This window comes from Ornithorhynchus anatinus, chromosome 1, assembly GCF_004115215.2.
Source record: "Ornithorhynchus anatinus isolate Pmale09 chromosome 1, mOrnAna1.pri.v4, whole genome shotgun sequence".
Lineage (NCBI taxonomy): Eukaryota > Metazoa > Chordata > Mammalia > Monotremata > Ornithorhynchidae > Ornithorhynchus > Ornithorhynchus anatinus.
The window spans coordinates 10,393,593-10,465,277 of record NC_041728.1 but is presented as its reverse complement, the minus strand read 5'-3'; the positions used below and the strand labels follow the sequence as shown (position 1 = coordinate 10,465,277).

At 47.8% G+C, this 71,685-nt stretch overlaps 1 protein-coding gene across 2 annotated transcripts; it reads right to left on the bottom strand.

Moving 5' to 3' along the window:
• Positions 1 to 25,395: 25,395 nt before the first annotated feature.
• PCSK1 (proprotein convertase subtilisin/kexin type 1) lies at positions 25,396 to 66,214 on the bottom strand. 2 transcript variants are annotated; one of them, XM_029066969.2, is made up of 14 exons: positions 65,308 to 66,214; positions 60,803 to 60,907; positions 55,889 to 55,999; positions 54,727 to 54,873; positions 53,027 to 53,103; positions 49,884 to 49,972; positions 46,082 to 46,254; positions 42,447 to 42,659; positions 38,165 to 38,265; positions 34,127 to 34,360; positions 31,977 to 32,134; positions 31,351 to 31,484; positions 27,675 to 27,836; positions 25,396 to 26,396 (listed from the first exon to the last, which is right to left on the bottom strand). In XM_029066969.2, exons 1-14 carry the CDS (start codon positions 65,488 to 65,490, stop codon positions 26,022 to 26,024), a joined length of 2,262 nt encoding a protein of 753 aa, XP_028922802.1. In that variant the 5' UTR covers positions 65,491 to 66,214; the 3' UTR covers positions 25,396 to 26,021. The 2 variants fall into 2 exon arrangements, with proteins under 2 accessions (XP_028922802.1, XP_028922811.1); XM_029066978.2 differs by lacking the exon at positions 42,447 to 42,659.
• Between the last annotated feature and the right edge of the window lie 5,471 nt (positions 66,215 to 71,685).

Below are 71,685 nucleotides of genomic sequence, written 5' to 3'. Positions count from 1 at the left end.
CAAGGGGGTGTGTGGGGGAGATGGATATGCATTTGTTTCAACAGAGCTCGCAGCAGGTACACGACAGGGGCGCAAATTAACCCAAGGTGCGTCTGATTGGATTCCAAGACGCTTCTGTCACATGATCCTCCACCTAGTTAAAGGGGTGGTTGTATTAACTGCCAATGAATCAGAGAAGCAGCGTGGCCTAGTGGATAGAGCACATGCCTGGGAGTCAGAAGGGCCTGGATTCTAATCCCAGCTCCAGCACGTGTCTGCTGTGTGACCTTGGGCGATTCGCTTCACTTCTCTGTTCCTCAGTTACCTCATCTGTTAAATGAGGATTAACACTGTGAGATCTGTGTGGGACAGAGACTGTGTCCGACCTGATTAATCTGTACCTACCCCAGCACTAAGAACAGTGTTCGGTACGTAGTAAGCACTTAACAAGTACCATAATTATTATTATTATCGTTATGTTCCTCTGATTGGTATCTGCAGACGGGATCTGATTTGCTTGGAACAACTGCTTCTTGATGAAGATCCGGGCAATTTCCTCATGAGCCTCACAACCTTGTGTCCTGACTCACTGCGGGATTGTCGTGCCTGCCGCCATAACCCCCGACCCCCACTGCCCCCAACCCCTCTGAGGGACAGAGAGGAGGTGGGAGGGGGATATTAAGCTGGTGTGGAGGGTTAGGAGCGGGGATCATGGAATATTCCACCTTCCATCTTCTCCGGCTCTGTCCCCTTATCACTAGGCTAGCGATTACTTAGTGTAGACTACTTGTGAGAAACGGCATGACCTAGTGGAAAGAGCACGGGCCTGGGAGTCAGCAAGTCATGGGTTCTAATTCCTGCTTTGCCACTTCTCTGCTGTGTGACCTTGGACAAGTCCCTTTACTACTCTGTGGCTCAGTGACCTCATCTATAATATGGGGATTGAGAGTGTGAGCCCCACATGAGACAGGGATATATCCAACTAGGTATGCTTGTATCTACGCCAGCATTTAGTACAGTGTCTGGCACATAGTAGTGCTTAAAAAATACCATTATTACTATTACATAGACGGTGGAAGAGGTGGTGAGACTTATTATTCGGTTTTCTTGAAAGACTGACTTCCCATGATCAATGGATCATGGCTTGAAATGGCGTTTATCCTCTGTGGAACTTCCCACTCATTCATTCAATCATATTTATTGAGCGCTTACTGTGTGCAGAGCACTGTACTAAACACTTGGGAAAGTACAACACGTCAATAAACGGCAACCCTGAGTGTTTGCTTGTGGGCTAGGAAAAACCACAGCCACCAGCTTGTCAATCAATACATCAATGAATCATTTACTGAGTGCTTGCGGTGAGCAGAACACTGTACTAAGCATGTGGGAGAGTACAATATAACAGACTCGGAAGACGTGTTCTCTGCCCACAAGGAGCTCACCATCTAGCGGGGGAGACCTCTATTGTGGATGTGTACAGAAGTGCTATAGGGGTGAGGGTGGGATGAATAAAGGGTACAAATCCAAGTGAATCGTCGATGCGGAAGGGAGAGGGAGTAGGGGAAGTGAGGGCTTAGTGGGGAAAAACCACTGGAGACGTAATTTTAATAAGGCTTTGAAGGTAGGGAGAGTGATGGGCTGTTGGGTATGAAAGGGGAGAGAATTCCAGGCCAAAGGGAGGATGTGGGTGAGGGATTGGCGGCGAGATAGATGAGATCAAAGTACAGTGAGTAGGTGGGAGTAAGAGTCAAGTGAGCGTGCTAGGTTGGTTGTAGTAGGAGAACAGTGAGGTAAAGTAGGAGGGGGCGAGGTGATCGAGTGGTTTAAAGCCGATGGTAAGGAGTTTCTGTTTGATGCGGAGGTGGATGGGCAACCACCGGAGGTTCCCGAGGCGTGGGGAGAAGTGAACGCAACGTTTTTTGAGAAAAATGGTTCTGGTAGCAGAGTGAAATATGGGCTGAAATATGCCCCTCAGCAGCACAACTAAGGGTTCCAGCTCCCTCTGCCCCGGACGCCTGAACAAACAGATGGACTTTGCGCTCAAAGTCAACAAACAAGGGCCTGGCTGTGGCCAATGGGGGCAGAACATTTTAGCAGAGAGTGGTCCGCCCCCCTCGCCCGTGAGCGGAGACATTGTCAATCATGCCTGTGGCTGTTTAGTCTCCTAAGAAGCAGCATGGGTTGGTGGATAAAGCCCAGGCCTGGGAGTCAGAAGGACATGGGTTCTAATTCTGGCTCTGCCACTTGTCTACTGTGTGGCCTTGGGGTCAAGTCACTTCACTTCTCTGGGCCTCATTTTACACATCTGTAAAATAGGGACTAAGACTGTGAGCCCTGTGCAGGACAGGGACTGTGTCCAAGATGATTTGCTTAGTACAGTGTCTGGCACATAGTAAGCACTTAACAAATACCATTATTATTATGATATTGTTATCACTACTAAGCTCTTGGGGCAGTCCAGCAGAATGTTACTTTTATGTCAAGCAATCGGTCAGTCAGTAGGATTGGCTGGTGCCCTACTTGGTGCAGAATAGTAGAGGTAGGAGACCTAATCCCTGCTCTCAAGTAGTTTACAGTCTAATGAGGGACACAGACAATTATCGACAGGAGAAAAAGGAGAGCGGAAAGATGGGTAGGGGAATACGTAAGCGTTTAAATAGCAGAGTCCGTTAATTGATGGGTACAAAAGGGCAGTGGCAGACCCCCAACTTTACTCCAAATTCCCTGGGCCCAGGAGTTAGAAGATCTGAGTTCTAATCCTGACTCCTCCACCTGCCTGCTACTTGACTTTAGGCAAATCACTAACTACTCTGGCCTCAGTTTTCTCGTTTGTTAAATAGGGGTTAACTATCTGCTGTCGCTCCTAGCTAGACAGTGAACCCCATGTGGGACAGGGACTGTGTCTGGCCTGATTATCTTGTACCTATCCCAGCATGTAGTGAAGTGCTTAGTATATAGTAAGTGCTTAATTAATACCAAAATTATTATTACTGTTCTGGGCGGTGCCTCTTGGATGATCCTGGGAGATAGGAAGATCGAAAAGTAGTTTTAGTGGGAAGAGCACAGGCTTGGGAGTTAGAGGACATGAGGTCTAATCCCGGCTCCGCCATTAATCAGCTGTGTGAGTTTGGGCAAGTCACTTAGCTTCTCTGGGCCTCAGTTACCTCATCTGTAAAATGGGGATTAAGACTGTGAGCCCCACATGGGACAACCTGATTATCTTGTATCTACCCCAGAGTTTAGAACAGTGCTTGGCACATAGTAAGCGCTTAACAAATACCATTATTATTATTATTACTGGGACATCCAATTTAGGATTTTGCCCCGGGGCATATCCTTTATCATCACACCATTTCATCTTTCCTCTCTTCCCCATTTTTTTCCATTAGAAGAACTCCGAGGTTAAAATTTTCCATTCTAGCTTAGTTTCTCCTTCCAGAAAGCAAGTGCCATAGATGTGTTAAAAGGTACCATCCAAATCCAGTGATCAAAATTGGTAGAAAATGATATACCATCAATGGTATTTCTCGAGTGCTTACTATGTGCAGAACACCGTAAACCCAATAGCAGTATCCAGAAGTAGGCGGCAAACCAGAAGGGTGAGATGAACTTTTTTTTTTAAATGGTATTTAAGTGCTGACTATGTGCCTGGCACTATACTAACTGTTGGGGTAGATACAAGATAGATTGGACACAATCCCTGTTCCACACATGTCTCACAGTCTATGTTGGAGGGAGAACAGGAGAACTAAGACACAGAGAAGTGAAGAGACTTGACCAAGGTCACACAGTAGACATATTGCTTCTGTAGAATTTGCAAACCCCACAATTAAATGGGTAGTCTCTTCCTCCTCCTCATCGGCCTCATCTGTTCGTCTCCTCCTCTTCCTCCTCTTCCTCCTCCCCACCTCCTCCTCCTCTGCTTCCCCCTCCTTCTCATCCTCCTTTTTTCCATCCTCCTCCTCCCTCTTCTTTCCTCAGTTTTTTTCCACCTTCCTGTCTCCTTTGGTTTTAGGCTTCAGGCCCACAAAAATATCTTGGTCCCAGTTGGGTTATTCCCCATCCACTCTGTGACAGAACATTTTGATTCCTTCTGGGGTCTCGGGCTCTACCCTCTGAAAGCCTTCTGGTCCCAGGTGCCAGTTTTATAGGGGAAGCCCCGATCGTTCATGGCCTCTCACCCTGTTCTCCCACCCTTTCCTTAAGCTCCCATTCGATCAGAGGCAAATGGATTTTACCAAGCCGAAGATGGACACCCCAGATAGCCATGGGCAGAAGATGGCATTCCTCCTGTCCTCCTGCCAGCAGCACCATCTGGGCTTCCTGTCTGTGCCCCCGTCCTCTCCACGCACACCCCCCCATGGAGCCGGGGCCGGTTTCAGGGACCGAGGGTGAGAGCCGGGGTCCTCTGTCCACCCAGCTACAGATCACAGAGATGGAGGTGGGATGGAGGTGGGGTTGTCTGAAGCCACCATTCGAACCAGCAAGAGGAGCACTGTGGTCTAATAATAATAATAATGTTGGTATTTGTTAAGCGCTTACTATGTGCCGAGCACTGTTCTAAGCGCTGGGGTAGACATAGGGGAATCAGGTTGTCCCACGTGGGGCTCACAGTCTTAATCCCCATTTTACAGATGAGGGAACTGAGGCCCAGAGAAGTTAAGTGACTTGCCCACAGTCACACAGCCAACAAGTGGCAGAGCTGGGATTCGAACTCATGAGCCCTGACTCCAAAGCCCATGCTCTTTCCACTGAGCCACGCTGAGAGGCAGCATGGTCTAGTGGCTAGAGCACGGGCCTGGGAATCGGAAGGACCGGGGTTCTAATCCCGGCTCCTCCACTTATCTGCTCTGTGATCTTGGGCAATTCAATTCACTTTTCTGGGCTTCAATTACCTCATCTGTAAAATGGGGATTAAGACTGTGAGGCCCATGGGGGATATGGACTGTCTTCCACCAGATTAAGTTGTATCTATCCCAGCACTTAGTACGGTGCCTGGCACAAAGTAAGCACTTAACGTATATCATATTAAAAAGAAAAACAAAAAAATTCAAACAAACAGAAAACACCGCTATATGGTCTTGGTCATTGGGGTATCAATGGGGAATCCCAGTTAGCTTCGTTTTGACTCAGTGGTTGGGGGCCGGGGGGGGGGCAGCAGGAGGGGAGGTAGGCCGAGTTTGGCATCGTGGCCGGTTCACTTCCTCTTCTTGGTGGTTGTTCCGAGAAGGCTAAGCCAGCTGTTTTCTCTCACCCTTGAAGCCAAAATAAGGACAACTGTGGCATGAGTGACTTAGGTTTCCCTGACAGAGCATTCGCTGTTCAAACTGGCACCTCCCTCTCTGAAAGTCTTCCACTCCGGAAAACTCTCGCCTCCATCAAGGATGATCTAGGAACAGCTCTGTCTGAAGGCAGGGGGATGGACAAGATGACCTCCTGAGGTCCCGTCCAGCTCTGAGTTTCTCTAGAGGAACGATGGCTTGCCACGTCAATTTTTTAATAGATGATCCAGACATCCTTCTAGGCACACGGATCTCTGCCCACCCTGTGAAGGGAAATAACAGGATGCATTTGGGAGGAGGTTAGATTGTTAATTCGGGCTCTTCCAGGCTGTGCACTGAATCCCTGGGGTCCTATAGGGAAGTAAAAAGCTTTCACTCCATTTGGTGTTAGGGACCAAAATAGCCCCCGTGCCTGAAAAGATTTCCTAGAGAGACCTAATGCCTTATTCACCCCTGGGAGTGAAGCAGATATTGTAATAATAATAATACAACAATGATAATAAAATAATCACAAAATAACATACAATCATTATAATTTATAATATAACAAATACAATCAACAGATCATATTTAATTTTAATAATTTATCATCCAATCATTTAAATAAAAATTCTAAAATTAATAAAATAATAATAAAAATTGTGGTATTTGTTAAGTGCTTACTATGTGCCAAGCACGGTTCTAAGCGTGGGGATCGATACAAGGTAATCGGGTCCTAATCTGACCCTCACAGTCCTAATCCCCATTTTACAGATGAGGTAACTCAGGCACGGCGAAGTGAAGTGACATGCCGGGGGTCACACGGCAGACAAGTGGCAGAGCCAGGAGTAGGACTCGCATCCAGAGCATCCCAGCTCTGCCACTTGCCAGCTGTGTGACTGTGGGCAGGTCACTTAACTTCTCTGTGTCTCAGTTCCCTCATCTGTAAAATGGGGATTAAGACTGTGAGCCTCACGTGGGACGACCCGATTACCCTGTATCTACCCCAGCTCTTAGAACGGTGCTCTGCACGTAGTAAGCGCTTAACGAATACCAACATTATTATCCTCCGTCATCCCAAGCCAGAGCTCTTTCCACTAGATCGTGTTGCTTCCCTAGGACCGGCTGATTGCATCTTATAGTGAATCGTGGTCCTCTGAGGGGATTCCAGTCAGTCGATCGGGGCAGTGTATTTAGCACTTGTGAGAGTGCGGTGCAACAGAGTTGGTAGACATGTTTCCTGCCCACAGTGAACTTACAGTCCGGAGGGAGAGACAGACGAGACTAATAGTAAATAAATTACGGACAGGGACTTGAGTGCCGTGGGGCTGAGGGAGAGGATGAATCAAGAGGGCAAAACCGAGGGCGAGGGTGACACGGAGCCAAGTGGGAGGAGAAGAAACGAGAGGTTAGTCGGGGAAGGCCTCTTGGAGGAGATGTGCTTTTCATAAGGCTCTGAGGGTGGGGACGGTGACCGTCTGTTGGATATTAAGAGGGAGGGAATTCCAGGACAGAGGCAGAATGCGGGTGACAGGTCAGCGGGTGAAATAGATGAGATGGAGGTACGGTAAGTAGGTTGGCATTAGGGGAGCAGAGTGTACGGGCCGGGCTGTGGTAGGAAGGCAGCCAGGTAAGGTTGGAGGGGGCGAGGTGATTGAGTGGTTTAAACTAGTGGTTAGGACTTTCTGTTTAATGCGGAGGTGGATGGGCAACCACTCCGAGTTCCATCCCCAAGTGCTCTTTCACCCAGTCATAGAGAGAGAGAGAGAGAGAGAGAGAGAGAGAGAGAATGAGAGAGAGAGAGAGCATTTCCCCACACCATCCCGAAGAACTGCAAGTAGTATGCCATTTTGTCAGTCTGCTCCCCTCACCCTGATTAAAGAGCAAGCCGTGAGTGCTAAAGAAATCCAGTTGCAGGTGGTGCCAAGGTTTAAAAAGTTATTTTGCAAGGCCACAGTGCCCTCTGGTGTTGACTAAATTGATTAAATTTAGCTAGACCGGACACCTACCAGATCAGAACGATACGAATTTAATTATAAAAAGGTTGGTATTCGTTAAGCGCTCACTATGTGCAGAGCACTGTTCTAAGCGCTGGGTATACAAGGTAATCAGGTTGTCCCACATGAGGCCCAGAGAAGTGAAGTGACTTGCCCACAGCCACACAGCTGACAAGGGGCAGAGTGGGGATTCGAACCCATGACCTCTGACTCCCGAGCCCGGGCTCTTTCTCCACTCAGCCACGCTGCTTCTCAAATCGCGAGTATATTCCTACCTTTTTTTTTTCTTTTTTATGGTATTTGTTAAGCGCTTACTAAGTACCAGGCACTGTATGACTCCTCCACCTGTCTGCTATGTGACCATCTTGGGCAAGTCACTTCACTTTTCTGTGTCTCGGCGATCTCCCCTGTAAAATGGGGATTGAGACCCTGAGCCCCTCGTGGGACAGGGCCTGCGTCCAACCCCATTTGCTTGTATCCACCTCGGTGCTCAGTATAGTTCCTGGCAGGGAATGTACTCTCCAAAGAACTTAGTACAGTGCTCCGCACCCAGTAAGCGCTCAATAAATACAATTATTTATTGTATTTATTAGAGGAGCAGCGTGGCTCAGTGGAAAGAAAAAAATAAATAAATAAATGTTGGTATCTGTTAAGCGCTTACTAGGTGCAGAGCACTGTTCTAGGTGCTGGGGTAGGTACAGGGTCATCAGGTCGTCCCACGTGACTGTATAACAGATGAGGTAACTGAGGCACAGAGAAGTGAAGTGACTTGCCCACAGTCACACAGCTGACAAGTGGAAGAGCCGGGATTGGAACTCATGACCTCCGACTCCCAAGCCCGTGCTCTTTCCACCGAGCCACGCTGCTCCTCTAATAAATACAATAAATAATTGTATTTATTGGGCGCTTGCTGGGTGCAGAGCACTGTGCTGAGAAAGAGCACGGGATTGGGAGTCAGAGGTCATGGGTTTGAATCCCAGATCTGCCACTTGTCAGCTGTGTGACTGTGGGCAAGTCACTTCACTTCTCTGTGCCTCAGTTCCCTCACCTGTAAAATGGGGATGAAGACTGTGAGCCTCATGTGGGACAACCTAATTACCCTGTATACTCCAGCGCTTAGAACAGTGCTCTGCACATAGTAAGGGCTTAATAAATACCAACACTATCATTATTATTATTACAATTGGCTGACCGACTTGCTAATCAGGTTAGACAGCCCACGTGGGGCTGTCAATCTCCCTTTTACAGATGAGGTAACCGAGGCACAGAGAAGTTCAATGTCTTGCCCAAGGTCACACGGAAGACAAGTGGTGGATTCAGAATTAGAACCCAAGTCCTTCTGACTCCCAGGCCAGGGCTCTGCCCACTGGGACATGTTGCTTCCTAAACTGAGCCTTTTGCAGAAAAGGCACTCATCCTGCTTCCTCGGGAACTGTTCAGAATGGTGAATCATTTTCAGGTCTAACTCAGAGCAGAGTAACAGAGAGTCTGCAGGAATGCCGAGAAACTAGATTTGCTGGGAAGAGGGAAAGGGAGAAGTTGGGTTGCTTCCTGTAAGATATTTCTAGGGATTTCAGTGGCTTCTGAAGGATCTCGTGAGCCTGTCCTCTTGGGGAATGGGAAGGTGAAACCGATCAGGAAAAGCAAGTGAGAGAATTGATCTGCTTTAAAGAATCCGGAGGAATTTGTGAGAAGTAGAGAGGCTCAGTGGAGAAGAGGACCTGGGATCTAATCCCGGCTCTGCCTCTTGCCTGCTGTGGGATCTTGGGCGAGTCACTTAACTTCTCTGTGCTTGTCTAATGGGGATAAAATGCCAGTTCTTCCTAGACTTTGAGTCCCATGTGGGACAGGGATTGTATCCAACCTGATTGTCTTGTCTTTACCCCAGCTCTTAGTACAGTGCTTGGCACATAGCTCTTTCTGGGCAGAGAATATGTCTAGCAACACTCTGTTATTCAGTAAGTACTCAATAAATACCACTGATAGATGGTAAGTGTTTAACAGTGACTACAATTGTTATTATCATTATTTTATTAATATCATTATTTGAAAGAATAGCCTAAAATTACACTGAAATCGTCAGTGACCTCCCGCTTCGGTCAGAACTGGTCAGAACAAGACACGTGACCTCGGGCACTGGAGCACTTGAAACAGCCACGGTGACCCCTGGACAACACTTCTCGGTCCTCGTTCGTTGATTCAGTCGTATATATTGAGCACTTACTGTGTGCAGAGCACTGTACTGAGCGCTTGGAAAGTACAATACAGCAGTAAAGAGAGAGAATTCCTGCCGGATTTCCAGGTGTAACACGGGATACGGAAGTGACAGAAGTGACGCATCAGAGGAGCAGCCTCACATTTCCCGTAATCCCCTGGAAGGGAGGTCAGGCCCGGATGGGTCAGGATTCTCACCTTGGCTTGGCCCCGCCCGACCTCTGACTCAGGGTCTGGGTCACTTCATCATATTCACGGAGCGCAGCAAATGATCAGCTGACTCAGGATACCGGGCCTTGGGTTCAAATGATAGTATTAGGAAATGTTCTTTGGTTCCCAGGCTAAGGGTAGGCCAGAGACAGAGTTGTGGGATACAGCAAGAATCAGCAAGTTTGAGATCTACCCGCTCTGCCTCCATCTTGGGGAACCGTGACCCAAGGCTCCCTGTCTTCCAGTTGGCCTTGTGCGTAATCTAACCAGTTTGCTATTTCCTGCCGGGCAGAATACTAGCTTTATTGTATCTGCTCTAGTCAACTCAGATCAAATGCATTCTCCCGGTTCTCTTGCTGTTCTGTGAAGGTAATAATAATACGTAATTATGGCACTTGTTAAATGCTTAATAATAGTAATAACAATGTTGGTATTTGTTAAGCGCTTACTATGTGCAGAGCACTGTTCTAAGCTCTGGGGTAGATATAGGATAATCAGGTTGTCCCACGTGAGGCTACTTTCATTCATTCAATAATATTTATTGAGCACTTACTATGTGCAGAGCAATGTACTAAGCGCTAGGACTATACAATTCGGCAACAGATAGAGACAATCCCTGCCCATTGATGGGCTTACAGTCTAATCGGGGGAGACAGACAGACAAAAACAATAGCAACAAATAGAATCAAGGGGTTGTACATCTTGCTTACTATACTTACTATATGCTTACTATATTCCAAGCATTTTTCTATGCACTGGGGTACATACAAGTTAATCAGGTCAGACACAGTCCCTATCCCACATTGGGCTGACTGTCTTAATCCCCATTTTACAGATGAGGTAACTGAGGCCCAGAGAAGTTAATAAAAATAATAATAATGTTGGTATTTGTTAGGCATTTAGTATGTGCCAAGCACCCTTCTAAGCACTGGGGTAGAAACAAGGTAATAAGGTTGTCCCACATAGGGCTCACAGTCTTCATCCCCATTTTACTGATGAGGTAACTGAGGCACAGAGAAGTTAAGTGACTTGCCCAAGGTCACACAGCTGACAAGCGGCGGAGCTGGGATTAGAACCCATGACCTCTGACTCCCAAGCCCGGACTTTTTCCACTGAGACACGCTGATTTCCTACCAAATGATACTCTGACCCCGCTGTTAGGTAGGTATTGTCTCTATCTCTTGCCGAATTGTACTTTCCAAGCACTTAGTACAGTACACTGCACACAGTAAGCGCTCAATAAATACAATTAAATGAAAGAAATGATACCAAAGGCCAACTCAAGATTTTCAGAGCCAATGTAGTTGAGCAAAGACTTCGGCTTCCAAATCTATCTCTGCTCCCGAGTCAGTGTTAAAGCCGCACAGGATGAGTTGATTGGCAGTTAGAAAAATGCCTAGGGAATTTGTGTTTCTTAATGGCTGTAATGACTTTAAGCTTGTTGTGGGCAAGGAATGTGTCCATTTATTGTCCTATTGTACTTTCCCAAGAGTTTAGTACAGTGTTCTGCACACAGTAAGCACTTGATAAATATAATTGAATAATGAAATTTGCATTGAGAACCACTTTTTCTCAGAGTTCAGTCCGAAGGGATTGCAAGTTAGTTAATTAAAGGTGCTTACTGAGTGCAGAGCATTGTCCTAAGCGTTTGGAAGAGTATAATATAGCAATGAACAGACACGTCCCCTGCCCACAGTGAATTTACAGTCTAAACAAGCTTAAGCTGGTGCTTTTTTTTTTTAATGTGCCAGGCACCGTTCTAAGCACTGGGGGAGATACAAGCTAATCAGGTTGGACACGGCCCATGTACCTCGTGGGGATCACAGTCTCAATCCCCATTTTACAGTTAGGGGTTTTAGTTGTGGCAAAACGTCCCTTGGCTGGACCTCAGCTCTGTCTGTTTGACTACTACTCTCTGGAAATATTGGGGAAGGCGGAATACCGATTGCTCTGCGCTCCGGGGATTGCTCTGATGGCTGTCGGGAAGGTGGTGGCTAGCGGGGACAGGATTAAGGGTCACATACCTCCAGATCTGCTAATCATACTGCTACTGTCATACTGATGCTGTCTCTGGGTCAATTCTCAGCTGGGCCCGGTGGATGGATTCAAACAACCAGTGGTATTTATTAAGCGCTTACTGTGTGCAGAGCACTGTGCCAAGCTTTTGGGAGAGTGATAATAATAATAATGTTGGTATTTGTTAAGCGCTTACTACTTGCAGAGCACTGTTCTAAGCGATGGGGGAGATACAGGGAAATGAGGTTGTCCCACGTGAGACTCACAGTCTTCACCCCCATTTTACAGATGAGGGAACTGAGGCACAGAGAAGTGAAGTGACTTGCCCACAGTCACACAGCTGACAAGGGGCAGAGTCGGGATTCAAACCTATGACCTCTGACTCCCAAGCCCGGGCTCTTTCCACTGAGCCACGGTGCTTCTCAAAGTACGGAATACGGAATAACAGAGTTGGTAGAAATGTTCCCTGCCCACAAGGAGCTTACGGTCTAAAGGGAACTTGCAGTCTAGTGGGGAATGGAGTCTGATCTACCAGACAGGGGCTGTGGCTGCAAATATGAAGGTAGTTCCCCAATTTGTAATTTATTTTAATTCCTGTCTGCCCCCAAGATTGTAAGCTCCTTGAATGCGGGGATCATGTCTACCCAGCGTGGCTTAGTGGAAAGAGCACGGGCTTGGAAGTCATAGGTAGTGAATTCTAATCCCGGCTCCGCCACTTGTCTGCTGTATGACCTTGGGCAAGTCACTTCACTTCTCTGTGCCTCAGTTACCTCATCTGTAGAAATGAGGATTAAAAAATGTGAGCCACTCGTGAGACAATCTGATTACCCTGTATCTACCCCAGCACATAGAACAGTGCTCAGCACATAGTAAGAGCTGAGCAAATACCATAATTATTATTATTTTTACCCACTCTGTTTCATTGTACTTTCTCAAATGCTTAGTACATTGCTCTGCACAGAGTAGGTACTTACTAAAGGCCATCAGTTGACTGAAGTTGCTGTTTAAAGTTAAGTTTGTCCCCTGCAGCTTCAGGCTGAATTTTTTTTTTCTTTCAGAAAATAAGCCTGGCTAGAGAAAGTCATGGCAGTGAGACTGTAAGCTCATCGTGGGCAGGGAATGTGCCTGTTTATTGTCATGTTGTACTCTCCAAGCTCTTAGTACAGTCTCTGCACACAGGAAGTACTCAATAAATACGATTGAAAGAATGAATGCCAACACCGGCTTTACCATTACACCTCATCATCCTGACCGATAAAGTGTAGCTAAAAATTGTCACTCCCAATTTCCTCAGGATGCATCTGGAGAGTTAAAGAACTGTAAGAGGGTTCCCCAGGGATTAGCAGTATATATGTGGTAGAATGATTTTAACCACCAAACTATACTTGTTGTGGGCCGGGAATGTGTCTGCCAACTCTGTTGTGAGGTACTTTCCCCTGCACTTAGCACAGTGTTCTGCACTTAATAAACCCTCAATAAATAGCACTGATGGATCAATTGACTCACTGATGACATCCAACAATTCAGACCTGACGAGGCATCTCTTGATTCAGCCTAGAATGATGGGGTTCTTAAAAGAATTTATCCAAGGACCCTCCCTCCAAGGTCATTTGCAATCTCTCAGGCCCACATCCCACCCATCTAAAAGCCTGCAGTTATTATTATAAGTAGCAGTAATACTTACTATGTGATAGGGGCTGGGGTAGATACAAGATAATCAGATTAGATTGAATAAAGTCTCTGTCCCACATGGGACTCTCAGCATAAGTAGGATTTATTCTCCTTTTTCCAGATGAGGAAAGTGAGGCCCACAGATGTGACCTGTCTAAGGTCACATAGCAAACAAGTGGGAGTGGCGGGAGTAGAACCCAGGTCTTCTGACTCCCAGGCCTGGATGCTTTTCATGAGGCCACACTTTGATGTCATAATGAGAAGCAGCATGGCCTAGTGGATAAAACAGAGGCCTGGGAGTCAGAAGGACCTGGGTTCTAATCACAGCTCTGCCACTTGTTGGCTCTGTGACCTTGGGCAAATCACTTCATTTCTCTGGGGCTCAGTTACCTCATCTGTAAAATGATAAAGACTGTGAGCCCCTTGTGGGACAGTGCCCAACCTGAGTAACTTGTACATACTCCACTGCTTAGAACAGTGCCTGCCACTGAGCGAGTGCTTAACAAATACAAGTGAAAACCATCTGCCTGCACTTGTATCTATGCCGGGCAGTTTTCTCTCTTTCTAGACCACGGAGAAGCTGCCACAGAGTGGAGCGGGAGGAAAGGAAGGGAAGAAAGGGACTAATGCCTGTCCCATAGCTGTTTAAAGGTCTGAGGCTCTGATTCTGACAACCCCCAAGAGTCTCCAGGGCCCACCCAGCCCTCTCCCCAGCGGAGCTCCCACTCCATCTCTAGAAATTCACGCCTCCAGAATACTCCAGTGCTATTGTTTCTCGCGTCTGTTAATTCATTTTATTTTATTTTTATTCTCCTAATATTCTGGAGAGGGCTTGAGGGACTTGGAATATTACTCCCATTTATAGAAGGGAAAAGTGGGGCACAGAAAGGTTAAGTAGCCTGTCCTGGCTCTGCCACTGACTTGCTGTGTGACCCTGGACAGGCTACTTAACCTTTCTGTGCCTCACTTTTCCTTTCCCCTCACCTCCTTCAGCAAACCCAGCCCCCTCTGCTTTAGCAAACCCCACCCCTCCTCCAGCAAACCCCACCTCCTCCTCCTTCAGCAAACCCCACCCCCTCCTCTTTTACAAAATCCTGCCCCTCCTTAAACGAGTCCCACCCTCTCCTCCTTCAACAAGCCCACCTCCTCCTCAAGCTGGAACAGACTTACTGTGTGCCAAGCAATGTTCTAAACACTGGGGCAGACATAAATTAATCAGGTTGCACACAGCCACTCACTACACATGGGGCTCACAGTAAGTACGAGAGAGTAGGATTTAATCCCCATTTGGGAATTTAGGCTCAGAGAAGTTAAGTAACTAGCCCAAGGTCACACATCAGACATGTGGCAGAGCTGGGTCTTCTGACTCCCAGTCCCATGCTCTTTCCACTAGGCATGATACCTCACTATATATTATGCGTTTGTATAGATACAGGCATATATCTATAGCTATACACACAAAAATATACATATGCATGTATATACACATATGTTTCTATGCGTCTGTGCGTATATCACATATTAAGTCGAATTTTGTATTTAAGGAAAATATCACTGATAGTGAAGTTCACCTATGAGTGTGTAGGTGACTGAAAAAGCCAGTGCCAGATCCATACTGGGTCACAATTTTGAAGGTCAAATGATTCTTTTAGAAATGATCTGCAAAATAGAATTGACCCAGAGGTTCCCTCTTTCCATCCCTGATGTCGGCACTTTGAAAAACCTTTTGTGGACATTAGCACAACCCTTCACTGACACAGGGGGGCAGCATTTGAACACACACCACACACACCCCACACCCCACACACCAAAAACACACCCCACTCCCCCATGTACCCCCCCCCCCACCTACACACCCGCAACACCCCCAACTCTGCTTCTCATCTGGAAAGGCTCCTCTGGACGACATTTCCACCTCTCCCAACCCTCAGAGTGTGCTGATTCTCATGCAGGCAGAAGAATGCTTATTTTTCCACTTTCCGTTCAAATTATAAGCAGCCCCTCAGAGTCCTGGAAACTACTTAAATTCTAATATAACTGGAACTGCTGAGACAGCTGGGATCTGCCCGTCCGACGCAGAAACCTTGTTTCTGGTTTCCCTTGGGCAGGGCTCCAGGTGGTTGTGTTCCCTTGTCGTTTGCTTTAGCTTTACTCACTGAAATTCTTCTCATTGTGGGCAACACAGCTGGACTTTTTACACACTTCCTCCACTGCCAACTCAGAGACCTCTCTTTCTCCCCAGTTGGTTGACCCCGAACACACCTGACACCATTCCGTGTTAGGAGCAATGAGTAGGCTGGCTGCAAAGACCTGTCTATGTTGCACTTTCAATCTGTTGTCGATCGATCAGTAGTATTTATTGAGTGCTTACTGTATGCAAGGCACTGTCCTGAGCATTTAAGAGACTACAGTATAGCAGAGCTGGTAGATAGGTTCTCTGCCCTGCTGTCACCTACATCCATTAATGTATAATTTAGCCAGTATTTGATGGGATTGATAGAATGTGAGACCTATCAATTCTGCATCAAACCTGGGGACCAGTGGTTCTCTTTGCAGCGGTGAGGAAAGAGTGATTTGAGCAACATTGCAAAGCAGTGTGACACTGAGAAGAAGCAAGACCTAACGGTAGGCTATCAGCTTCCTCTCTGGTCTCTCTGCTTCTAGATTCTCCCACTTCCATGCGTGTACTATTCCAGCGCTTAGTACAGTCCTCAGCACATAGTAAGCACTTACCATTAGTATTACTATTACTACCAGTAATAATGATAATAATAAAATATGTATTGGCCAAGCCTGTATTTAACTGTTGACTCTCCCAGTTAACATCTCAATTTGTTGGAAATTAAATCATACATCATTCTGGCTCTCTTTCTCTCACTCCTATTAGTTGGAGGCAAACATCTATTGGTTGGACCATTACTATTTCTCCAATACTATGCTTACTATAACCTTCTAAACACACGTATGTATTCTAATGACCAGACAGTGGGCTTTGGGGACCCCAATATTGAGGTTCCTCCTCTACCTAGTAGTTTGAAGGAATAGAAGATCATTTAATTAATAATAATAATGATGGTATTTGTTAAGCACTTGCTATGTGCCAGGCACTGTTCCAAGCACTGGAGTAGATACAAGATATTTGGGATGGACACATTCTCTGTCCTAGCTAGGGCTCACAGTATCAATCCCCATTTTACAGATGAGGGAACTGAGGCACAGAGAAGTTAAGTGATTTGCCCAAGCTGACACAGCAGACAAGTGGTGGAGCGGGAATCAGAACCCATGATCTTCTGACTCCCAGGCCCATGCTCCCCGCGCTCTATCCACTAGGCCATAGTTTAGAGAAACTATTCCATACATGGCATGGGCAAAGACAAGAGAGAAAGACAGACTGACAGAGAGAAATCAGATAATCCCTAAAAAGCATAATACTGAACAGCATATCATGCAAGTTCACTTATTTTTCACAGGAAAGGAGCAAGAACTAAGAAGGGAGGTTGTGTGGGTGTCAGAAAAACACAACAGAGGAAAATCATCTTTAAACAGGCAGTCGATACTGGGGAATAAACTCACTTGTTTATTGGTGATTGGTGATTGACTCTGCATTGTAATAGAAAGTGAGCAAATGTTTTGTTTGTGAGTGCTTAAATTGGAGGAAAATGGGACTTTTATAAACTGTTGGAGGAAACACAGGAAAACAGTTTCAGGAGTTCCCCATGGAGCGAGAAAAAAATCAAACTGAAGGAAGGACCGTGTTTGGAATTGTGGCTCAATTCCCTGCCATAAGGCCTGGGTTATTATTCTGGGATTTCTGATGTTAGGTCCCATTTCCAGAAGTGCTCCCTGCCATTTTTGAATTTAGACTCTGGCCCCTCCCACATGGAGCACGGGAGTGGTGAAGCAGGGAGCCCCCATGGCCCCTGTAAATAATTCCAGGTGAATGCTGGCGTAATGGATAGCGCATGGGCCTGGGAGTCAGAAGGTTATGGGTTCTAATCCTGGCTCCGCCATTTGTAGGCTGTGTGACCTTGGGCAAGTCACTTAACTTCTCTGGGCTTCAGTTCCCTCATCTATAAAATGGGGATTAAGACTGTGAGCCCCATGCAGGAAAGGGACTTTAGTAAGAGTCCTTTGTATTGCAAGTGAATACAATTAGCTTATATTTACCCCAGTACAGTGCCTGACACATAGTAAGTGCTTAACAAATACCACGATTATTATTATTAATAATAATTATACTACATGGGATGGGACTTTTGTTCAATCTGACCATCCTGTTTGCATTTACCCCAGAGTTTAGCGACAGACAAGTGGAGGAGCTGGGATTAGAGCCAGGTCTGTGCTCTACCCACTAGGCAGCTGTATCTACCCCAGCATTTAGAAAAAATACCATCATTATTATTATTATTTTTTCTACCCCCGTGCTTGGCAAATACAAGTGCTTAACAAGAACCACAATTATTACAGGCAAAAAGCGGCTAGGGCAGATTGGAGGAGGGGGAGGGAGAGCGGCATAAATGACCGTGGAGCTGGGCAGACTGGGCCGTGGGATCAGGGATGTAGTCGGTTAGACCTGGGCCGAGCTGCCAGCGTTTAGAAGGCAGGAGTCATTGAGGATCCAGAGGGCTCTCGGCTGCTGCTCTTCTTTCCTTCCAGAGAGGCCAGGGGGTGTGAGAAAGTACCGTCCTGTGGATTAGAGTGACTAGAATCACCCTCAACTCTGGCCACTCACCCTCCGGCCACCTCCAGTCCTCACTACCCTCTAGACTGTGAGCTCATTGTGGGCAGGGAATGTGTCTGTTATGTTATCATATTGTATTCTCCTAAGCACTCAGTACAGTGCTTAGTACAGAACACTTAGTACAGTGCTCTGCACTCAGAAAGTGCTCGATAAATACCACTGACTGACTGACTGACCTCCATGGCCTGACCTAGTCTAGGGAAGTCTGCCCTTTCACCCCTCAGAGTTGTGTTTTTGAGGGTGCGTCTACTTGCCGCAGTGTGGGGCAGCGTTAAAAGGCTGCTTCAGCCTGCACTGGATTTAGAATTCAACCCGGAAGAGCTTCTCGACGGGATTGTAAATGGTCAAAGTGAGTTTTCAGTAAATACAATCGATTGATTGGTTTGTTCAAATCCCATCTCCCTCCTCGGGGCTGAGTCACGCAGTAAAAACCATCAAGGCCAGGAACATCTCTGCTTCTTAATCTCTTCCCTCTTGGGGCCAAGGTGGCACTCTGGATCGAGCTCCTGACCAACGCCGATAGCCAACTTTGCCTCTGTGGCCTAGGGAAGGTCCTGGTCAATCCGTGCCACCCCTAGGTCCTTGTTTGGTCTCCAAAGAAGCACTTCTGTTCTGTTTCTCTGGGTTTAAAAAAATGACATATGGCCAGTTTCCTAGTCTGATCTTTAATGTTTTATTTCATAAGCATGCCCTGAAATCTGTCAGGGAGAGAGGGGGATTGCTGTCAGACAAAGGTTTTGTTGAAAGGACATCTCTTTATCCCAGCAACCCAGAATCAGATGGCCTGCTTATGATCCTGTGCCATGTCTGAGAACATACAAAATAGAGTGGAATCCAATCGAACGGAATATATTGCAAGATCTCTTATTGTCAAGAGTAGAGCATCAAAACAGGATTAAAAAGCTCTCTAGATGTGTGTAGATATCTAAACAGCTGACAGAAAACTGCCCCTAAAAGATCCTTTTTTAAAAAATGGTATTTTTTAAATGCTTACAATGAGTCAGCTACTGCTGACTCTCTCTACCTTGGAGAGAGTCCAAATCTATCTCTTCTCTATCTCTATCTTGCTTCTCTATCTTGGAGAAGCAGCGTGGCTCAGTGGAAAGAGCACGGGCTTTGGAGTCAGGGCTCATGAGTTCGAATCCCAGCTCTGCCACTTGTCGGCTGTGTGACTGTGGGCGAGTCACTTCACTTCTCTGTGCCTCAGTTCCCTCATCTGTTAAATGGGGATTAAGACTGTGAGCCCCACGTGGGACAACCTGATCCCCCTATGTCTACCCCAGCGCTTAGAACAGTGCTCGGCACATAGTAAGCGCTTAACAAATACCAACATTATTATTATTATTATTACTGCTCTAAGCTCTGGGTTAGACACAAATCAATCAGATTGGACACAGTCCCTGTCCCTCATGGGGCTTGGAGTCTTAATCCCCATTTTACAGATGAGATCACTGAGGCACAGAGAACTGAAGTGACTTGCCCAAAGTCCAACAGCAGACAAATGGAAGAGTCGGAATTAGAACCAAGCTCCTTCTGACTCCCACGCCCATGATCTGTTCACCAGGCCATGCTTCTTCTCAGTGTTTCCCTGTAACTTTCCCGGTGACTTTATTTTCCCATAACTGCTCCACTAGGTTGATCTTGCTCTCTAAGGAATCTCAGCCAGCTTTTGATCTGGACTCAGTAATAATGATTGTGGTATTTGTTAAGCACTTACCATAGACCAAGTGTTGTTCTAAGCACTGGGGTAGATGCAAGATAGGTTGGACACATCCCTGTCCCAAATACAGCTTGCAGTCTTAGGGGTTGGAAAGCAACTATTGAATCCCCATCTTGCAGATGAGGAAACTGAGATATAGAGAGTTCAGTAGAAATAATAAACATAATCTCAGCCCTTGAGGATCTTACAACTCAGCAGGGCAGATGTACACTAAGACAAATTACAGGTAGGGGGAAGTATTGGCCGGGCAGAGAGAGAGGAATAAGTACCTTAATGCTCAAGTGATGCTGAAGTCCTGAAGTTGGCTGTTGAGGTGTATAGAGGGTGAGAGGGAGAGAATTTAATCAGGGAAGGCCTCAAGCAATCATTTATATAAAACACTTACTGTGTGCAGAGCACTGTACTAAGCACTTGGGAGAGTACAGTGTAACAGAGTTGGTAGACACGAACCCAAAGCAAGCTTGTGATTTTAACCTCATTTTCCCACCTGTAAAATAGGGATTAAAAACTTGCTCCTTCTCACCACTAGACTCTGAGTCCCAATCAGTTAATCTATCAGTGGTATTTATTGAGCACTCACTATGTTCAGTACACTGTACTAAGCGCTGGGGAGAGTACCATCCAACAGAATTAGCAGAATCACGCTGCCTGCCCATGATGATCTTATAACTAAAGTGTTATGTTGGTATTTGTTATGTTGGTATTTGTTAAGCGCTTATTATGAGCAGAGCACTGTTCTAAGCGCTGGAGTAATAATAATAATAATACTACTAATAATAATAATGTTGGTATTTGTTAAGCGCTTACTATGTGCAGAGCACTGTTCTAAGCGCTGGGGTAGATACAGGGTAATCAGGTTGTCCCCCATGAGGCTCACAGTTACCCCCCATTTTACAGATGAGGTCACTGAGGCACCGAGAAGTGAAGTGACTTGCCCAAAGTCACACAGCTGACAAGTGGCGGAGCCGGGATTCGAACCCGTGACCTCTGACTCCCAAGCCCGGGCTCTTTTCGCTGAGCCACGCTGCTTCTGATATGAATAAATAAGTAATTTATAATATATAATTTAAAGATCTGTACACGTGTTAAGGGTGAGATGAATACCAAGTGCCCGAAAGTCACAGGTCCAAGGGCATAAATGACGCAGAAGGGAGAGAGAGCTGGGGAAAAGAGGGTTTAATCAGGGAAGGCCTTTTGAAGATGTGACCTTAATAATGCAATGAAGGTAGAGAGAGTGGTGGTCGGGCATATATGAAGGAGGAGGGAGTTTGAGGCTAGGGGGAGGATGTGGGAAAGGGGTCAGCAGCAAGATAGATGAGGTCGGGGTTCAGTGAGTAAGATGATGCTAGAGGAGCCAACTGCGCCGGCTGGGCTGGAGTAGGAGATCATTAAGGTGGGGTAAGATGGGGCAAACTAATCAAGTGCTCCATGAGGAACAGGGACTGTGTCTGATTCTATTATCTTGTATCTACCCTAAAGGTCAGTATAGTGCTTGGCACATAATGAGCACTTTTCAAATAATGCAATCATTATTATGTGGGAACTGAAGAAGATAACTTATTTCACGGGTGTCCCGGCTTTCATGATTCAACTGACAGTTGCACCAACTCTAGTGAGGTTGTCTTGGAGCCCTTATGAAGAGGGATCTGCTGTCAGTTTCAAAGAGGTGAGAGGAGAGGAAGCATTTAGGGGTGGAAACTGCTTCCCAAGCTGTTTGATGCTGGAAGCAAGTGGAGCTCAGGGTTTCGGGAGTCTGGGTTCGGGACACGAAGACAGTAACTCTGATTTTGATCGCTGATTCTGCCATTCATTTGCTGGGCGACTTTGAACTTCTCAAGCACTTGAGGAGTGCCTAAAATAGCATCGTATTCACATGCTGACCACACATCCTGTTTTAGAAGGGACGGTCTCAGATACTGAAAACTATCCTGAGAAATGTATTTATAACATGTGTGTCTCCCCATTTAGACTGTAAGCTTGTTGTGGGCAGGGAATGTATCTAACAACTCTGTTATATTGTACCCTCCCAAGAACTTAGTTCTGCACACAGTAAATGCTCAAAAGATACCATTTAAAAATTTAAGGATACAATATCTTAATGTATATATATATATATATACACACAAACATATATGTATATGTATATATGCATAGATAGAATGTCTAATACGTTTATCAATTTACCCAGAATAGTCCGAATTCTAGTACTTATATGTATGCAAAAATGTGTGTGTGTCTGCGTGTATATATATGTACTAGAATTAGGACCGTCCCGGTTAAACTGGCTGACGTTTTTGGCGTCAACTTCTCAACTACCCACATTCACTTTAACTCCTGGGACTTCCCATCCAGGCTGGAGCATGCTCAGTCCAGGCATGATTTAGGCCCCCACTCCATTTTGAGACTGGTAAAGCAGATAATAATAATTATTATGGTATTTGTTAAACATTTACTATGTGCCAGGCACTGTACTAAGCACTGGGATAGATAAAAGCAAATTGGGTTGGACGCAGTCCCTGTCCCACAAGGGGGTCACTCTCTTCACCCCAGTTTTCCAGATGAAGTAACTGAGGCCCAGAGAAGTTAAGCGACTTGCTTAAGGTCACCCTGCAGAGCAGTAGCAGAACTGGAATTAGAACCTGTGTCCCAAAAGGCTAGGGGAGTCCCAGCAGGCTAAAGGACTTAATTATTTCACTTTTCCCCACTCCGCTTCCCGCTTTCATGACTGTTGGGAAGGAAGGGAAGCACATCCGAACTTGGAACTGTGCCCCGATATCCCAGATTTCAACTCTACGCCTTCTTATTTAGGTCCTTCATGTAGACTTTCCCGGGATCCCCAATCCCAAGGTGAGGCATAGGGTGAGTAACCGTCTCGGACTAGCTCCCATTATCCTTTGGTGCTGTTGTCAAGGACAGAACCTAAGGGCTGACTTGGATTGTTTGTTTTTCTTCTTCTTTTGAGTCATTTATTCTTCTGCTGGACAACTGTACTGTACATTTCCTGGGTCGTTTGTTTGCTGCTTTACTTTGTACTTTTTAGTCGTCTATAAAAACGTTACACCACACACTCTGGACTCTGCTAACACACTGTATTATGCTATTAGACAAATGTAATTTTCACAACACATCACGTACATGTTTTTTTGTCATATTTGCAGGAGGAACATGCTTTTTAAAAATATTTTATTGGATGAAACTTTCTCTTTCTCAAGAAAAAAGTTGATTCTTTAATAGAATTTATTACCTCTTTTAAAATTCTGTCTCTTTGATAAAAGTCATTACATTATAAATACCTGTAAAGAAAATATAGTTTAAAATTCTGACAAAACACTCTCTATTTTTTTTTCCTCTTACATTTTCACAAAATCCACACAGGCACCAAGAGAGACGAACAATATAAATGCTCTATAGCTGTACACTGCACACTGGGTTGGAAACATTCAGACGTTAAATAGACTAGGGTATCAAAGCCTCTCATCGGCAAGCCTTTGGGAGTTAGCAAGGGAGTCAGGATTTAACCCAACACCAGTTCCTGGAGGGGAAGCAAAATGCTTCATCCTCGAGATCAAGCTTGTGGCAGTTGTCAAAACAGAAACACGTTACTTCACGCGAAACAGGAAGGATCATCCAGGGGTGACCTAGAACATGTTGTAACTGGGGTTCTTGGAGGCTCAGGAGAGGAAGGGGCCTTTCTAACACCAAAATGGCCCCAGGGCAGAGCTGGTTTAGATTTGTATTATTAATAATGGTGGTATTTGTTAAGCGCTTACTAGACTTCAGGGTCAACTGTGAAGAGCAATGGGGAGGGAAATATGTTGTTGGAACTTCAAGGTTAGGTCTGTGCATACAGATTATCTGGATAATACAGTCCCTCTCCTCACCCCCCCCAATAAATTGGATTATTTACATATTTCATACCGAAAAAAAATCTTCCTGAATTACCTGGATAATTAAAACCAGAGTTTAAAGTCAGTTTGGGGGTTCGAATTACCCTGGTAATTTGACAGTGTCTTCAGAGGAATATTAATAATAATTATGGTATTTTTAAGTGCTTATGATGTGTCAGGCACTGTACTAAACGCTGGGGTGGATACAAGCAAATCAGGATGGACACAGTTCCTGTCTCACAAAGGGCTCACAGTCTTCACCCCCATTTTACAAATGAGGTAACTGAAACACAGAGAAGTGAAGTGGTTTGCTCACGGATGAAGTGGTTTGCTCATGGACATACAGCAAACAAGGGGTGGAACCAGGATTAGAACCCATGACCTTCTGACTCCCAAGCCCATGCTCTATTCACTACGCCATGCTGCTCCATTATCTATCCAGCCAAGGAAGACTTGAATGGATGTTTTTCTCCTCTGTGTTATCTACGCTTTACACAGACTCACTTAGAGCTCAGAATTATTTTTATAAGAAAGCAAGATTTGGTGAAGTCATGGATCCTGGTGGCAAGAGAAAAAGTAAGGATCTCTTAGAACCAAAGAACATTCACTCTGGAAAATTTCAAGAAAAAGAAGAATCCAACCTTCCCACTTGGGTTTTTTGCCATTCAAATTTCTTCTTGTTTTCCTTATTTGGCATGACTTCTTTTTTCCACACTTCTTCCTTACTGCTTCCAGAAGCAAAGAGAATTCAGGATGAACTTGAGGAAGCATAGCCTAGTGGAAGAGCACAGGATTGGGCAACAGGAAATCCGGATTCTAATCCTGGGTCTGCCATCTCGCTGCTCTGCCTCAGTTTCCCAATCTTTGAAATGGGCACTAAATACCTGTCCTCCCTCTCTCTTAGACTGTGAGCCCGTAAGAAACAGAGACTGTGCCTGGTCTGATATATATCTGGTTAACTACCCCAGCATATAATATAGTGCTTGGCACATACAAAGTGCTTAATAAAAATTTTTGTTATTATTATTATGGTCCCAATTTTACTAGTCTCAAAACTAGCAGAAAATGCTCACTGCTTTGTATTACCTCAGACACAGGGTTCATTTAATAAGATATTCATTCTACAGATGAGGTCAGAAACTTCAATAATCTAAGCACTAATAAACAGCCTCCTTTGTAAAATATTGATTGTTTAGCTGGGCCTCAGATCTGAGATGGATTTCCGAGTTTATTTTTTCCAGACAAATTTCAGTAAATCTTGACGGGTCATCTAAATTTTAAGCTTCCCAACTGAATATCTAGAGCAGAGGCAAGAATCCCAGACTGTGTCTTGGGCCAGGGGATATATTGGGAGTGAAGGGGTAGGAATAAACAGAATGCTGGGAAATAGAAGCCTAGGGATTATTTCTAACTTCAGAGCCTCTATCTCTAACAGAATTTCTCTGTTAGTCACTCAGACATCAGAAATCCCTTTGTCTGAGAACAGTGATTTCAGGGAAGCATGGTGGCCTAGTGAATAAAGCACCGGCCTGGGAGCCAGATGACCTGGGTTCGAACCCTGCCTCCACTATTTGCCTGCTGTGTGACCTCGGGCAAGTCACTTAACTTCTCTGTGCCTCAGTTTCCTCATTGGCAAAATGGAGATTCAATACCTGTCGTCCCTCCTACTTAGACTGCAAACCCCATGAGGGAGAGGGACTGTATTTGGCCCAATTTGTATCTACCCCAGGACTTAGGCTATTGCTTAACATTGTAAGCGCTTAACAAATGCTGTCCAAAAATATTCAAGATTTGTTTTATGATGCTAAAGATAAAGAACCGGGAAGAAGGCAGTTATTTGAAATACAAGGAAAGTTATAAAGGTGGAAAGCCCCAGTTACAGAGGCCAGGGGTCAGGGGTCAGGGTAGGCCTTGGCACATATATCCTGGTTTTCCAGCCACGGTTGATAATTACGGTTTCACTTCAGATGGATTAGACTTGTTTAAGGGAGAAGGCTGGGCCTGGAGTTTTGATGGGGTCTCAGAAGCCCTGAAGGCCTGGAAATCCCGACAGGAGGTGATCCACTGCTGTGACAGGGAAGGAATGGTTCGAACAGACCCGCTTTCGACTCTCACCAGCCGACAGCTTCCCCCCACCCGCTAGATTCCCGCCTGCTCTCACCCTCTCTCGGCTGACTGGTTGTGTCTCCAAGAGGCGACACAGATGAGTGAGCAAATGATCCTAGGAACCAAATACGAAAACCCTCCTTGGAGGGCTGAGGCAGGGGATGGGGAGGGCCAGGGAGGAAGCATGAATATTTCCAACTCAGGACCGCATTCCTAATTTCAGTTTCGTCCATTGAGGATGTTGAGGAGGGCCTGCCGCAGTAGATCATCTCTATGTTTGTACGGTTTGGTGTTGTAAAACACATCAACGTCATCACCGTAGAGACTGTCCTCGGAGTCTCTGATGGGGGAAAGTTTGTTTAATCTCTCCAGGGCTTGATAGAAGAGTCTGTGTAGAATGCGTAGCTCTTCCTTCGAAGTCTTCTTTGGTGCTCGGTTTGGAACCATCTGTTTGTTGAGTGCATTCTGCAGAATTCGGCGTATGACATCTAAAGGAGTTTGCTCAGTTAGTTTATCGGCTCTGCTGCTGTTGTACCCGTTGGGACCTTCTGAAACTGGAGGAGTCTCGCTCAGGGTGTCTGGCGTGGTCTCATCCTAAAACACAGAACACCACCGGTGAGGTGGGCCTAATTAGCAGTGACAAATTAAGGGGGTTGGTGCTGCTGCTGGACCAGCCCGGGTGCCCGCCCGAGAGATGCTAGGAATCAATCAGCGATATTTATCGAGCGCTTACTGGGTAATGAGCACTGTGCTAGGCACTTTGGAGAATATAATAGGGGAAGTGGGAAAGTAGGATCGCCTAGTAGAAAGAGCAGGAGCCTGGGAATCAGAGGATTTCGTTCTAATCCTGTTTCTTTCACTTGTCTGTTGGGTGCCTCTGGGCAAGTCACTTAACATCTCTGCGTCTCAGTTTCCTCATATGTAAAATGGGAATTAAATCCTACTCCCTTCTAATTAGACAGAAAGCCCCATGTGGGACAGCCATCCCGATCATCTTCTGTCTCGTGCTTAGTACAGTGCTGGGCACATAGTAAGAGCTTAACGGGAGTAAAAATAATAATGATGTTAATAATGACAATAAAAAATCCACTGCAACGAGACCTGACTCAGGGACCTAATAATGGGGACCGGAGCCCAGAGCTCTGAGTTTGAATTCCTGCTCCGTCTTGATGGGTGGCTTCAGTTTTATCACTTAGCCCCTCTAGGCCTCTATTAGGGAGAGGGATTAACACTCAACTGGCTCTCATGAAAGTTTCAAGGTGCAAAGAGAAATAGCATTCCAGCTCTTGGTTCACCAACCTTGCTTTAGTTGGCTAAATGACACCCTGAAGGTGAATCTATGTGCGCACATTTTTTTCTGGAAATCTTTCTTTTTGACTCCATGTCGCATGGTGCAAAATTCACTCCATTACCCACTGCGGGGAGTACCTGGTGGGCATGTTTTTGGAGTAACGTAAATCTTTCCCTAATACTCTGATGTTATCAACATGTTGGCCTGGTTGATAGATGGCATTCTGGGAGTTTCCAAATCCTCCATTCTGGCCCGCTAACACCCGCCAACTCAGGAGGTCAGAGCGTCGTCTCCAGGGCCCAGGAAGAATGGAAGCCATGTGAAAGAAGCGGCCCAGAGCTGCCGTTGCTGATTGGATGGACTATTGGTCAGTCAGGAGAAGACCGGATCCCACATCCCCAGAACTTGCCAACTGCTATAACCTGCGACAGAAACCACCCGGGTAGATCCTCCACTCCTTGAAAACAAGGCTGAAATCCCTTCTGCTGAAATCCTTCCTTTATCAGCAGGAACGTTTCTGGAAATAGCCTTCAGTGTCGTCCCTGTACGGATTCAGGACTGTGAGAAAAAGGTGATCGTACCTCAGCCAAATCAGTCATCCTCTCCACCCCTCTGCGGTCATTCTGCACCGTATTGTAGGAAGTGTACACGCGAGGATTCTTCATGTGCTCGGGCTGGGATGACGTCCCATGCAAAATCAGCCTCCAGTTTACAATTCGGCCCTGGTTCTGGATTCTTCCAGACTGTTGGGAAAATACAGGTTTTAGGACCAGGAGCAAATGAGGGGAACGGTTATAGATAGCAGCACGGTGCTGCAAGCGGAGAAGCAGCATGGTGTAGTGGCTAGAGCACGGGCTTGGTGTCATGAGTCAGAAGGTCGTGAGTTCTGATTCCACTCTGCCATTTGTCTGCTGTGTGACCTTGGGCAAGTCGTTGACTTCTCTGGGGACTCGGTTCCCTCATCTGTAAAATGGGGATTGAGACCGGGAGCCCCACGTGGGACAGGGACTTGTCCGACCTGATTATCATCTATTCACCCAGTGCTTAGTACAGTGCCTGGGACATAGTAAGCGCTTAATAAATACCATCATCATTATTAGTATTATTACATAAGGTGTCAAGAATGTCCCCCAGATGGTATTGATATTTCTGGAGCTCCTTATTGAGAAGCAGTGTTGCCTCGTGTAAAGGACACAGGCTTGGGAGTCAGAAGACCTGGGTTCTAATCCCAGCTCTGCCACTTGTCTGCTATGTGACCTCGGGCAAGTCCCTTAACTTCTCTGTGTCTCAGTTCCCTCATCTGCAAAATGAGGATTCAATGCCTGTTCTCCCTGCTTCTTAGAAGGTGAGCCCCAAATGAGACCCGATTGTCTTATATCTACCCCAATGCTTAGAACAGTGCTTAGCACATAGTACCTGCTTAACAAATGCCACAATCGTTATCATTACTCTTAATAAACCTGTTCTCACTGCCCTTTGGAGAAAGGGCAGCAAGGCGAAGGAAGAGTCCACTGAACTCAGTTGATCTCTATAAATTCGTGTGTACCCGGTGGCCCAGAGCTGAAAAAAAGCAAGAAAGGATTTTTTTTTTTTTTTGCTTTAAAATCAGGTCATAGGCAATTCAACATTTGAATCAAAACTGAAAATGTTCTCAAAGCCTCTAAGTGACCCGTTTCAGGTTTGCTACCCTCAGATGCCTTGTGGTTCTGACCCTGGAAATAAAAGTAATGATAATAACTGTGGTATTTGTTAGGCACTTACTATGTGCTGAGCACCGGGGTAGATACAATATAAGCAGGTCGGACACTGTCCCCATCCCACGTGGGTCACAGTCCAAGGGAGAGGGAGAACAGGTATTTGAACCCCATTTTACAGGTGAGGAAACTGAGGCACAGAGAAGTTGAGGCTTGCCCAAAGTCAAATAGCAGGCAAGTGGGATAGCCAGTATTAGAACCCAGGTCCTTTGGCTTCCAGGCCTATGATGCTTCCACTAGGCCATGCTGCTTCTCACCGATGATCCTGATAGCGGTAAAATTTGGCAGGCTGACAAAAATATTAGCATCCACCTGCAAAGCCAGTCCTTAAACAAAGCTGGTCCGCCCTTCGGAGGGATTGTCAGAGCTGCCACCGGGCCCGAGTCAGCATTCCTGGTGAACCCGATTCTCTGTGGCTGCTATTTATCGAACATCTCTCTACCAGAACTCCGACTGCCCGGTCCCCCGGGAATGATGTGCTCACAGCCTTTCCGGAAACGAGGCAGCAGCCGTTGTTTTCCTTGTCTCACAGCGGGGAGGAGGGCAAATGCAGGACAGCGTTAGGCAGTGGCTGATATCATTCAAAGAATCAGTGGCACTAGCAGGCATCGAGCCATGCTCTCCTGACTGATATTTCCGAGTTCCGGTTCCCAGACTACGTTCCCCTCACCAACAAGTTCGGAGGGAAAGCTTGTTGCCTCCCTCCCTCTGAGATCTCACACAACCACTTCCCCAGTGGCCTGACTCGGAAGAGCTTGTGATCATTTCTATTTTAATAATGTATTACGAGAACTCCCACCTCCCATCTTAAATGCTTCCAACAAACTCAACCGTTCTCTTCTCTGTCAGTTTCTCGGTCATAAGCCAGGCGGAGGATCTGACCGTAATTCCTCTGAGGGATAATGTAGAAGGAACTGCACGCGCTTTGATCCCTCACCTTTCCCCCTTGGCTGTAACCTCTGGGTTGGGAGCAGAGGCGAGAGTGATACAGAGGGAAGGAGTACAGGTGGAATTGAGTCTCTTGGGGTCTGAATTTCCAAGCAAATCTAGATCATCTTCATTCAATAATAGTACTAATCCCAATAATCATAATGGTGGTATTTAAAGGCATACCATGTACCATGCACTGTCCTAAACACTGGGACAGATCAAGATAACTAAGATGGACAGTCCCTGTTCCACATGGGGTTCACAGCCTAAGTAAGAGGGAGGACAGGTACTGAATCCCCATTTTTCAGGCGAGGAAACTGAAACCCAGAGAAGGGAAGTGACTCGCCTAAGGTCACAGAGCAGGCAAGTCAAAGAGCCAAGAGTGGAACCAAGGTTTGATTAGATTAGAACCAGATTAGACCACCCAGGCCGATGTTCTTTTCACTGGGTCGTGCCTTTTGTCATGCTTTCAGTGTTTGGAAGGGTTCCTTCAAGATCATCTGGAGTGATGGGGGCAATATAGTCCTGCACTGCTGCCCTGGCTGGGGCATTTGATTATGGTTCCTAACCCCGTTTGAGCTGAATTCCCATCCTGTCTCCAGTGGAACAGAGAAGAGTTCATGGTAGCCAATGGTTCGTACAATCTGAAAAGGAAGATCCAATCTGGGAATTGGCCTAAATGATCAGGTTTTAGTTAGGAGGGAAGTAGGTGACCTAGAACAGGACTGGGACGGGGAGCTGATTATCTTCGTTTGCCTCACCATTTAGTACAAGAATTGGCACACCGTTAAGTGCTTAACACATGCTTCTCTGTTGGAGAAGCAGCATGGCCTAGTGGATAGAGCCTGGGCCTGGGAGTCAGAAAGACCTGGGTTTTAACCCTGTTCTGACACTTGTCTACTGTGTGACCTCAGGCAAGTCACTTAACTTCTCTGTGCCTCAGTTATCTCATCTGTAAAATGGGGATTAAGACTGTAAGCCCGATGTGGGACAGGGACTGTGTCCTACCTGATTAATTTGTATCTATCCCAGCAATTAGAACAGTGTCTGGCATATTGTAAGTGCTTAAAAAATACCATTACAATTATTATTATTATTATTATTATTGTTATTATTATTAGTGTGCCTCTGGCCGCCACCAAGAGACCTGAGGGTAGGCTTCGGCAAATGACATCTCAAACTCAATTTTTCAGTAGGTGGATTGAGGCAGGTGTATCTATGATTTGCCAAATAATCAGTATCTCCAATCCTAAAATCCTTTGACCGGACTTCCCTGCACCCAGCTGTCCACATCCCAAGCTGGCACACATACAATAGGAAACCCAGATTCTAATCCTGGTTCTGCCACTTACCTGCTGGGTGACTTTGGGCAAGTCACTTAACTTCTCTAGCATCAGTTTTCTAATCTGTAAAATGGGGATTCAAAATCTAAACTCCCTCCCCTTTAGACAGTGAGCCCCATGTGGGTGGGAGACTGTCTGACCTGATTATCTTGTATCTATCCCAGCACTTAGCACAATGCTTGGCACATAATAAGCGCTTAATGAAAGCCACCATTATCTTGGAGACTCACCATGTCGGTAATTCGTAATGTCCAAGTGCCCACTGGGTTCTCTCCCCACGTGTGGACTGACATGAAATCCCAGTTCTTAAAGCCGTTGGGGGATGTGTCCCTCTCCCTTTCAGCCAACAGCACGGTACTGGTTCCTGTGTAAACGAAATAAACTCAAATTAACCGATGAAGCGGAAAGTCAAAAACCCATGGACTTACCCCAGGCTCTTCTGGAAATGGAATTAGCTCATTGGGACCCTTAGTCCATGGATTGCATGTAATTAATTCCTGCCCTTGGACAATAAATGGTAGTCTAATTGCCTGAGAGAGCAAATGGTGCATCAAACTACCTTTCTCTCAAGGGGAAGCATTGTCCCTTGAAGAATCAGATCTAGTAGGTCTCTTTTTCAGCAAGTTTAATTCACTGCTTAGCCAAGATCTAAGGATACCAGCCCATGGGAGTCTGAGTTTCTGCAAAACTGAAGCCAAAAGGACTAACTGTATTTCTTAAACATCTGAGTCTTTAAGAACCAGAACTTGTCCCTCACTGGAGCCCAATCAGATCATTGGATTTCCTCCCCTCCTGCATTAAATATCAATCTGAGTGCTTACTCTCTCTGAGGAAGATAACACTTGCTGGAACATACCTGAGGCTGAGGTGAGGGTGACGTGCAGGTCTCCCCTGCGGGAGTATTCAATTGTGGCTTCTAACTGCACGTGCTCCAGGGAGGTGATGACATTTTCCTGACCTTCACACGCTGTAGTCGGAATTTCAATGGTAACTTCTCCATTGGCTCTGAGGGCTCTGGGAACAGGAAGGGGTCAATGGGATAGATTGTTCCCGGCCTTCCTGCTGACCCACAGTTGACAGTGGCAAGGGGTCGCAGGGGGAAGGGTGAGGTAGAGCAGGGGAGAGGGGTGATCCACATTGGAAAGGAAGCTCACTGAGGGCAGGAAATGCCTTTGCCCGAATTCCGGGCTAGGCCTCGCCAACTGCAGCGGATAGTAAATAGTCCTGTAGGCTGGAGAAACTGGACGGGAATTAGAGCGTGCGTAAAGGAGCATCAAGGCAACTCCCCGGGCCCTAGGGAGAGGGGTGACCTCGGTGATCAAAGAGATGGAGGCAGTGCTGTTGCTTTCTTAGAATGCTCCCTCTGGGCACCAGGACAGCCGATGACTACTCCCTCTAGGCAGTAAGATCAGTGAATAACAATATCATTAATGACAATAATATTAATGATAATAATTGTAGTATTTGTCAAGCACTTACTGTGTGCCAGGCACGGTAATAAGCTCTGGGGCTTATTCATGCAAATCGGGTTGGACTCAGTCCCTGTCCCATATGGGGCTCACAGTCTCAATCTCCATTTTACAGATGAGGAAACTGAGGCCCAGAGAGGTGAAGTGACTTGCCCAAGGTCACACAGCAGACAAGTGGCAGAGCCGGGATTAGAAGCCATGACCTTTTGACTCCCAGGCCCGGGCTCTATGCACGACACCGTGCTGCTTCTCAGCTTGATTGGCTACGGAAAGCCCAGGGTGAGGTCAGAGCGGTCTGGGGAAGGCACGGTATGTGGACTACCCTGGCCCCCAAAGCAGCCTGACAGATTCACTGGCCTAGACTGGGAACAGTCTTTTTTGTTTTTTGTTGTTTTGTGGGTGTGGTATTTGTTAAGCACTTACTATGTGGCAGGCACTGTACTAAGTGCTGGGGTAGTTACAAGATCATCTTCATCATCAATGGTATTCACTGAGTGCTTACTGTGGGCAGAGCACTGTACTAAACACTTGGGAGAATATAGTACAACAGAGTTGATAAGCGAGTTTCCTGCCCACAGCGATTAACAATCTGGCCCAGTGGAAAGAACACATGCCTGGGAGTCAGAGGACCGGGGTTCTAGTGCTTGTCTTGTGGCCTCAGATAAGTCAATTGCTCGTTTTGTGACCTTCGGCAAGTCACTTCACTTCTCTATGCCTGTTTGCTCCACTGAAAAATGGGGATTAAATACCTGTTCTCCCTCCTGTCTAGACTGTGAGCCCCATGTGGGACAGGGACCTTGAACCTACCCCAGGGCTTAGAACGGTGTAATGTCATAGAGTAACTGCTTAGCAAATACCAGAAAAACAAATCGAAAAGCCTGTCCTTACAGTCTAGAGACACAATCCGTGTCCCACATGGGGCTCACAGTCTTAATCCCCATTTTACAAATGAGGTAACTGAGGCACAGAGAAGTGAAGTGACTTGCCCAAGATCACTCACAGCAGACAAGTGGCAGAGCTGGGATTAGCACCCAAGTCCTCTGACTCCTAGGCCGGTGCTCTTTCCACTGGGCAACACTGCTTCTTTTTTGAGTTGGCTCTGGTGAGAGCTTGTTGAAATGTGGGTCCGTTCATTCATTCAATAGTATTTATTGAGCGCTTACTATGTGCGGGGCACTGTACTAAGCGCTTGGAATGTACAATTGGGCAACAGATACAGTCCCTGCCTTTGACGGGCTTATAGAAGCCCGCCTCTGTGGCCTAGTGATAAAGGAAGAATACGCCCTCCCCTCCCCAGTGCCAGTTTGACGCTACTCCGGTCAGTCAGTCCGCCAGTCAGTCATAATTATAGAGCACTTACTGTGTGCAGAGCACTGTACCGAGTGCTTGGGAGAATACAGTACAACAGTAGACACGTTACCTGCCCACAATGAGACCCCCGTTCCCCAGAACACATGGATATCTGGGCTCCCCTCCTGAGCCTCCATGGACAAGCCTGGCTGGAGGCCCAGATGTCCCCCTCCGAGCCTTCACTCACCTGGGTTCAAAGGTCTTGTCTCGCACGATACACACTTTCTTCTCTGGGACGGCACGCCAGGTGCTGCGGTCGGCCAGATCCACCAGGGCCTTGGCATTCAGGAGCCCAAAGCCAAAGCGGCTGTTGACCATGAGCCCCGCTCCATTCTTTTTCCAGCCGGGGTTCAGGGCCAGCGGGTCGTATTCGGAAGTCCAAACCACCAGGTGCTGCATGTCCCTCCAGGTGAGGTTCGGGCTAGGGGGAAAGTTCTGGTTAGCGCTGCGGAACCCCTGGGATTGGAATCGAGATGCGGGACGTGGAATTTGACCGGCAGCATCTTCCATCAGGAGGGTGGAGCTGCGGCGCTGAACCCGTCTGCCACCACAGAAGCACCGTGGCTCAGTGGATCGAGCAAGGGCCTAGGAGTCGGGGGATCTGGGTTCTAATCCCAACTCCGACGCTTGTCTGCTGTGTGACCTTGGGCAACTCACTTCACTTCTTTGGGCCTCAGTTTCCTCATCTGTAAAATGGGGATTAAGATCACGAGCCCCAGGTGGTATCTGGACTGTATCCAACCTGATTTGCTTGTATCTACCCCAGGGCCTAGCACATAGAAAGTGCTTCAAAATACCACGATTATTGTTATTATTATTATTAATTGTCCTGTACACACTTAAGTCCTCACTCCGTCCCCACGGCACATGTATACATTTCTTTATATTTGGTTGCTTTTCCTACTTGTCATTCAAATTACTATTTGTCTCCACTGTTAGACTGGAAGATTCCGGAGGGCAGTGATCATGCCTGACAATTCTATTATAATCAATCAATACTTTTTTTGAGCACATAATATGCAGAGCACTGTATTAAGCACATGGGAAGATACAATCCACAGTCAGTAGTCACGTTCTTCGCCCATAATGAGCTTATTGTAGTCTCCCAAGAGCTTAGTACAGTGCCCTGCACAGAGAAGCAGCAGGGTCTAGCGGACAGAGCACGGGCATGGTAGTCAGAAGGACTTGGATTCTAATTCAGGCTCTGCCACTTGTCTGTTGTGTGACCTTGGGCAAGAAGTCACTTAACTTCGTTTTTCCTCAGTTACCTCTTGGGTAAAAGTGGAGACTAAGACTCTGAGCCCCATGTGGGACATGGACTGTGTCCAACCAGATGAGTTTGTATCTACTCCAGTGTTTTTAGTACAGTGCCTGGCACATAGTAAGTGCTTAACAAATATCATTAAAAAAAGAGTGCGCTAAATAAATGCTATTGACTGTTGGATGACAGTCTTCCCCTGAGCCCGTATCATCCTATCTGCACTCCTCCCCTATTTTGCACTTCCCGCCCCACCCCAGCCCAAGTCTCTCCAGGGAATCTGGGCCTTCGCCTCCCTAACGCTCAGTTTTCTATGTTCGATGTTCAATTTACAGCATTCCCAAGACACAGCTACAAGACAGAGAGAAATCCATACGATGTCCCTCTTGCAAATATAGCAAAGCCCTTTTCAAACATCCCACCCTAATCTTTCTTTTGGAAACACATTCTCTAGGTGCATTTTCTCCTGTTTTCTGTCTTTTCTTGGATCTGGTTTTTGGACAAATAATTAGGGGATTTCCCTGGAATTCAATTTAGAACATTCCAGGCGTTTGCTTGCTAAAAGTCTTTTTCGTGGGAGTGATCGCACAAAACAAATGACAGTTTGTTGACTGGCAATGAATCATTCCCCTCCTGACAGTCGTTCCGAGTTTGCTAGACTCAACAGGATTCACAAGTCACTTGAATGAATGCTTCTTGTTAAAACAGTGTGACATGGGCCCCTTCGCACAGATATGCTGGAGAGAAATAAACAACGCAGCCGAATGTAAAGTGCCGTTCGGAGAACCTGTCGGGAAATAGACGGGAGGACCGTACCCAGAGGGGGAAAGGACCCCAGCCGACCTTATTTCCGATTTCTGGGCAGCACCGCCCCCTCGGCAAGATCGTGGCATTTATTGAGCGCTTACTGTGTGCAGAGCACTGTACTAAGCGCTTGGGAGAGTGCACTACAACAGAGTTAGTAGAAGAGTCGTTCCCGTCCCACACCGAGCTTGGTTGAATGATTGACTGCAGTGTTCCAAGGTGGTGTGTTGACGTCTGCAGGGTTTGATGGCTCTGTGTTGATGACTACAGTGTTTGATGGTGGGGTGTTGGTGTCTGCAGGGTTTGATGGTGGGGTGTTGATGACTGCAGCGTTTGATTGCAGTGTTTATGCCTGCCGGGTTTGATGGTGGTGTCTTGATGACCGCAGTGTGTGATGGTGGTGTGTTGATAAGTGCGGGGTTTGTTGGAGTTGTGGTGCTGTCTGAGTGACCGATTCTCTTTCTATTTCTCTCTCTCCCCTCCAGATCTCCTGGCCCCTTAAAGGCCCCCAGCCCTAGGAAAGCCTTCTGATCAGTGTTTGGCCCAGCCTGCAGGTGGGAAGGAGACAGAAAATGGCCTTCTACAACCTGGTGAGTCTGCGTTTGGAGCTGCTCACGGTGGCCCAACCATTCCTCGTCTTCTCTGGGGCTGAGTCGGTCGCTGTCTATTGAACCGATGAGGAAAATGACGATGATATAAGGATGATGCTAATGGTGACGATGATGATACTGGGGACTGCAAAGGCTGGAGAGGGGGTGACGGGTTGAGGAGGGAGTGAGGGAAGTTATAGTGGTGATGCAGAAATGATTTAGGTACCGATATCACTCATCTATGGGGAGGTTCGGGTCGGGATCTGATACCGACCTTTACTGCATTGTTTCTGATGTGGATATAATGTACTCTAAGGGAGTGGATTGGGCAGGGGGATAGAGAGACTAAGGAGGGGATTGGTGTGAAGAGTACTTCACACCACTTCGAGCTATTGTTTCCCAAGAGAAAATCAAGTGCTTACCACAGTGCTCTGCACACAGTAAGCATTCAGTGAATATGGTTGAATGAATGAATAGGAAGAGTAGGAGTGGTGTGGCTCAGTGGAAAGAGCCCGGGCTCGGGAGTCAGAAGTCATGGGTTTGAATCCCAGCTCTGCCACTTGTCAGCTGTGTGACTGTGGGCAAGTCACTTCACTTCTCTGTGCCTCAGTGACCTCATCTGTAAAATGGGGATAAAGATCGCGAGCCTCACTTGAGACAACCTGATTGATAATAATAATAATAATAATAATAATGTTGGTATTTGTTAAGCGCTTACTATGTGCCGCGCACTGTTCTAAGTACTGGGGGAGATATAGGGGAATCAGATTACCCTGTATCTACCCCAGCGCTTAGAACAGTGCTTGGCACATAGTAAGCGCTTAACAAATACCAACATTATTATTATTATTATTAACAAATACCAACATTATTATCATTATTAGTATTAAGCTGATAACTAACTTCGGTTGATGCTATCATACCGGGAGTTGTGTGGGGCTGGTGAAAACTGTCTTGCTGATTTAGAGAGGAGGAGGGTGAGGGTGTTGGGACTGGGGAGGGGGAGGCCTGGCTTGGTGGCTTGGTGCTGACTGCTGGATTTGGGGATCGAAGATCCCAGCTAGAGGATCTTGGGAAAGCAGAATCATAGAGAAGCAGGAGCAAAGAGATGCAGCGTGGCTTAGTGGAAAAAGCGTGGATCTGGGAGTTGAGGACCCGGGCTCCGATTCCTGCTCTGCCACTTATCTGCTGTGTGACCTAGTTCAGGTCACTCAGAGTGGACCGCTAGGGGATGAATGGAAGACTTCCTCAGCTGGAGGTTGGTTGTATGGGTTTCAGGAAAATCTGTCTCCAACTCCACAGGGGATCTGACTGCTTTTACAACGGTAGCTCCCACAGGCATGAAAGAGGCACCTCCGTCTCCAGGAACGGACTGCACTTCAAAGCACCGAGCCACCTCCTTGATCGGCCTCGGCAGATCTGTCATCACTACACACAGCGGGAAATTGGGCCAGCGGTTTAAACCTGGGGAAGCTAAGCCAAAGTCTCTCTCTTTCTAAGGGATCCTTGGGCCCTGGATTTGGGTTGAAAGGGGGTTTGAATCGAAGCGGTGAGGAACTCTCTGACGTCTTACTTGGCCTCTAGAGCGAGAGCGAAGATCCCAGCGGCCAGCGGGGCAGAGGCTGATGTCCCCGTGTGGGTCACTGTGCACTCGTTGTGTAGGTCGGCGCTGGTCTGAGAAACAAGGGGACGGAAAGGAAGACAGAGAGGAAAATGGACATGTGAGGAGCTTGCCCAATCAGGGTTAGCAGATGACGGGGGCGTCTGCCCCAAACAGGAAACTCAGTTGGGGCTATATTCCCTCTCCTTCCCGAATCAATGGATCAATAATAATGATGCTATTTGTTAAGCACTTCCTATGAGCCAAGCATTGTTCTAAGCTCTGAGCAGTGTTCTAAGCACTGGTACACATAGGCTCTTGGTATTTCCCTTCCCTCTCTACTCTGTTCAACCCAGCTCTAGCTTCTGGCTGAAAGTATCTTTTCTGGGAAATTTCAAGGGGAATAGTTTCTCTTCTCCTGATATTATCTAAAGATACGCTGTGGGCAAAGAGGGAATGTTTGAAAATCGGCCAGGATCAGTAAAAGCCTGGTGTTTGGGCTAGATTTACTTGCCAGAATTTGATATATTCTGATTGGAATTTGAAGACTCCCCAGGTTCCTGGATTTGAGTCGCCAAATACAATTCAGGTGAGACCATCTCCTAGGACTTTTGGGGACTGGTCCACTGGCTGGTAGTGCTGACCACCTAGCGGGGCTTCTGTCCCACCCTAATGATGCCTTAAGGGGTCCTTCCCCTCTTCCACAAGCCCCTCCCCTCAAAAAATCACTCTAACAAGACTCTTGAACTCCAAGGCTCTCCACCAGAGCCTGGCACCAGGGGAATTGAAAATCCAACGAGCTAGGAAGATGTAGTCCTACTCTATTAAAACCTCACTCACTAACATACACTCTTAGTGAGTGAGGTTTTAATAGAGTAGGACTACATCTTCATACACTCTCACACATCTCTGATGGAAACTCAGGGCTCTTGAAAAATTCAGCCCACCTTCTACGTCCCCAATAGCACATGGCAGGTGGCGATGTTCGTTCACTGAATCATATTTACTGAGTGCTTACTGTGTGCAAAGCACTGTACTCGGCACTTGGGAGAGTACAGTGTAACAATAAGGAATAAACGGATACATTCCCTGCCCACAATGAGCAGTGGACAGGTCACTGAGCCAATGGAGATTTAGACGGGTCCCAAGGCAAAGTTTCTAGGCTGGGAAATTCATCCTAGAGGAGGGAGCCATGGATGTAAATTTGCTCAATTATCCCCTCCCTGGAATCCTACTTGGAAACACTGGATTTTCTGAGCTCTGGTAGTGGAGGTGAGAAAATCGGCAGGGAATGAGACTGTTTATCGTTGTAATGTACTCTCCCAAGCATTTAGTACACAGTAAGCACTCCATGAATACAACTGAATGAATGAACAGCACTGCCATTTATAACTGTTCAACTGGAGGCACTGGAAAGGCAGTGAGCATGGTGGCCCAAATGACAGGTGTCCATTGGCTAAAGACTGTTTCTTTTCAACTCCTTTAAGGAGCGCACAGCTCATTTATTTTTTCTCGGGACGATTTATCTTTTCAAAAGCCGAGTCGGTTCCTCGAATTTTCACTGAAGAGCAACGGGGAGACTGAAAAATAGACTGGATGATTGGAAAATGATGACTGAATTACTTAACAAGCCCAGCTGCTTGTAGGTGTCATTAAACAAATACAGCCTGAGTGGTTCTGTTCTCTCAGATCATCTGGGGAACTGAATATGTAAACCTTTCAGGCTCTTGAGGGAGAGTTTGGGGGGCGGAGGAGATGTTCATCTAGTGACCACACAAAATCTGTCCAAAATGATTAGGGCCACTATCAACGAGCTTGTTTTTCTTGGTGTGCTTTCCAAGGAAGCGCTCCAGAGAGGAGTTAATGTTAACTAGGGGAAAGAAAATGGGATTGAGAATCAGCAGACCAACTCTGCCACTGGATTGTAGTGTGACCTTGGGTAAGTCACTTAGCCTTTGGGCCTCGGTTTTCTCACCTGTAAAATGGGGACAAAACACCCTCTTGGACTGTGAGCCTCTTGTAGGTTATGTCTGCTCTGATTACCTTGTAATTACTCAGCACGTAACACAGTGCTTGGCCCCTTCTAAATCCTTAATAAAAGCCATAATAAATAAATGAAAAATACAAGGCTGAGCTGATCCTTTGAGGTCCACATGTTCACACCGGGCTTGACTCGGTTTCAGGGATGGACAGTATTTCCACATTGGAAAGGACACTGGTCCTGCAGGTGGGATTGTGATGCTTTTAAGAGCAGCAGGCAAATTGCCTAAAATAACCTGCTCAAGTTCAAATCGTTGATAAATTCCAAAAGCTGAGAGGGCAAAAAACCAAAGACCCAGGTTTGTTTGCTAACAGAGCTGCCATTCCAAGTTCATATCACCACATACAGCCTCTCTGAGCATCAGTTTCCCTCTCTGGACCTCAGTTTCCTCATCTATCAAATGGGAATTAAAGTTCCCATTCTTTTCCTTAGACCATGAGCTCCATGTGGGACAGGAACTCTATCTGATCTGATTATCCTCTGTCTACCCCAGTGGTTAGCAGAGTACTTGGAAGATAATAAACACTTAAATACTCAAATTATTATTTTTAGAGCAGCAAACTCTCTGGGATTTAGCCTTCTTCTCAACACAGGGTGGAAAATAAAACATCTAAAGCTCAGTGACCCAGAGGCCAGCGATTACGGTCAGGCTGGACCCGTGAACAGATCGGCTTTGTCACCCACTGAACAGTAGCCTTAAGGCGACCCAGTCGAGACCATCCCTTATTGAGTTTTCGCATTCTGGCCCCAGGTAAGAATTCAGACTTTACCACCTAAGAAATGGTGGCATTCTTGGTGTGAAATCGCTCTGAATCCTAAGGCAGACTGGTGACTGGGGTTGGATTGAACCGACACGTCTTTATGAAGGGGTGAAACATTAGGGCAGGAGTCCTAGATTCCTGAGACTTCTACGGATTGGGAATGCAGTACGCAGCATGGGCCTGGAAGTCAAAAGGATCCGGGCTCTAATCCCGGCTCCACCACATGTCTGCCGTGTGACATTGGTCGAGACATCTCACTTTTCTGGGCCTCCGTTACCTCATCTGAAAAATGGGGATTAAGACTAGGAGCCCCATGTGGGACAGGGACCATTTCCAACCGGATTAACTTGAATCTACCCCAGCTTTTAGAACAGCACTTGGCACATGGTAAGTGCTTAATAAGTACCATAACTATTAATTATTATTATTCATGGGGGGCCCCCAAGGACAGAAGGGGTGGAAATTGACTGGAGAAAGGCCATTCTTCTGCCCTCCTCAACCTTGACTTTGCCCCAGAATGATGAGGATCCGGGCATGACTTCTACCAGCTCAACCAGTTCTCCGTCTGTTTCTTATTAGGCAGCTGAGGAACACAGATTCCTTCAGGCCAAGGAACACAGACTCACAAATGTCCTTGTTGCCCTGTCTTTTTCTGGATGGCAGCAGGCCTTGGCATTGTATTCTGGGTCCATCATGTACCATTCCCGCTCGGTCCCCTGGGTTGAACTGGCAACTGGTATAACTGAAGTAGTGTTTCTGGGAGTGCCCTCAATTTAGCTGCTCGGGGAGAACGTGGAATCAGAGTGGACAATGTAGATAGCCTTTGAGAAGGTCAGAGCTGGGAGCCCCCCAAGGGGAGCCACAAGAGTGTGGAAGATTGGAAGACTAAATCTTTCTTTTTACGGCATAGGTTAAGTGCCGACTATGTGTCAGACGCTGTTCTAAGCGTCGAGGTAGGTACACGTTAACTTGGTCTGACACAGTCCCTGTCCCACCATGGGGCTCACACTCTAAATAGGAGGGAGAAAAGTTGTTGTCTTGTTCTTACCCAAGCGCTTAGTACAGTGCTCTGCACACAGTAAGTGCTTAATAAGTATGAATCAGTGACTGAACAGGTATTTAAACCCCATTTTACAGTTGAGGAAACTGAGGCTCAGAGAATTTAACTGACTTGCCCAAGTTCACACAGCGAACAGTTGGCAGAGCCAGAATTAGAACCCAGGTCCTCGGACTCCCAGGCCCGTGCTTTTCCCATCAGGTCACGCTGCTTCCCCAGAAGTGTGGTGGTTCCAGAGGGGTAGAGTAACCGCCTAGCAGCTAACTTTTCCGGAGACCGAACAGGAAGCCCGATGTACCAGGGCATCAAAGAGCGGCCACCCAATCTCTCCTAGGCAAATCACGCTATGAAATTCTCCCCTGTGGGGGCAGAGAAAGTCTGGTAAAAACAACCTACGATTCTCTGGTCAGTATAATCCCCACTGCTGTACGCTGTGGCCAACGTGGAAGAACACTTCTCTGCATACCAGGGCGACAGGCCTTGTTGGGAGGCGCTGCTGATGGAGATAGTGTAGATACTATCTGTGTAACCATCGCAGTCGCAGTTATCACCCTGGCGGCCGCCGTTCCCAGAGGCCCAGACGAAGATGGAGCCTTTTCCCTTTCTCCCCTGGAGGAAACGACAGAAGCGGGATTGCGTTAGCTGGGGGTGGGAGGGTGGGGGGTAAGGAGCCTCGGGTGGAAAAATGAAAGCAAAGAACCAGCCCCCAAGCTAGGTCACTAGCCTCCCTCCTCAACCCTGCTGCTGCCGTCAGGCGACCGACGGGTTTTCAGTGATGGAGTCACGTCTGGCTGGTTGAAGGGGAGGCAGAAATTGATGGCAGTGGTCCCCCGTCGGAATGTCACCTCCTGGCTTGTTTTGTGCTTCTCAAGTGTTTAGTGCGATGTGCCGCATCCAATATTGCTTCTATCAATCGGTCGATATTTATTTGGTGCAGAGCACCGTATTAAGCCCTTGGGAGAGAACAATAGAGTTGGGACACACAGTCCCTTCCCTCAAAGAGCTTACAGGGAGACACGATTCCTGCCCTCAAGGTAGTTACAGTCTCGTGCAGGAGATAGGCACTGAAATAAATTAGAGGCAGAGGGAAGCAATGGAATATAAACATATTCAGAGCTGTGAAGGGGAGGGAATGGAGTCAGCAACTAAATGGATCGAAGACATGGATTCAACTGCCTAGGTGGTCCAGGAGGGAGGAAAACTAGGAGCGTGGCTCAGTGGAAAGAGCACGGGCCTGGGAGTCAGAGGTCATGGGTTCGAATCCCGGATCCACCGCTTGTCAGCTGTGTGACTGTGGGCAAGTCACTTCACTTCTCTGTGCCTCAGTTACCTCATCTGTCAAATGGGGATTAAGATTGTGAGCCCCACGTGGGACGACCTGATTACCCTGTATATACCCCAGCGCTTAGAACAGTGCTCTGCACATAGTAAGCGCTTAACAAATACCAACATTATCATTAAAACTACTGGTCCTCCTCCTACTTCTCCTTGTTCTCCTCCTCCTGCTCCTACCACTATTACCTTTACTTCTATCATTACTGCTACTCCTACTACTAGAGAAGCAGCATGGTGTAGTGGACAGAGCCCGGGCCTGGGAGGCAGAAGGTCTTGGGTTCTAATCCCGGCTCCGCCACCTGTCAGCTGTGGGACTTTGGGCAAGTCACTTCACTTCTCTGGGCTTCAGTTTCCTCATCTCTAAAATGGGGATTAAGACTGTGAGCCCCAAGTGGGACAACCTGATCACCTTGTATCCCCCCGGCGCTTAGAACAGTGCTTTGCACATAGTAAGTGCTTAACAAATGCCATCGTTATCATTATTATTATTGTCTGCTGGGGAACCTTGGGCGAGTCACTTCACTTCTCTGGGCATCGGTTTCCTCATCTCTAAAATGGGGATTAAGGCTTGCGAGCCTCATGTGGGACAACCTGATTATCCTGTATCTACCGCAGCGCTTAGAACAGTGCTCGGCACAGAGTAAGCGTTTAACAAATACCAACATCATTACTATCTCTAAAATGAGGATTGAGACTGTGAGCCTTACGTGGGGCAGGGACTGTGTCCAACCCCATTTGCTTGTTATCCAACCCAGTGCTTGGCACACAGTAAGCGCTTTACAAATACCACTATTATTATTATTATTACCACCGCTTCTACTTCACTGCTGCTATTACTCTTTTAGCTGCTGTTACACTACTTTCATATTAATGTCTATCTCCCCCTCTAGACTGTAAGCTTGTTATGGCCAGGAAACGTGTCTGCTGATTCCGTACTCTCCCAAGTGCTTAGTACAGTGCCCTGCACATAGTAAGCACTCAATAAATATGGTTAGTTGACTGACCGAAATTGCTATTGCTACTACTGCTAGTAGTAGTCGTATTACTGTGAGTTTTGTTAAGCATTTACCCTATGCGGAACCCTCTGTTAAGGGCTTGGGAGAGTTACATTAGAGTTGGTAGACAGGATCCCATCCCTCAAGGGCCTTTACAAGTAGTCACAAAAGCAGTGTGGCCTAATGGAAAGAGCACAGGCCTGGGAGACAGAGGAACTGGGTGCTAATCTCAGCTCCGCCTGCTGTGTGACCTTGGACAAGACCCTTAACTTCTCTGTCCCTCAGTTTCCTCAACTATAAAATGGAGATTCAATCCCTGTTCTTCCTCCTACTCAGACTGTGAGCCCCATGTGGGTCAGGGACTGATTAAATTGTATCTATCCCAGCAGTTAGAACAGTGCTTGACACATAGTAAGTGCTTAACACATACAGGAATCATCGTCTTTTGCACACTGGCCAAAAGGGGCCTCCTCATTGCTGCTGTCCTCGGTCCAGCAACCAGGAACAGGGTGTGCAAGGCCAAGCTAGGCAGATTCACAACCTCTTCAAAACCTCCCAGGATGATGCAGGACACAGAGAACCCCTGGAGTCTACCTCTTGAAACCACATAACTCTTCTTTCCCCAGGGGAGCAAGAGCTGCCATCTTCCATAGCCTCTTTTTCTCTGCTTATACCAGCCCAAGCAAGAGCTACTCTTTGCTGCCTCCTCCGTACTTCCAGAACTCTACGGCGGCTTTCTTCACTTCCAGTTTTATCTCTTGGTGGGCTGATGGATAATCCCAAGATGGACATTGTTTCTGCTACAAATGAAGAGGACAGCGTGATATTACCTATTATCAGTGCCCTGACTTGTACTCCTTGTCTCCATTTTGACTTTGTAACGTGGGGCCCGTGCTCAGGAGATAATGCACAGCCTTAAGGTCAGTGAAACAGAGTTCCTTTATCCTGGATTGCATTTTAAACACAGCATTAAAGAGCTCTGGGTACCATTAACTGAGTTTGTGTAACAACCCAAGAGCAGTAGGAGAGGAGAAAGTCGACTGACAGAGAGTCAAAGGAAGAGCAAAGAGAGAAGAGAATTTTTTTCCACAAACACCTTTAGAGCAAGGATTAATTGGCTAGCCTGTGGGCAGAGATCGTGTCTACCAACAGTATGGCACTCTACCAAGTGGTGTTAGTCCAGTGCTCTGCGCATAGTAAGCACTCCATAAGTACCACTGATTGATTGATTGATTGATTTCTACTTGGGTCCTGGCTGATGGGACTGATTTACACTTCCCCTTTTCCCACTTGGCAGAGTAATTCTCCTTTCTTCATGCATTTGAAAGGCCAGCCGTCTTTGACGAGAGACCACCACTTTTTCTCTGTGCCAACTCAAGGGTCAGAGAGGCCCGGGCATCCAATATGGTCATTTATTCAATAGCATTTGTTGAGCGCATACTGCGTGCAGAGCACTGTACTGAACGCTTGGGAGAGTACAATATTCCCTGTCCACAATGAGCTCACGGTCTAGAGGGGGAGAGAGACATTAAAATAAAGAAATAAATTACAGATGTGTATAAATATTGTGGGGCTGGGACGGGGGGATGAATAAAGGGAGCAAGTCAGGGGGACGCAGAAGGGAATGGGAGAAGAGGACAGGAGGGCTTAGTCAGAGAAGACCTCTTGGAGGAGAGGTTTTCTCTTCTTGAGGATTCCTACCTGCTTGATCCCATATTCAAAAGCTTTCTGGGCCAGCCGCCCGGGACCTTCCACGGTCTTTCCGTCATCATTGGGTCCCCAGCTGGCACTGTAGATGTCCACGTGGTCCGGATTGAAACCGATTGAGCTGGCTTCAATAGCATCTGTCACGATGCCATCCAGCATCCGTATTCCTAAACAGCGAAGAGAAGAGTCGGTTCCCCGTTAATTATGCCTAAGGCACGGCGGGGTGACAGTACATCTCATACCGAGAACAGACAGGTGCCAGATTTGTATTAAAGAGTCTCCAAACAAAGGGCTGGGAACAAGAACTCTGAAAGCCCCAGCTGCTGTGCCTAAGGAGAAAAAAGCCTGGGCCTCTGAGGTCTGATTAAAAAACCCCGTTCTTATGTCTCTGCTGAAGGCACACTCCGAAGAGCACACTTCCTCTCCTCTCCTTCCACGTAATTCCAGAAATGAAATCATCAACTTGGATTTGATTTGTGCTCCTGGGGGTTGAGTGACCTTCCACGTAAACTCTTCCTGCTTACTGGTACCTGTCTTCAGCTTTGTGAATTCAAGAGTCAGAAGAGCAGAAAGTAATTTGGACAGATACATGCACCTCCTTGATTATTCCCCATTGATATTGCTAGAGTGTACTCAAGTCTTGAGTCAGAGAGGAAATGCGCTTTAGAACTGATGGCCTAGTGTTGCACTATTCAGTAATGATTATATATAATAATACCTGTCTCCTCCTCTAGACTGTAAGCTTGTTGTGGGCAAGGAATGTGTCTGTTTATTGTTATACTGTACTCTCCCAAGTGCTTAGTACAATGTTCTGCACACAGTAAGCGCTCAATAAATATGATTGACTGTCTGACTACCAGGAAGTGGAACTAATAGTAGTGATAATGATGCTAAAAATAATCGAGGTATTTGTTAAGCTACTATATGCCAATTTCTGTGCTAAGCACTGAGAGTACGTACAATATAATCAGGTCAGATGCAGTCCCTGTCTCCCCATGGTGCTCACAGTCTAAGGGGGAAGGAGAACAGGCATTTTGTTCCGCTTTTATAGATGAGGAAACTGAGACACAAAGAAGTTTAGTGATTTGCCCAGGGTCACACTTCAAGGAAGTGGCAGAGCAGAGATTAGAACCCAGCTCCTCTGAGTCCCAGGCCCAGGCGACCTGAGACGTGTCGTAGTCTAGTGGAAAGAGCCCAAGACTGGGAATTAGGAGATGTGTATTCTAGACCCATCTCCACAACTGGCCTGCTGTGAGACCTTGGGCAAGCCACTGTACGTCTATGTATCTCACCTGTAAAATGAGGATAAAACACTTGTTCTCCTTTCTTTTTAGTCTGTGTGGGACAAGGACTGTTGTGACCAGTCTGATTATCTTTTCTCTACCCCAGTGCTCAAGTTGTAAGTTGTAAGTGCTTAATAAACATCATCGTTATTATTCTTAGTAAATAGAACATTTGGCGATATAATTCTGTGCGATGTGGGCCATGGCAGAGAAATAATTTTAAATACACACATTGATTGGCTTATCCCTCCCAGGAAGATTGCACTTTAAGGACAAAGGTGAGTTCTTGTAGGACAGAACCCATTGTTTTGGGGAGTTTTTTGATGGTACTTGTTAAGCCCTTACTATGTGCCAAGCATTATACTAAAGGCTTGGGTAGATACAAGATAATCAGGTTGGACACAGTCCCTGTACTATATAGAGCTCAAGTCTAAGTAGGAGAGAGTAGGACTTAATCCCCATTTTATAGAGGATGTAACTGAGGCAGAGAGAAGTTTAGTGACTTGCCAAATATCACACAGCAAACGAATGGTGGGCCAGGATTAAAACCCAGGTCCTCTGACTTCCACACCTGTGCCCTTTCCACTAGGCCACATTATTTCTACTTCATCAGGAAATTTTCTGCTCCGTGGTCCCTGGGCCTCTCTTTCTCCCTGGCCGACCACTGAAATTGCATCTCCTCCAAGAGGCATTCCCAGATTAAGTTCCCATTTCTTCTTTTCCCACTCCCTTCTCCATCACCATTGCTCTTGGATTCACACCTTCCGTTTACCCCACCCTCAGGTCCATAGCACTTGTTTCCATATCCATAATTTATTTATATTACTATCTCTCTCCCCCTCTAGAGGCAAGCTCCTTGTGGGCAGGCAGTGTGTCTAACGACTCTGTTATATTGACTCTCCTAAGTGCTTATGACAGTGCTCTGTACACAGTAAGCACTTGATTGATAGGTGCTTCACATTATACTTTCCCAAGCGCTTAGTACAAATGCTCTGCATACAGTAAGCGCTCTTGAAATACTATTGATTGATTGGCTTACCTTAGGTATCCACACACTGTTATGTCACTGTTGTGGCATTGCATCCCCAGCCTTGCAGAGCCTGAGGGGGCGATTGCATATTCCCAAGGCCAGGAGGGCCATCCTGAAGGTGGCTGACCTAGGCAGGCTCTCCAAAGCTTCCCAAATGTCAACACTCTCCCTACACTTCCCTTCCTATAGGAATGTTTTCATTTGACCTAAGCCAAATAGGACAAGTGACCGGAGAGAGTAAAATCCCAGTCTTCTCACTGACCCTCAAGATGGAGGCGACTTTTGACACCCAATCACCGACCTTTAGCGCCCAAGAAACTAGACTACTTTCTCTTGGAAAACATGCCATCCATCTAAGGCAAGGAAGACCTTTTTTCATGGACTACCCTTTCTTAACATTTAGGACACCAGATACAGGATTTAGGAATGCTTAATCCATCAATCCGTGGTATTTATTGAACACTTACTGGGTGCAGAGCATTATAGTAAACACTTGGGAGAGTACAAAACAGTAGCATCGGTAGACACGTTCCCTGCCTACAACAAGCTCACAGTCTGGAGGGATGAAGCTTTGACCAAAGCCTTGACAACGCAAGACTTAACCTCCTAGGTTTATGAGATTCCTGAAACATTCTGGCTGAGAAGATCACTTATGAAACTACATTTGGGTCAACAGTCTTAAATGGGCTAATGTAGACTACAGCTGTGACCCCCACAGGGAAATGGAGACTTGATAGTCCCCGTTGGGCTTGAATTAGCCAAATCCTGTCACTCTGCTCCTCTTTATCCGTCTCGACCCAGCCACACAGAGAGTTGGTCACATGCGAGCGACACCTTTTCAGGTCAGTTTAGCTCAGTTTCCATTTGTAGACTTCAAACGGCATATCGACAGTTGGCCTTTCCTCCATTTAGAGGTCTTTTTAATTACCAGAAGTCCTCGGCGAACCTTAGTGAGTACTGAAGATGGAGTTATGTCAATAAAAGTCCAAGCGTCTGGGACTTGGACTATTTCCAAGAACTTCCACATGCTAAAGAGTAAACTTTCAATTCTCTCACTCTCTCTGAAACAATAAATACTATGGATTGATGGAGTAAAATTGGGATCTCGGTGTCCTAGTTCAAAAGCCTGCATAGTCTATTTCTGAGAACTCTCCCCTGCCACTGGAATAATTCAAACTGACTCAAGAGGCAGAGAAAATCTAGCTCTTTCGGTGCAGCTTTCAGTAACAAACCAGAGAACTTAAGAAATTGAATATGACTTGAAATCTGGTTCACATTTCCCGTTATTTTTTTCCAAGATAATAAAAGAAAAATGGAAACTTGTAACCAGCCAATATTTTACCAAATAAATAACCCTCTATTTTGCCAACTCTATATCAATTTGGTAACAAATCCCAAGTGGTGCTTTTTCAGACTCTTCAGTGCTTTCCATTCCTGCTCCATTGGTTCAAGCAATCCCTCCATTACCCAGCTTTGGGCCTACCTCCAACTTTGGAATCGAAGGCGACGCCAACCCCACATTTCTTGTTGTTAGCTTGCATGGCGATCTCGCCAGCACATCTTGTGCCATGTCTGGGTAAAACAAAAATGTGAACATATGAAAAATAGGGATGCATTGATTTTTCTCAAATGCAAAGAGAACATTAGGTCAGCTATCTCTCACTGGAATCACCACCAGGTCATTATATTCTGATGAAAGGTGGAATGCTTTCCAAGCTCTGATGTGGCAAATGAACCACGTGTGTGTGTGTGCAGAGGGTCATTCCTGGGCTGAGCAGGGTGCTCTGGGTCACGTGGGGAAACAGAATGGCCAAGGTCAGTGTTGACCAGAGCAGAACCCCCAAGTCCAACCGGGAATTTGCTGAACTGTATAACCTGGGTTGGTACCATTGACCATTCAAATGATTATCTTTCTGCAGAAAGGACAGGAATTCCCCAAAGACACGGAATACAGATCAAATCATTTTGGCTTTGTTTAGAAAGCGGAAGGCAGCTCTGATTTCTTCCATCACTATACACTTAGGACTAGTACTATAATAATGGCAGCAGTTCCATATTTCATCTTAATTTTCTCCCTGGGGCGGGGGAATGCATGTTCCCCAGGGCCAGGGGGAGGTGAGCTTTCTCAATCTTTTCCTGCCTGCTCACCTTCCCCTAGGCTTTTGTGAAGGTAAAGAGATGCCGGTTGCTTGTTGGAGTCATGTTTTGGGCTGTCCAACAACTAGGTGATGGACCCTTTGAACAGTGTTTTGTGGGAGCCAGAACAGAGACTGCTTGAAGCAGTTCCAGGGGAAGGAACTCTTTACCCTCTTCTCCTTTCACTCAGTCAATCGAGACCAAAAGCTCATTGTGAGCAGGGGATCTGTCCATAATAATAATGATTACTAATCATGGCATTTGTTAAGTGCTTACTATGTGCCGGACACTGTACTAAGTGCTGGACTCAACTCAGTTGTACGGTACTCTCCCAGCCAATCAATCAATTGGGATTTATTGAGTGCTTACTGTGTGCTTGTGGGAGCACAACAATATAACAGACATAGTCCCTGCCCACAATGAACTTACAGGGATAGATTGAAAGGAGAAAAGGTTAAAACTCCCAAGAGCTTAGGCGATGCATTGCACACAGTAAGCACTCAATAAATACCTACTCTAAGGGGGATGGAGAACAGGTACTTAATCCCCATTTCAAAGACGGGAAACTAAGGCAGAGAGGAGATAAGTGACTTGACCAAGATCCCACAGCAGACAAGAGGTAGAGCTGGGACTAGAACCTAGGTCCTCCTGTGCAATTTCCACTAGGCCATAGAGCCTCCCGAGCACCCAAGTGTAATGATAATTGGGAGGGAGAATAATAATCAGTGTATTTCCTGTAAATAAGTATAATAATGACATTGAAGTTAATGAGAGGATCCGTACCCCTCGCTAGACATGAAACCTCTTTGTCCTTTGATATACAAGCTAGGAAACAGGTATTATTGGACTGTAAGTTTGTTCTAGGCAGGGAATGTGTCTGTTATTTTGTTATATTCTACTCTCCCAAGCACTTAGTATAGTACTCTGTACACAGCAAGCACTCAGCCAAATACGATCGACTAACTATTACGGGAAAGTAACAGCTTTGCTGGCATTCCCACCAGGGATCATTTGTAATTAAACATGGAGCACACCATGGTCCTCTAGACTGAAAGCTCATTATGGGCAGGGAACGTTTCTGCTAATTCTGTTGTCTTATACTCTCCCAAGCGCTTAGTACAGTGGTCTGAACATCGAGAGTGCTCAATAAACACTATCGATTGATTGATTAAAATATCTCACCACCCAATACTAGTGTGCATGAATAGTCCCCACAGTTTGGCAAGAAGACAGCGAAACCTCAGTACACATAAATGTCAAATGCAGAGTTCCCTGCACTTTGGTGATTTTGCTATTTAACTGTGCAGCAATGTTTGCGATGAAATATTCAGATACTGCTCAGATTAATGCCATTTGCATATTAAGTAAGATCGGTGGTGATGGCAGGTAGGGTGGGAAGAGAAAATGTCGATGGAATCAGCAGATAATGGTCTCCCACTGCTCTAAATGCCGAGGCAAAACAGAGACATCCATTTTCAAAATGAGGGACATTTATCCTGGGACAACAGCCTCTCCTGACAACTTTAATCCCTGTCCGGCTGCATGATTAATGTTGGAGGTACTTGATTTGGTGGACAGATAATAAGGAAGCAGAGCGACTGTCGTTCATGGTGTGGTTGTCGAATAGAGGCAGCCTAATCGACTTTTGGAAACTGACTTCTTGAAGCTCCTGTATTTGGAGCTGGGATTTCTTCAACTGGGGTGTGCATCAATGGTTTGACCTGGAGATGGGTTGGGAAGACATTATCAGCTCCCAAAACATGCTGGTTATTGATTGGTGCATCCTGGGCTGATGGACATAAAATCATAGACCTAGTGATTGAATGCCACCAGCTTTGAACGGCATAAGGACACACATTCAGTCGAAGAATCAGTCATATTTGCCGAGTGTTTACTGTGTGCAGAACACTGTGCTAAGCACTGGGGGGAGTACGATATAACAGAGTTGGTAGATATATTCCCAGCCCACAGCAAGTTTACGGTCTAGAGGAGATTCAATCAATTAATCATTTATTGAGTGCAGGGCACTGTACTAAGCACTTGGGAGAGTACAATCTAACAGAGTTGGTAGACATGGGCAGGGAACATGTCTGCTAACTCTATCGTAGTGGACTCTCCGAAGGGCTTAGCACAATGCTCAGACCATAGTAAGCACTCTAAATGCCATTGATGAACCGACCGATTGATGGATGGATATCTCTTTGTCTCCTGAAAGTTGCTTTCTGGGATCAGCCAGGTGATTATATTACCCACATGCATGCTGCAGATGATGATGTCACAAAGTTGGAGATAAATGAAACTGAAGCGAGTGCACTGACTTGGGGATTCAGACAACTTCCATACTCAGATTTTTCTGGGAGATGCAATGAATTGTCGGTAATGCAAATGCTAAAACACACACACACATCCTCCCCCCGCCAAGAGTACATCAGGCCCAAGAGAGCCGTAAACACCGGACCCTATCTTTTCCAAACATGGTCATTTACTCACTTGTTTTCATTCGTCAGATCATATCTCGGAAACGGATCGTGGTCGTTATCATTAAAATCATAGCTGGCATCTGGATCCTAAAGAAAGGACAAAGACATATGACAGTGTAACTGACGAATCATCCCCATGCCTACTGCCACAGTTCAGCTGACTGTGCTTAGACCTCAAAGGTCTGCAGATGGAAGGGACGGGCTTTGAGAAGTGAAGAGTTGAGGGCAGGTCCTTGCCAGGGTGCTTATGGTTCCGAGACGGATCCGGTAAGGTACGGGAAGGGGAGACACGGGGGAGAACTCAGGGAAGGAGCTGAGCTGCTCCATGTGACTAATATCTGTCAGCCACCCTCCCTCTTATGCTGCCAATGTTATGGTGGAAGTAGCTCCTCAAGGGAAGGAAAATAAGGGTGAGGAAATTAACGCCCAACTCCTTCCCCCCAGATTCATGACTGCTCTGTGAGAGGTTCTTAGGGGTGGAGGGGTGGAAGGTGAGAGAACAGGAGGGAGATAGAATCCTTTGGAATTATTATCTCTGCCTCAAGAGTATCATCTCACTTTTCTACCCTACGCTACTTCAGACAACCCTTCCATTACCCAGATTCCCTTGCTTTCTTCTAATGACTTCTCTCTCTCATACTGCTGAAAGTCTATTGCTCTGCCCTAAAGAATCTCTCTTCCCTCTCTCTCTCTTTTCACTTTCACTATCTTCTCCTCTCTCTCTCCCCCTCCTCTCCTTTCATTTTTTCTCTCTCTTCTTTTTTCTTTCCTTTCATTCTCTCTCTACATTTCACAGTCTTTGTCTCTCTCACTCTCAGCCCTCCCAGCCTGCTCTCTACATTTCACTCTTTGTCTCTCTCACTCTCAGCCCTCCCATCCTTCTTTCTTGTTCGACACACTCCTATCTTCTCGTGTTATTCCCTCCACAGAAGAGGTGCAGAGTTCTTTGTAGAGAGTGGAGGAGGGGCAGGAGGCATGGGTGAGAAAAGATGTAGAAGAAAAATCCGGGTACAAGATCACAGAGTCGACTTTCTCCATTGAAATGTCCAGAATTGTGATGCAGAGCTATGCAAATGCCTAGCCCATATCCCCTGGTCCTCCTCTCCTTTTCCTGCTATGATTTCGGTTGCTGCCTCAGTGTGTGTGTGTGTGTGTGTGTGTGTATATGAAATTAAGTGTTTGGGCAAGGTCACATACATGTGTGCATGTGCATGTAATTAATTGTTTGGGCAGGGTCACACACTTGGGAATGTGCACCGTTGCCATATCCAAGCTCAGAATCTGCAGGGAAAAGCAGAGAGATATTAGCCACAGAGAGGCCTTCGGCATCTAGCTTCGTCTGATTGCCTTTAGTGCACACCGAGCTCAAAAAGGCCTTGAAGGGGCTTTAATAATTCAGCATTGTTCCATAATCCTGTGTCTGGCTGGCGCTTGTGCGCGTGCGCACAGACACCCACCCACCCGCACGCACAACACACACAGTCCCGTACACTGCAAAATCCTCCACTCCTGTGAGGCTAGTGCTGTTCAATTCTCAGAGACCCGAGGAAGGTTTGCAATTGGGCTGAAGGGAGGGGAAGCCAATCTGTGACCCATGCCAGATGTAGGACAAAGCAGCCTGCTTCCCAGAAGGGGAGGGACAGTCTTTGCCCGGGCCTCGGCCCGCTCCGCCCTGGCACAGGACCGTGGCTTGCAAGGAGCCCGGCTCACATAATTGGCATAGATGTCCGTGTGGTTCCACTCCAGGCCGTCGTCGAGCACGGTGATGACCACCCCCTTCCCAGTGATTCCTTTCTGCCAGACGGGCAGGACGTGCAGATCCAGTTTCGGCAGGGTCGGAGTCATCCGGGTGTCTTGCTAGCCAAGAAGCACAAAAAAGCCATGACGCACGGTGCTTGCACACACAAGATGCCTCCTGGGCTAAGGTTGGTGGGGACAGGTAGTTTAACCTTGCCAGGGGGGAGGGGGGTATTTAGGACAGGCGATTTGGCTGAAATCATCCAAGCCTCTCTGGGTTTTCCAGGGCCAGGCTGGATCTCCTTCTGTGGAACTCTTTTCCCTAGTTTTCTGGGAGACAAATCCCTTGCCAAAGGGACTCTGGGCTGGGGGGCGGGGGAAGGTTTGAAGGATAAAGCTCTCCTTTAAAACAAGCTCTCCTATATAGCTTTATCAGTCAATCAGTAGTATTTATTGAGCCCTTAATGGGTGCAAAGCAGAGCACTGTACTAAGGTCTTGGGGAAGTACAATCCAATAAGAGTTGATAGGCAAGATCAGTGCTCTCGAGGAGTTTACAGTCTAGTCTGCTCTCGACCCCAGCTTCTCCCTCTCTGAGAGTTCCTCTGAAGCAAGAGGCTAGAATAGTGATCTTGCCTCCCCCCTCACTTCACTGCAAAGGTTAATCGATCAATCAGTGGTACTTATCGAGTGCTTACTTTGTGCAAAGCACTGCACTAAGCAACTGGGCGTGTACGGTACGAAAGAGTTGGTAGACACGTTCCCTGCGGACAATAAGTTTATACTCTAGAGGAGATAATAGTAATAATGATAACAATTAGAAATGGATAACAATTAGAATGGAGAAGCAGCGTGGCGCAGTGGAAAGAGCATGGGCTTTGGAGTCAGGGCTCATGGGTTCGAATCCCAGCTCTGCCACTTGTCGGCTGTGTGACTGTGGGCAAGTCACTTAACTTCTCTGTGCCTCAGTTCCCTCATCTGTAAAATGGGGATTAAGACTGTGAGCCCCACGTGGGACAACCTGATTTCCCTATGTCTACCCCAGCGCTTAGAACAGTGCTCGGCACATAGTAAGCGCTTAACAAATACCAACATTATTATTATTAAAGGAACGCCGAATGTTCACTAAGCTCTTACCAGATACCACTGCTGGGTCCACATGGGATCATTGAAGAGGTTATTGGCTGAATCCCTCAGGACAGAACGTTTGCTTCGTTGTTTCTCATACTGTTGCTCCGCCCAAGACACCTGTGAGGATATTTGATCAGAAAAACACCCGAAAGCCACCCATCACCCTCCTCTCTTGCCAACTCAGCCCCTCCTTCGGGCTATTTGCCGACAAACTGAACTCGCTGCCGGAGAAGAGAGGAAGTGCCCACGGGGAGATGAGTGTTTTTCTCAATTACAGTAAAGTATACCCTAAGGAGCAGAATCATTCAGGGCTGTGATGATTCCATGAAATTATTTACACCGAGGTTACAGGAGGAGTATAAGTGTCGCTGCCTTTCATCTGCAAATGCTCGGTAATGCCCATTTTCCTGTTGAACTTACCATTGTCTGCAGTTAGAAAATTGTCCAATCTGCCGTAGTGATTCACCAAGCTAAAGGGTTTTACCTTCAGCGGCATTCAGCCACCTGCGATGTGATTGCTCCTAGCCTTCTGCATCCTCGAGATGAAAATTGGGATTCGGGAAAAGGGGGTGGGAAGATGAGGCCAAGCGAGGCAAGAGGCCAGCCACTTTACAAATATGAACTTCAGCCCCTGCCTTATGAGGTTTCTCGGTCAAGGTTAAGAGCATGGGGAGCATACCTACTGAACTTTGGGTGGGCTCAGAGGTGAAGAATCAGATGGAGTGCTAAGGAAGTGGGAAAATTCCTCCCTCGCACACATTAGCATCCGTGGCACTTGATGGATTCCACCCACCTTGGCTTTGGGAAACCACAGTCTGGGCGCCTGTATTTCCACCTCAGAACACCTACAGTACCCTTGGGTCAGACATGTCTTATAAAACTGTCTTCATTTATGTCTCACCGTGTGACTTAGTGGAAAGAGCAATGACAAGAGCAAGGAGTCAGAGGATCTGAGCTCTTGCGGTACCTGCTGTGTAACCTCGGGCAGGTCACTTAACCACTCCGGGCCTCAGTTCCTTCGTCTTCAAAATGGGGATTCAACACCCGCTCTCCCTTTTATTTAGACTGTGAGTCTCATGTGGGACCTGAATACTTGTACCCACCCCAACACAGTGCTTGGCATGGTAAGCACATAACAGACACCGCAATTATCACCGCAATTATTTTGCCCTCTGACAAACAAGGCTGACCTTACCAACTCCAATAATAATTGTGATTTTTTTTTTTAAGTGCCAAGGACTGGGGTAGATAAAATATAATCAGATCAGACATAATCTCTGTCTCACACAGGGCTCACAGACTTAGGGAGAACCGGTTTTTAATCTCCATTTTATAGATGGACAACTGAGGAATGGAGAAGTTAAATGACTTGCCCAAGGTCCCATAGAAGGCAAATAGTGAGAACCTTGAAAGCCCAATGAGCAACCTTTTAATTACTATCTGTTTTGACTCCACAATTGCGAGGGGGGGGGTTTGTTTGTTTTTATAATGGTATTTGTTAAGCACTTACTATATACTAAGCTGTGGGGTAGCTACAAGTTAATCAGGCTGAATACAGTCCCTATCCCACAAGGGGCTCACAGTCTAAACGTAGGAGGGAGGAACAGGCAGTGAATCCCCATTTTGCAGTTAAGAAAACTAACGCACAGAGAGGTTATGCGACTCGCCCAAGATCAGACAACAGGTGAGTGGGGGAGCCGGGTTTAGAATCCAGGTCCTCTGGCTCCCAGGCCCGTGTTCTAGCCATTATGCCACGGTGTTTCCTTCTGCAGCGTCTGTGCCGCGCAGAAACTGCTTCTCACCTGTAAGGTGACATGCCTCTCAGAACTTCAAAGAAATAACTTCAAATAAAAATAAGCAAATCCCAGTAGATGCCCCAGATTGAAAACCAGCCGAGACAAGACACATATGTCCCAGAGGACATGGAAGTGCAGTCGATACGATGCGAATACAAAAATAAGAAAACTGTAGGTAAATCATCCTGCTTAATGTCATTCTAGACTGTGAGCCCGTTGTGGGCAGGGATCGTCTCTATTTGTTGCTGAATTGTACTTCCCGAGGGATTTTTACAGTGCTCTGCACACAGTAAGCGCTCAATAAATACGACTGACGATGAATAAATTATGCCAACATGTCCTAGTGTGGTATTGTGATCTGAGGAACTACAGAGTGAATGTGATAAATTGGTGACACTTTCCTGTTAAGAATGTAATCTATGCATAGCAGATATAAATGGAGAAAGAGTGTTGTCCCTCACAGTCAAAGACACAAATGACGAATCAATCGATCGAGGGTATTTACTGAGCACTTACTTGCATGCAGAGCACTGTAAATAGCCCTTGGGAGAGTACAGTGCTATAGGTTTGGTAGGCACGATTCCTGCCCACAAGAAGCTTACGGTCTACAGAGGAACTTAGAGGTGAAGTTCACCTATGAGGGTGTATGTGGCTTAAAACGGCTAAGGCAAGACACACAGTCCTGGCTAAACTGTGCACACAAAAAGGCTGTCCCTTGTTGTGTTATCACACAATGTTTCTAGCATTTGACGATGCTTTCTCTCTTGCCTATAATCAGAACTTCATAGTAATAGTAATGGTATTTTTAAGTACTTATTGTGTACCAAGACACTGCTTTAAGAGCAGGGAATTGCAAGAATCATTATTAAACATCTCAAACCAGAAGAGATAACTGCGGAGTAAAATTGTGACTTCATACATGGGGCTCATGAATCTTCTTTCATAGGTTGTTTTTTCCCCCCTTGGGTAATACATTATTTTATCAATAACTGAATTTCTTAAAAAAGATATTTACTTCTTTCTGGTGTGGATTCTGATTGCTGAAATTGCTTCATAAAATAATAATAATAATGTTGGTATTTGTTAAGCGCTTACTATGTGCCGAGCACTGTTCTAAGCGCTGGGGTAGACACAGGGGAATCAGGTCGTCCCACGTGGGGCTCATAGTCTTAATCCCCATTTTACAGATGAGGGAACTGAGGCACCGAGAAGTTAAGTGACTTGCCCAAAGTCACACAGCTGACAAATGGCAGAGCCGGGGTTCGAACCCATGACCTCTGACTCCAAAGCCCCGGCTCTTTCCAGTGAGCCACGCCGCTTCTCTATAATAGTATCTGTGTCTGTGGGTCTTGCTAGCATCACTTGTAGAACAGGGAATGGATCTCGGAGTTACCAGGGAGCTATGGGAAAGGTTTTGGTATTTATAGCTGCCACTGGGACCTGCAAAATTCTGCCTCACACCTGCCTGCTCTCTCCCACCCACCAAAAGCCCAGGCTGAGGCTTGAGCACGGAAGCCTGTGGCCATGTTTCCTGTGAGTCGGTGGCAGTTGCTAGGCAGGAGTGAATGCGCGGTGAGCATTAGGAAAGTTTTGCTTTTAGCGAGCTCATTAAACGCGGACCCCACTGTATTATATTTCCTTGGGACATCTCCTGATTCCTTGCCTTGACGATAAAAATCGATGACCACTTCTTTCTCTCCAGCCCTCGCCCTCTCTCCATTTGCATTCACCAGCGTTCAGCGGTGGGACAGAGGCAGGGATCTCTGCCTGGAGGAGAGGGGGGTGTCATAGTCTCATTCGTGTGGTGAGAAAGTCAAGTGGATTCTGACTGCTTTCTCACCTTCCTCGCCTGCCTCAGAGGCCTGGAGTTTGGGCTGGCGTGGGACCAGTAACTCAAGGTTGCATTTCATGGTGCATCCGTGTCCTGTGTGTGTAATTACTCTGCTTTTCTCCAAGATAGGGGCATAGAAATGCCATAGGAATCTGTTCTTCCCCCGAGACATATATATTTCATGCCAGAGGCTCGAGCTCATTTCTTTTTCTGCCTGAGCGGAAGAAATGCTCAGAGGATCCGTTAAGGAACAGCCTGATGACACACGGCATAGGTTTGGTAAGCCGGTAGACCACAGGTGGGGGATGAGGGGGAAGCAGAGCCATGACCCCTAAATCATGGGCCCGGAGCTCACCAGATCTTAGATGACACAAATGGCAGACTCGCATTTGGGCTTTCTGGCGACACCACACTCAGAGAAAATGGCACCAACCATATCATTCCCAAATGCAAGAGGTGAGGCCATGCCCACATCGGGATTTAGTTTCACAAAGAGCTTCCCAAAGCCATTCAGGAAAGATTCCACTCAGCCTGTAGAACTGCCATTGCTCTTCCCTACTTTGACCAACCATCGCTCTCCAAACCATTGAGCCAAGGACTGCAAGCATCTGTTGGCATCCAACAGGCTAAAACCTCCCCTCAAATGCTGCACAAGCACCATACGGTTTCTTCCAGTGGAGAGAGCGTGGACCTGGGAGTCAGAGGACCTGGGTTCTAATCCCTGTTCTGCCATTGGCCTGCTGTGTGACTTTTGGCAAGTCACTAACTTGTCTATATCTCAGATTTCTCATCTGAAAATGGGGTTAAATACCCATCTTCCCACCAACCTAGACTGTGGACCCCATGTGGGACAGGGTCTGTGTCTCATATGATTGTAAGGTATCTACCCCACTGTTTAGTACAGTGTTTGGCACATGGTAAGTGCTTAGGAAATATTAAAGAGCAATGATGATAATAATAATAATAGAAAGGCAGAGGCAACAAAATGGTATTTCCCTAAACTCTGATTAAATTTTTAGGGAATACCCAGATTACTTTAGACCTGAGGATTGTGGGTTGAAGTTCATTTCCATGGTTGGAATAGACACTCAGATGCAGGGAGGAATACAGTCACCATTTAACCATTTCCCTCAACCAAAAAACACTGAAATTACTGTGGAAAGTTAAAACCTCAAAATAAACGGCAAGCGACCAGGAACAGATCAGCAGCGGACGGAACCCCATCAAAATCAAGTCACGAGATGACATTCATCTCTGAATGGTGGTGGCTAAAGGCAAAGTCGGAGCACTTACGCGATCATCATCTGATAATCTCTTTGTGATATGAACGGCACTTCTCCGAGACCTTCTTTGGTGATTTTTATGCAGGAACAAGTAGTGATTTTCAAGTGATCCAATCTGTAGAAGTAGAATTTAAAATAAAAATACTTTTCCCAAAGAAGCAATGCTCTCTGACAAATATAACTATTCCTAAGTGAATGCCAACCAGTGACGCGATAGAGAAGTGGGATGCCTAATGATTCAATCATTTCGCTTCTAATCGAAAATAACCCCAAAATAAATCAGTTTTGATAGGTCAAAACTTCTGTTGGGTGTCCACATTTAAATTATCTGGACAATCCTGTTTCCAAAACGTGCTTTGGCCCAGGCTTCCTGGAGATCGCCAGTGGATTCATATATCACTTTCTTTGTTGGAAATAACTGGATAAATCAGGAGGTGAATGTGGGCCTGTATGGAATGGGTGTTGTTTTCCTGGAAAAATTCCATTTTTGGAGTCAATTAGTCAGGTCGGAACTAACATTAGACTCCAATTTAATATCTTGGTGCTTGGGCCAAGCAGACAGGACTTCCATACCATTAATAGTAATAATAATTATTATTATGGTATTTGTTAAGGACTTACGCACCAGGCACCATACTAAATGCTGTGGCGGATGCAAGCAAATTGGGTTGGACAGTCCCTGTCCCACACGGGCTCACAGTCCTAATCCCCATTTTACATAGGAGGGAACTGAGGCCCAGAGAGGTGAAATGACTTGCCCAAGGTCCCACAGCAGATCAGCGGCAGAGCCGACATTAGGACACATGACCTTCTGACTCCCAGGCCCACCTTCTGACTTCCAGGCCCGTGCTGTATTCACTAGGCCATGCTCAGAGCCCCGACTTGTAACTTAGCAGCATTCTGATCTGATTGTCAGGCATTATTTTGCACTTTTCCAGACCCTCTAGACTGTAAGCTCATTTTGGGCAAGGACAATGTCCACTAACTCTGCTTTCTTGTACCCTCTGAAGGGCTTAGCACAGTGATCTTTGCACAGTCAACACTCAGTAAATATGACTGATTGATTGACCCTGGCCTTGACTGTGACCCCGCTGCCGTCCCCAGAGCAACCGAACTTCCCGAACCCCGAGGCAGCCTCTGGTAACGAGTTAGATCCCTGATCCAAACTCAAAGAATGCAAACTAACACTTGGGGTCTTACTAGCCTGAATTACCTCAGAAGTCCCTCTACTCCCATCTGGCTACCATGGAGAAGCAGCGTGGCTCAGTAGAAAGAGCACAGGCTCGGGAGTCAGGGGTCGTGGGTTCTAATCCCGGCTCCGGCACTTGTCAGCTGTGTGACTTTGGGCAAGTCACTTAACTTCTCTGCGCCTCAGTTACCTCATCTGTAAAATGGGGATTAAGAATGTGAGCCCCACGTGGGACAACCTGATTACCTTGTATTTCCCCCAGCGCTTAGAACAGTGCTTGGCACATAGTAAGCGCTTAACAAATGCCATCATTATTACCGTGCGAGCCACCGTATCGGAATCAACCAGCGGTATTTATTGACCACCTATGCTGTGCAGAACATTGTACTAAGCACTTGGGAGATCATAATAGAGTTGGTAAACAAGATCCCTGCCCTCAAAGGGCTTAAGACCTAATGGGGAGAGAAGAATATTTGCTATTCTTTTTTCCAACCTGCTAGGAGGTTTGACCCCTGCAAATAAAGGCTTTGATTATCTAGAAGAATGGCAGATGTAGATACACACTTTGAGCTCTGAGTTGTATTAAGATCTGTCCTTATATTCAGAACAATAATAATAATAATAATAATAATAAATGATGGCATTTGTTAAGCACTTACTATGTGCCGGGCCCTGTGCTAAGCGCTGGGGTGGTTACAAGTAAATCTGACTGGACACAGTCCCCGTCCCATGTGGGGCTCATACTCTCAATCCCCATTTTACAGATGAGGTAACTGAGGCACAGAGAAGTTGAAGTGATCTGCCCAAGGTCACACAGCAAAGTGGCGGAGCCGGAATTTGAACCCATGACCTTCTGACTCTCAGGCCCGTGCTCTATGGTCGATGACATTTCACTCCTACCTCTCCAACCCCATAGATTGTAGTAGCAGGAACGTAAGCTCCTCCTCTAGACTGTAATCTCGTTTTGGGCAGGGAATGTGTCCGTTTATTTTTGTAATGTACTCTCCCAAGCGCTTAGTACAGTAAATGCTCAATAAATGCAAATGAATGAATGAATGGAAGAGGTTCTGTGGGATTAGAGGCAAGAGCTGGGGTACTGTAACTGCTCCTCTGAGTCATCGTGTGTTTCAGGGCAAATGCCGTGATCTCCAGACTCTTGGCCCGGCCCTGATTTAAAGACAGACTTCAGGTTTAGGCGACTTGGAGATAGTCGATTTCTGGGTCCCATGAAGAGAAAAATGGTGAGTCTCTGAGCGGCTTGGTTCTGATATACTCTCCCAAACAGTACAGTGCTCTGCCTACGGTAAGTGTTCCATAGATGTGATTCATTATCGATCGACTGACCGATTTCCAGTCGGAGATGCTTCGCTCGGGAAAGACAGAATGATCCCTGACCCAGCTCCTCACTCATCTGGATCAGAGAAGATTTGGATACATCAACCTTGGCTCTGGGGGGGAAGATGCTGCCTTAGGATGCTCAGCTCATTTGGGAAGGGGTGCCTTTAGGGTTGTGCTCCTTTAACGGGTGTCTCTCCCTGGAAAGATTCTAACAAGGACCCGGGCAATGCAGGTCCACTGAACTGTGGCTGGATGGCCGCTCCCGGCTGGATAATCAATCGATAAGTGGTATCTACTGAGCACTTTCTGTGTACTTTGTACTTTCTGAAGTGCTTAGTACGGTGTGTGCAGGAAGCGTATGCAGAACACCATACTAAGCACTTGGGAAATCACAGTGCGACATAATGTACAGTGGGAGACAGATGTTAAAATAGATTAAGGCTAGGGGAAATAGTAAACTGGCTTCCGTGGCCTTGGCTAGCTCTCTCACCAATCCTGTCCGCGGCTCTGATCCCCAGGGACTACCCCCGCAAACACATCCGACATCCCGCCCGTCCAGATTTCTGTTCCTGGGCTTGGTTGGCGGGGGCGAGGGGGGCGGTGGCGGCGGACAGTGGGAAGGTCTAGGGAGGTAGTGATGGACTGTGGAAATGGCCGGGAGAGAGCCAGAATGCAGGAGTCCCACGTCTAGGCGATTCCTCAAGGCCAGATAGGCTGCTCAACCGTCGAGACGAGTCCCAGGCACGGGGATGCCCGGCTAGGAGGCCGAATCCGACTTTAGTACAGACCCTCGGGGGACGTACTGTAAATGTGGGGAGGGGACTTGGACCAGCGAGACGGAGGGGGGCGGGGGGTGCCGTTGGACTCCGATGGGCATCTCCAATCCGATCTCCATAATCTTCAAGCAACCGGGGAGCCAGAGCAGGCAGCGGGCAGGTCCCGTTGGTCGGCTTGTAGAGTTGCAAATTTTGAGGCCGGCAGCCCCCGCAGGGCCTCAGCATCCGGAAGCTCCAGGACGGTCCCCTGGACCAAAGCAGGTCCCATCCTTGTCCTGGGGGATCGACCCCCAAGGACCGCCCCGTCCCGGACCGGAGGGTTGGGGAGGATGTGGGGGTGAAGGCAGAGCACCCCACCCTTGCCCACTCGCGGTGGGAACCGGGACCAGCTGCGAAGGGCAGGAAGTGACCGATGGAGAAGGACTCGCTCACACGCTCCAGGGCATCCACGCGCTCCCCGAAGAGGGCAGCCCCCGCCCCCGTCTCCCCCGCTGGACGGCTAGGTCGGTCGATGGGGGAGAAGGCGGGAGGGAAGGGAACTCCCAGCAGTTTTAGGGGAGGGGTCCCAGCACCCCCCGAGGTATGAGAAGGCTCCCGGCGCTTTTAGGATGGAGTCCCGGCAGCTCACCTCCTGGGAAAACGGGGAGGGAGTTCCTAGCACGCTCCGTATGGGATCCCAGGACCCCCGAGGTTTGGGAAGAGAACTCCCAACGGGTTTAGGATGGGGTCCCAGCATCCCCCCCCCCCCCCCCCCCCCGGGCAGACGGGAAGGGATCTCCCAGTGGTTCATTCGTTCATTCAATAGTATCTATTGAGCGCTCACTACGTGCGGGGCACTGTACTAAGCGCTTGGAATATACAGTTCGGCAACAGATAGCGACAACCCCTGCCCAGTGACGGGCTCGGCGGTTTTAGGAGGAGGTCGGTCACCCCCACCCCCAGCGCCCCCCGCCCCCATCCGGGGAGCTCCCAGCAGACTTGGGATAATAACTGTGATATTGGTTAAGCGCTCACTCTGTGCCGAGCGCTGGGATCCCAGCCCTCTCCGCGGGCGGACGGGAGGTCCCAGAGGACTTAGGATGGGGAGGACGGCGGGGAGGGAGGGCTCACCCATCTGTCCCCTACTCCCCCCCCCCCCCGGGTCCTCCTCCCTCCAACGCCCCAACCCCCCCCCCCCCGTGCCCCCCGCCGGCCGCCCCCTGCCCGCTCTACCTGGCCGAGGAGGTCGTAGCCCAGCTCGTCGGCGATGGCCCGAGCGGCCCCGGGCCCCCCGGGCACCTCGGCGGCCCACTGGTTGACGAACTGCCTCTGCGGGCCGGTCCCGGGCCCGGGCGCCCCGCAGCCCCAGAGCAGCGCCCAGGCCACGCAGCGCAGCGCCCAGGCGCCACCGGCCATCGGGGGCGGCCGGACTAGGCTGGACCTCTCCTCCCGCTCCTCGGAGCTAGCGGGGACGATGGAGGGGCTCTTCCCGGCCCGGTCCCGCCCAGGCCGGTCCTGCCCAGCTCAGCCCGGCTCTTCCCGGCTGCCCTGTCCAGCTCAACTCAGCTCTGCCCGGCTGCCCTGTCCAGCTGTGCCCAGCTCAGCCCGGCTCTGCCCGGCTGCCCTGTCCAGCTCAACCCGGCTCTGCCCGGCTGCCCTGTCCAGCTCAACCCAGCTCTGCCCGGCTGCCCTGTCCAGCTCAACCCAGCTCTGCCCGGCTGCCCTGTCCAGCTCAACCCAGCTCTTCCCGGCTGCCCTGTCCAGCTCAGCCCAGCTCAGCCCGGCTCTGCCCGGCTGCCCTGTCCAGCTCAACCCAGCTCTGCCCGGCTGCCCTGTCCAGCTCAGCCCGGCTCAGCCCGGCTCTGCCCGGCTGCCCTGTCCAGCTCAACCCAGCTCTGCCCGGCTGCCCTGTCCAGCTCAACCCAGCTCTGCCCGGCTGCCCTGTCCAGCTCAGCCCAGCTCAGCCCGGCTCCGCCCGGCTGCCCTGTCCAGCTCAGCCCAGCTCCGCCCGGCTCCGCCCGGCTGCCCTGTCCAGCTCTGCCCAGCTCAGCCCAGCTCCGTCCAGCTCCGCCCAGCTGCCCCGGCCGGCTCTGCCCGGCTCCCGCGGCTCTGGAGCCCCGGCCCCGACAGCCGGAATGGAAATGAGTTTCTTTCCACGTCAAGTCGACGAAAGCCATCTTGACGTCAGATCTACCTGGGCCGAGATCCCGACGGTGTCCCCGGCTCGGGGCGTGGCCTGGGGAGGGGAGGGGGGGGGGAGGGTGACCCTGGTCGCCAGCCCGGCAGAGGCGGGAATGTGGGCGGGAGGAGAGCGGGAAGCACGTGGCCGCCCAGAGCGCCCCCCGGCGGCGCGGTCCGGACCCGCAGCGCCCACCCCCGCCCGTCATCATGACAGTAGTAATGTTGGCAAGCACTGTTCTAAGCGCTGGGGTAGATCCAAGGTAATTGGGTCGTCCCACGTGGGGCTCACGGCCCTCATCCCCATCTTACAGATGAGATAACCGAGGCACCGAGAAGAACAATAATTTTGGTGTGTGTTAAGCGCTTACTATGCGCCAAGCGCCGTTCTAAGCGCTGGGTGGATCCAAGGTAATTGGGTCGTCCCACGTGGGGCTCACGGTCCTCATCCCCATCTTACAGATGAGGTAACCGAGGCACCGAGAAGTGAAGTGACTTGCCCAAAATCACACAGTCGAGAGATGGCGGAGCCGGAATTAGAACCCATGACCTCTGACTCCTGAGCCCGTCCTCTGTCGAGTGAGCCACACCGCGGGCTCGCCCCGTTTCACCTCCGTGTCCTCTGTCCCCCCGGGCCGAATCACCCAACACCTCCTTTCTGCCCAACTCAGCCTGAACGCCAACCCCCCACCCGGAGCCTCCATTGAGTGCTCGCCCCCTCACCTTTCCCCCCTCGCCTCCTCGCCCCCCAGCACTAATGTATATATGTCTACTTTTGACGTGTATAGATCTGTGATTGGATTTATATTAATAGCGATGATGGCATTTATTAAGCACTTCCTATGTGGCGAGGACCGGCCCCAGCGCTGGGGTAGATCCAAGGTTATCAGATTGTCCCACGTGGGGCTCACGGTCTCAATCTCCACTTTGCAGATGAGGTGATTGAGGCCCAGAGAAGTTAAGGGACTGGCCCAAAGTCACACAGTCGACAAGGGATAGAGGCGGGATCAGAACCCACAACCGCCGACTCCCAAGCTGCCCGTGCTCTTTCCACGAAGCCACACTGATGCCCGTTTACTTGTTTTGATGCGTCTAGATCTGTAATTCTATTTCTATCGATGGCGGTTTACTTGTTTTGATGTCTGTCTTCCCCCTTCTAGACTGTAAGCCCGGTGTTGGCAGGGATTCTTTCTCTTTATTGCCGAGTCGTACCTTCCGAGCGCTCAGTACGGTGCTCTGCACCCAGTAAGCGCTCAGTAAAGACTATCGAATGACAATGAATGAACGTCCAAACCCCAAATAGCCACCCAGGCTCCACAACCATCCCCATCTTGCTCACCTAGAGCCCCCCCCATCAGGCTTCCCCGAATTTTTCCTGGGTGTGTGTGTCCGACAGCCTGCTTTTTCATCGATTTCAATCCATCGATCGGTGTCTTTATTTTTTCTGATTATCTTCAGTGGTATTTGTTAAGTCCCGTGTGCTGGTACTCAACCGTGTAGTAAGCTCTGGGGTGGATACCAGCTAATCAGGTCGGACAGAGTCCCCGTCCCACGTGGGGCTCAGTGTCGATCCCCATTTTCCGGATGAGATAGCTGAGGTCCGGAGAAGTGAAGCGACTGGCCCTAGGTGTTCATTGAGCGCTTACTCCGAGCCGCTCACTGCTTCTGGGTTCTAATCCCGTGCCCCCCGTGCCCCCCGTGCCCCCCGGTGGCCGTCGGACTGGCCGGGGCTCCCGGGGCAGCAGTGGCCGGCCCTGCGAGGGGAGCGGCGCTCTCTGGCTCCGGGCCGGCCGGCATCCACAGGGAGGTCGGCGCCCGCCCGCCTCCCTCCTCCCGCCTCCCAGCTCCCAGATCCCGGCTCCCTCTTCCCGGCTCCCAGTCCTCCCAGCTCCCTGCTTCCAGTTAATCCCAGCTCCTAGCCCCCAGCTTCCAGTTCTCCCAGCTCCTAGCTCCCAGTCCTCCCGGATTCCAGCTCCCGGCCCCCTCCTCCCGGCTCCCGGTCTTCCCGGCTCCCTGCTTTCAGTTCCCCCAGCTCCCACCTCCCGGCTCCCAGTCCTCCCAGATCCCAGTTCCCGGCTCCCAGTCCTCCCAGCTCCCTGCTTCCATTTCTCCCACCTCCCGGCTCCCAGTCCTCCTAGGTCCCGGTTCCCGGCTCCCTCCTCCCGGCTCCCAGTCCTCCCAGCTCCCTGCTTCCATTTCTCCCAGCTCCCGCCTCCCGGATCCTAGTCCTCCCAGGTTCCGGCTCCCGGCTCCCGGCTCCCAGCTCCCGGCTCCCGGCCCTCCCACCTCGCAGATCCCAGCTCCCTGCTACCAGCCCTCCCGGCTCCCGGTTCCCAGCTCTCCTATCTTCCATCTCCCGGCTCCCGGCTCTCCTATCTTCCGTCTCCCGGCTCCCAGCCCTCCTATCTTGCAGCTCCCAGCGCCCAGATCCCGGTTCCCAGCTCCCTGCGCTGCCCGGGCGAGGCTCCCGCCCCCTCGTCCCGCTTCTCGGTGCTGGCCCGTTCGAAGACGGATTCCCCATTTCTCCCCTCTTTAAAGCAAAACAGGGCGCGGCGGGGGGCTCGGGGGAGGAGGACGGACAGGTGGGTGGGGGATCGGCTGGCTCACCATCCCTCCACCCCTCTCCGGCCCCCACACCCGGAGCCGCTAGGGACTCGGTTTGGGCTTAAACACTGCTCTGGGATGAGGCACGTGGGGGATTGGGAACACGGGACTTTGGCTTTGGCCACCTTCTGGGCGGTGCCTCGTGCGAGCGGGAACGGGGAGAGAGACAGGGAAAGAAGGAAAGATTGAGAGACAGGGAGACAGAGACGGAGATGGAGAGATGGAGGGAGAGTGGGAAAGGCGGAGGGAGAAAGAAAGAGGGGGGGGAGAGAGAGAGCCAGAGAGGAAGAGAGAGTATAGGTCTAACTGGACTTCCAGCCTGCTCCTCTGGCCCTGCCTGGCTCCTGGCTTAGAAGCCGCCAGGGTCTCCTCTGAACTTACTTCGGGGTGACCTCACCGCCCACCTTAAACCAGGCCCAGGCGATCACTGGGTTTGGGGGTCGGGGCTTCAGGAGGGAGTATAGCCCAGAAAGTTGCCTTTCCCAGCGACCCGGCACTCTGAGTTCACAGCCCTTAGATTCATAATAGGCGTGTCTGTCCAGTGTTTACTATGTGCCTGGTAGTAGAGATCAGCCGAGAGAATCGAACGGCACCCAGTCTCTGACCCTGGCCCACATGGGGCGTACAGTCTAAGGGGGTGAGAGAACACGTCCTTTGTTTACAGAGGAGGAAACTGAGGCACAGAGAAGTTAAGTGGTTTGCCCAAAGTCACTCGGGTCTCCTGACTCCAGTTCCTGTGCTCTTTCCTCTAGAGGAGCAACATGGTCTAGGAGAGAGAGTGCGGGCCTTGGAGTCAGAGGACCTGGATTCTAATCCAAGCCCTGGCACTTGCCAGCCGTGTGAATTTGGACGAGTCACTTAACTTTTTTGTGCCTCAGTTTTCTCGTCTTTATAATGAGGATTCAATCTCTGTTCTCCCTCCTACTTAGACCGTGAGCCCCAGGTGGGGCAGGGACTATATCTGATGTGATTACCTTGTATATAGCCCAGTGCTTGGAACAGTGCTTGAGACATCTTGTCTCGTCTTATGCCGTTGAGTCATCTCCGACCCGGAATGATGCCATGGACACAACTCTTCCAGAGTGCCCCACCTCCACTTGCAATTGTTCTGGTTGTGGGTGCGTAGAATTTTCTTGGTAAAAATGCGGAAGTGGTTTACCATTGCCTCCTAACTTGAGTCTCTGCCCTTGACTCTCTCCCATATCCCTGCTGCCCAGCAGAGGTGAGTTTTGACTTGTAGCAGTTTGCCTTCCACTCACTAGCCACAGCCCAAGCTAGGAATGGAATGGACATGCCTCAGCTTGACTCTTCCTCCCATAGTCGAGACCGGTAGAGTACTGGAAGCTCTCCAGGTGCGACTCTGAGGGGGCTTGCCGCATAGGAAGAACCTAACAAACACCGCAGTTATTGTCATAATTAGTCCGTGCAGCTCTTCTAAGGCCACCTTAGAAAATCTTAGAAGATCTCTCCTTCCCATTGCTCTGGGCTATAGCTGATCAGTTGCAATCTCCAGAATAAAATTTCAATGCATGAAAATATTTCAGAATTGTATTTTGTAGAAGGATGCCTCTGGATTCAGTTCTTTTATTTTCCGTTAGGAAGCGTTATTCATAAAACATTTATTTCCACATTATGACAGGGACTCGGCAGAACATCTGAAAGACAAAAATCCTTGCTAATTGTGTTATCATTATATACAGGGAGTAACTGAATTCTTGGAGAAAATGCTAGGCCCAAACTTTAATGTAGGGTACATTGATATACATATATGTATATATGCATATATACTATATATAATACACACATATATATATTATATATAATAATATTGGTTGGACACTAAACAGGGTTTTTAGGAGGTAAATGGGAGAAGCGTAGAGAGATGTAAACCTCAGGGAACTTCCAAACAAAAGAAAAAATAGAGAGTAGAAGTAGAAAGTAGAAAAAGTAGAAAGTTTATTATTGTAAATTTATCTTAATAAAAGTTTGTTTTAGGAGATGCCTACTGTGTAACCTTGGGCAAGTCACTTAACTTCCATGAGCCTCAGTTTCCTAATCTGCAAAATGGGGATTCAGTACCTGTTTCCTCCCCTCTTAGACTGCCAGCTCCATGTGGGTGAGGGACAGTGGCCGCTCTGAGTCTCTTGTCTCTACCCTGGGACTTAGCTCACTGCTTAGTGCAAAGTAAGTTCTCCAAAAATATTCTGATTATTCTGTAATTATAGGATCAGACACAGTTCCTCTCTTTACGAGGGGGAAATTGAAGCCCAGCAAGGTTAAGTGACTAGCCCAAGATTGCCTAGTAGGCCAGCGGCAGAGCTAGGACTTGAACCCAGGCCTCGTGACTCTCAATCCCGTGTTCACTCCTCCAGGCAAGGCTGCCTCCCCTTAATACAAATCACTGAAGAAGCAATTTCACAATGCCTCTTCTCGTCCGGGTTTCTGGTTACAATTCTGGGACCATCTAAGCTCTAAGAGCAGAGCAAACACGACCTTTATCTTTGATTCGCGAACCACCTTTTTTCTGATTAAAAAACATCCAGAATTTGGGTCGGGCTTGGAATTCTCCATAAAAATGAGAAGGCCTCTCTTTTCACGGGCCGTAAAGTTGTAAAGTCCACTGGAAAATTTCCTTCTAGTGTGTGAACCTACTGTGGAGTTTTAGGAAAAGAAAAACTGACTTGAAAATATCCAGGGCAAAGCCTTCTTTAGATTCAGTGGAGACAGAAGGATGAAACAAGGACCATCCAGATTTTGTTTTGGGTGATTACTGTCATTGTGATTGCATATTTAATAGAGAATGAGATGGAATTATGAATTCTCATAAGC

Bases quoted from the DNA above. Each gene is read 5' to 3' on its own strand.
- PCSK1 (XM_029066969.2), bottom strand. From the start codon at position 65,490: ATGGCCGGTGGCGCCTGGGCGCTGCGCTGCGTGGCCTGGGCGCTGCTC. The intron at 46,255-49,883 runs GTAGGCCCAAAG...TTCGCTGTTTAG, and splicing joins CTTCGATTCCAAAGTTGGAG to GAATACGGATGCTGGATGGC. The intron at 31,485-31,976 runs GTATGTTCCAGC...TCGTTTACACAG, and splicing joins CACCCTCACCTCAGCCTCAG to GAACCAGTACCGTGCTGTTG.